Genomic DNA, 72,089 nt, shown 5'->3' on the forward strand with positions numbered 1-72,089 from the left:
GCTTCTTCTTCTGCCTTCAGGTGCTTTGGAGAATAGTTTGACTCCCTCTTCTTTGTGGCAACCCCTGAGATATTGGAACACTGCTATCATGTCTCCCCTAATCCTTCTTTTCATTAAACTAGACATACCGAGTTCCAACAACAGCCTTTTGCTGTTTTCCTATTTATTTCTCCCACAGTATAAATTTTAAATTCTCAATTTGCACATGTGAGGGAAATTTGGATGGATTCTCTGCCTCGGTGAAATGAATCATGTTGCCTCGAGATTTAATTCACGGATAAACAATTCACTGGAATAGTTAAGGAAGATATTTCTCATGGATCACTGAACCAAAGCTGTTGACTGCTTTGGAAAATAGAGATGACATCTGCAAACGGTGACCACTGTGAGGATTGCACTTGCCAAGCACTTGAAAGGAAAAGCAATGACAACTGTTGAAGGATGGATTTTAAAATTGAATTAGCAGAGATGGTGAAACGAATTGCTTTGATTAGAGACAATGGACTAGTTAGCTTAACTGTGGACTTTATACATGTTAAATTCAATAACTGATGGTTAACTGAGGGATTTGAAATTTATTGTGATATTTGGGCTAACCTGTTGACTGGTTTTTTTAAAATTACGTTTTACATATATATTATGATCAGATGTTGGGTCGATTTGAATATCAGATAAAGATCCCCTCACCTGGAATATCTGTTTATTTAATGTGGTATTTTTGTTAAATAGGGACGGGAAAGCTTACAATTTATAATAATAATAATAACAGAGTTGGAACGGACTCTGGAGGTCTTCTAGTCCAATCCTCTGCCCAGGCAGGAAACCTTACACCACTTCAGACAAATGGTTATCCAACATCTTCTTAAAATTTTCCAGTGTTGGAGCATTCACAACTTCTGTAGGCAAGTTGTTCCACTGATTAATTGTTCTAACTGTCAGGAAATTTCTCCTTAATTCTAAGTTGCTTCTTTCCTTGTTTAGTTTCCACCCATTGCTTCTTGTTCTGCCCTCCGGTGCTTTGGAGAATAGTTTGACTCCCTCTTCTTTGTGGCAACCCCTGAGATATTGGAACACTGCTATCATGTCTCCCCTAATCCTTCTTTTCATTAAACTAGACATACCGAGTTCCAACAACAGCCTCTTGCTGTTTTCCTATTTATTTCTCCCACAGTATAAATTTTAAATTCTCAATTTGCACATGTGAGGGAAATTTGGATGGATTCTCTGCCTCGGTGAAATGAATCATGTTGCCTCGAGATTTAATTCACGGATAAACAATTCACTGGAATAGTTAAGGAAGATATTTCTCATGGATCACTGAACCAAAGCTGTTGATTGCTTTGGAAAATAGAGATGACATCTGCAAACGGTGACCACTGTGAGGATTGCACTTGCCAAGCACTTGAAAGGAAAAGCAATGACAACTGTTGAAGGATGGATTTTAAAATTGAATTAGCAGAGATGGTGAAACGAATTGCTTTGATTAGAGACAATGGACTAGTTAGCTTAACTGTGGACTTTATACATGTTAAATTCAATAACTGATGGTTAACTGAGGGATTTGAAATTTATTGTGATATTTGGGCTAACCTGTTGACTGGTTTTTTTAAAATTACGTTTTACATATATATTATGATCAGATGTTGGGTCGATTTGAATATCAGATAAAGATCCCCTCACCTGGAATATCTGTTTATTTAATGTGGTATTTTTGTTAAATAGGGACGGGAAAGCTTACAATTTATAATAATAATAATAACAGAGTTGGAACGGACTCTGGAGGTCTTCTAGTCCAATCCTCTGCCCAGGCAGGAAACCTTACACCACTTCAGACAAATGGTTATCCAACATCTTCTTAAAATTTTCCAGTGTTGGAGCATTCACAACTTCTGTAGGCAAGTTGTTCCACTGATTAATTGTTCTAACTGTCAGGAAATTTCTCCTTAATTCTAAGTTGCTTCTTTCCTTGTTTAGTTTCCACCCATTGCTTCTTGTTCTGCCCTCCGGTGCTTTGGAGAATAGTTTGACTCCCTCTTCTTTGTGGCAACCCCTGAGATATTGGCATACTGCTATCATGTCTCCCCTAGTCCTTCTTTTCATAGACCCTGCAATTTTCATAGACCCATTATGTAAAGGAGAGGATAATTTATCAGTTGGGTTTTTTTTCAGCATCTAGCTGGGATAGCAATAGCACTGAGACTTATATACGCATTGCAATGCTTTTACAGCCCTATCTAAGCAGTTTACAGAGTCAGAATATTTGCACCCAACAATCTGGGTCCTCATTTTACCGACATTGGAAGGATTAGAAGGCTGAGTCAACCTTGGGATGGATTCTTTATGTTTAATGTTAAATTTATTTGATGTTTGAGTCATTCCACCCTTTTTTCTACAGATTTTGTTGTTGTAGTAGTAGTGTTAGTGTTAGATGTATGTTTTTCTGTTTTTCCATTTTGTATTTGATTCTTCTTGATAAAACAAAATAAATATACATATAATAGAAACCTATTTCTGTCCCTGCCCCAACAGTGGAATCCTCTTGGTAAGACTTTCAGAAAGAGCTGAATGAAGACCTTTCTCCCCACCTTCTTCAAGAGTTCCATCTTTGCAAGAGCTGTTTCCTTGATTGTAAACTTCACATCCAAGAATCCTGGTCTTTCTAGGTTCGCAAACATCAGTCTGCTGACAGACTTGTTGGCTAATATTATCCAGTTTATCATGGTAAGGTCTGCGACCAGCTCTCCTTTCTCATTCAAATACACCCCATTGATGCAATTATTATAAAACTGAGATGTCTGAAGGAAAGAATGAAGCTGGAATAGAAGAGAAAACGAGTGAGGTTTTTACAAAGGATGTAGAAATCGCTACATCTGAACTGGAATGAAGGAAATATACCGAGGAATACAGAATAAAAACCATGTAAAATGTCCCAATAGGGGACGCGGTGGCTCAGGGGCTAGGATGTTGAGCTTGTCGATCGAAAGATTGGCAGCTCAGCGGTTCGAATCCCTGTGCTGCCGTGTAACGGGGTGAGCTCCCATTACTTGTCCCAGCTTCTGCCAACCTAGCAGTTTCGAAAGCACGTAAAAATGCAGGTAGAAAAAATAGGGACCACCTTTGGTGGGAAGGTAACAGCGTTCCGTGCGCCTTTGGCATTGAGTCATGCTGGCCACATGACCACGGAGACGTCTTCAGACAGCGCTGGCTCTTCGGCTTTGAAACGGAGATGAGCACCGCCCCCTAGAGTCAGCAACGACTAGCACGTTTGTGCGAGGGGAACCTTTACCTTTAAATTGTCCCAAGAAAGTTGCAATTCCTTTCAAAACCAGTATAGCACTAGCATTAGCACTAGCACTTAGATTTATATACTGCTTTAGAGCGCTTTACAGCCCTCTCTAAGTGGTTTACAGAGTCAACCTGTTGCCCCCAACAATCTGGGTCCTCATTTTACCCACCTCGGAAGGATGGAAGGCTGAGTCAACCTTGAGCCAGGTGAGATCTGGACTGCCAAATTGCAGGCAGCCGGCAGTCAGCAGAAGTAGCCTGCAATACTGCACTCTAACCACTACGCCACCATGGCTCATCTGTTCAGTATGGTGAACAGATACCCTTCGTCTCGCCCCATTCACAATTCTCACTGCTGAGGTTGGAAAACCAATGGGGAATCTAGCAAAGGAGACATGCAGGTGTTGCTGTTGAAGTCCAAATTTAAAACCCTAAAGAAAATGTGCACAAACACACAGAAAAAACATCTGCCACTGAAGTCAAAATGAAGTAAAATGTCCGCAAAGAACCGATAACCAGAGATTTCCAGATCAATGGACAGCACATTATGAGAAGTATCTTGGCTTGCTTTTTTTTGTTTTTGTTTACATTTATACCCCGCCCTTCTCCGAAGACTCAGGGCGGCTTACAGTGTATAAGGCAATAGTCTCATTCTATTTGTATATTTTTTTTTACAAAGTCAACTTATTGCCCCCCCAACAATCTGGGTCCTCATTTTACCTACCTTATAAAGGATGGAAGGCTGAGTCAACCTTGGGCCGGGCTTGAACCTGCAGTAATTGCAGGCTTTGTGTTCTTAATAACAGGCTTTACCAGCCTGCGCTATTCACCGGCCCTTTGAAGATAATTATGGGTGCCTTTCTTCTATTAGTATGCTACACTTATGAAATTCATTGAGGTAATAGATGGGTCACTTGGAATGGAGAAAATAGACCTCGGATCTTCACTGTAAAGGATTATTTCTTTTACCAGTTAAAGTCACCTGCCTGCAGTTTTATGGAACATTCTTCATTCTTGATTCTTCTATACTTTTTCCCAGTCCAACCCTTTATCTTCAGACCTGGCCCCAGTTTACTTATCTCCTTGTCCCAAAGGAGCTCCTTAGCTTTATTTGCTGCTGCTTGATGAGGGCCTTTGATGACTCTGATGCTATTGAGGGTCACCTTCAGAGCAGGAGAAGAAGAATCAAAGGGATTCTTAGCCGAGGAAGGACAACCATTTGGGGGCAAATGTCCCATAGGTGCTTTTTTCAAAAGGCAACTGGACTTCCTTTGTTTTTGCTGGAAGGCGTTTCCCTTCACATCCAAGAAGCTTCTTCAGTTTTGGCACTGATGGAGAACAGAAGGATTTATATTCCCAGCAGCCATCTGGTCATTAGCATTCTTTCTGGGAGTCATTGAGGCCACCTGGAGGTTTATCTGTGCCCTCAGGTGCAAATGGCGTGGAGCCTTCTTGGAACGGCTGAAAGGACTGTGTTGTAAGCAGGACATCGGTGGTGTCATATTAATAGAATAGAATAGAATTTTTTATTGGCCAAGTGTGATTGGACACACAAGGAATTTGTCTTGGTGCATATGCTCTCAGTGTACATCAAAGAAAAGATATCTTCATCAAGAATTCTAAAGTACAACACTTAATGATAGTCATAGAATAGAATAGAATAGAATAGAATAGAATAGAATAGAATAGAATAGAATAGAATTTTTTATTGGCCAAGTGTGATTGGACACACAAGGAATTTGTCTTGGTGCATATGCTCTCAGTGTACATAAAAGAAAAGATACCTTCATCAAGAATTCTAAGAATAGAATAGAATAGAATAGAATAGAATAGAATAGAATAGAATAGAATTTTTTATTGGCCAAGTGTGATTGGACACACAAGGAATTTGTCTTGGTGCATAAGCTCTCAGTGTACATAAAAGAAAAGATACGTTCATCAAGGTACAACATTTACAACACAATTGACGGTCAATATATCAATATAAATCATAAGGATTGCCAGCAACCAAGTTACAGTCATACAGTCATAAGTGGAAAGAGATTGGTGATTATTCGATCAATAAATGGGCCATGGTGGCTCAGGCTGTAAGATAGCCTGTTATTAAAACACAGCAGCCTGCAATTACTGCAGGTTCAAGTCCCACCAGGCCCAAGGTTGACTCAGCCTTCCATCTTTTATAAGGTAGGTAAAATGAGGACCCAGATTGTTGGGGGGGCAATAAATTGACCTTGTAAATATACAAATAGAATGAGACTATTGCCTTACACACTGTAAGCCGCCCTGAGTCTTCGGAGAAGGGCGGGATATAAATGTAAATAAATAAAAAAATGCTCTGTCTTACATATTGCTAAACATCATCAGAATATCAAGTATAATCTATGTGGCATTGATCCAGCAGATGACCCTCACATTGTTAAGGACCTAGGTGTACTTATCTCTGAAAATCTATGCTCCAAAGTCCACTGTAACAACATTGCTAAAAAAGCACTAAGAGTTGTATACTTAATTCTACGAAGCTTCTTTTCTATATAGCTGACATTAGTAAAATTGAGCGGGTTCAGAAGTACTTTACGAGAAAAGCTTTGCACTCTTCTGTACATAATAGAATTCCCTATGCTACTAGCAGTGGTGGGTTTCAAAAAATTTTACTACCAGTTTTGGGGGTGTGGCTTGGTGGGCGTGGCAGGGGAAGGTTACTGAAAAATCTCCATTTCCTCCCGATCAGCTGGGATTTGGGAGGCAGAGAATAGATGGGGGCGGGGTCAGTCAGAATTTTTACTACCAGTTCTCCGAAATACTCAAAATTTCCGCTACCAGTTCTCCAGAACTGGTCAGAACCTGCTGAAACTCATCGCTGGCTACTAGGCTTGAAATTCTTGGTTTGGCTAACTTAGAATTGCATTGCTTGTGGTCAGACTTAGGTATTGCATACAAAATTGTACATAGTAATGTTTTACCTGTAAATGACTTTTTCTGTTTTAATTGCAATACGCAAAATACGATTTTTGTAATAGAGTTGTCGAAGTCTAGAATGCTCTACCTGATTGAATTGTCTCAGCTACAAATTTTCACAGTTTGAGTCACAAATTGACTTCCAAGGACCTCACTTCGCACTTAAGAGGTCCATAAAGGGGCGTGCATAAGTGGACTAACGTGCCTATCGTCTCTGTCATTTTATTTTTATATTATTCCTGTTTTCGTTTCTGTTTGACAAATTACAATAAATAAATAAATATCTTTACCCCTCTGTTGAGAGAGGGTTGTCCAATCTTAATGTAGATTGGGTATGTCTAGTCTGATGAAATGGTGGATGAGGGGAGACATGATAGCAGTGTTCCAATATCTCAGGGGTTGCCACAAAGAAGAGGGAGTCAAACTATTCTCCAAAGCACCTGAGGGTAGAACAAGAAGCAATGGGTGGAAACTAATCAAGGAGAGAAGCAACTTAGAACTAAGGAGAAATTTCCTGTGAGAACAATTAATCAGTGGAACAACTGGCCTCCGGAAGTTGTGAATGCTCCAACAATGGAAATTTTTAAGAAGGTGTTGGATAACTATTTGTCTGAAGTGGTGTAGGGTTTCCTACCTGGGCAGGGGGTTGGACTAGAAGACCTCCAAGGTCCCTTCCAACTCTGTTATTCTATTCTAGATTGCCCCTTTGACCCCCTCTTTCAAACCATTGGACAGCCATGACCTGAATGACTGAGAATCTCCATAGAAATCTGGGACAAACGCTACACTGGGGCATAGTGGTAGTCCAAGAAGTGAGGGAGTCAGAAGTCCAGGTAGTCCTTGACTTAAAACAGTTCATTTAGTGACCATTTGAAATTAAAACTGCTCTGAAAGAAAATGATTTATGACCATTTTTCACACTTATGACCGTTGCATTTATCAGTGTACTATCTGGCCATTACATTTACATTCAGATCAGTGGTGGGATTCAGCCAGTTCGCACCACTTCGGGAGAACCGGTTGTTAACTTTCTGAGCAGTTTGGCAAACTGGTTGTTGGAAGAAATCATTAGGGCAGAGAATCGGTTGTTCAATTACTTGAATCCCACCAATGCTTCAGATGCTGTACAACTGACTCATATTTATGACGGTTGCAGTGTCTTGAGTTCTTGGGATTCCCTTTTACCACTTTCTAACCAGAAAAATCTATGCTCCAAAGTCCACTGTAACAACATTGCTAAAAAAGCACTAAGAGTTGTATACTTAATTCTACGAAGCTTCTTTTCTATATAGCTGACGTTAGTAAAATTGAGCGGGTTCAGAAGTACTTTACGAGAAAAGCTTTGCACTCTTCTGTACATAATAGAATTCCCTATGCTACTAGCAGTGGTGGGTTTCAAAAAATTTTACTACCAGTTTTGGGGGTGTGGCTTGGTGGGCGTGGCAGGGGAAGGTTACTGAAAAATCTCCATTTCCTCCCAATCAGCTGGGATTTGGGAGGCAGAGAATAGATGGGGGTGGGGTCAGTCAGAATTTTTACTACCAGTTCTCCGAAATACTCAAAATTTCCGCTACCGGTTCTCCAGAACTGGTCAGAACCTGCTGAAACTCATCGCTGGCTACTAGGCTTGAAATTCTTGGTTTGGCTAACTTAGAATTGCATTGCTTGTGGTCAGACTTAGGTATTGCATACAAAATTGTACATAGTAATGTTTTACCTGTAAATGACTTTTTCTGTTTTAATTGCAATACGCAAAATACGATTTTTGTAATAGAGTTATCGAAGTCTAGAATGCTCTACCTGATTCAATTGTCTCAGCTACAAATTTTCACAGTTTGAGTCACAAATTGACTTCCAAGGACCTCACTTCGCACTCAAGAGGTCCATAAAGGGGCGTGCATAAGTGGACTAACGTGCCTATCGTCTCTGTCATTGTATTTTTATATTATTCCTGTTTTCATTTCTGTTTGACAAATTACAATAAATAAATAAATATCTCTACCCCTCTGTTGAGAGAGGGTTGTCCAATCTTAATGTAGATTGGGTATGTCTAGTCTGATGAAATGGTGGATGAGGGGAGACATGATAGCAGTGTTCCAATATCTCAGGGGTTGCCACAAAGAAGAGGGAGTCAAACTATTCTCCAAAGCACCTGAGGGTAGAACAAGAAGCAATGGGTGGAAACTAATCAAGGAGAGAAGCAACTTAGAACTAAGGAAAAATTTTCTGACGGTGAGAACAATTAATCAGTGGAACAACTGGCCTCCGGAAGTTGTGAATGCTCCAACAATGGAAATTTTTAAGAAGGTGTTGGATAACTATTTGTCTGAAGTGGTGTAGGGTTTCCTACCTGGGCAGGGGGTTGGACTAGAAGACCTCCAAGGTCCCTTCCAACTCTGTTATTCTATTCTAGATTGCCCCTTTGACCCCCTCTTTCAAACCATTGGACAGCCATGACCTGAATGACTGAGAATCTCCATAGAAATCTGGGACAAACGCTACACTGGGGCATAGTGGTAGTCCAAGAAGTGAGGGAGTCAGAAGTACAGGTAGTCCTTGACTTAAAACAGTTATTTAGTGACCATTTGAAATTACAACTGCTCTGAAAGAAAATGATTTATGACCATTTTTCACACTTATGACCGTTGCATCAATCAGTGTACTACCTGGCCATTACATTTACATTCAGATCAGTGGTGGGATTCAGCCAGTTCGCACCACTTCGGGAGAACCGGTTGTTAACTTTCTGAGCAGTTTGGCAAACTGGTTGTTGGAAGAAATCATTAGGGCAGAGAACCGGTTGTTAAATTACTTGAATCCCACCACTGCTTCAGATGCTGTACAACTGACTCATATTTATGACGGTTGCAGTGTCTTGGGATTCCCTTTTACCACTTTCTAACCAGACAAAAAAGGGCCATGGTGGCTCAGGCTGTAAGATAGCCTGTTATTAAAACACAGCTGCTTGCAATTACTGCAGGCTCGAGTCCCACCAGGCCCAAGGTTGACTCAGCCTTCCATCCTTTATAAGGTAGGTAAAATGAGGACCCAGATTGTTGGGGGGGCAATAAGTTGACTTTGTAAATATATACAAATAGAATGAGACTATTGCCTTACACACTGTAAGCCGCCCTGAGTCTTCGGAGAAGGGCAGGATATAAATGTAAAATTAAGGAAAAAAAAATCTATGTGGAAGCCAGATTCACTTAACAACTTTGTGATTAATTTAACAACTGCAGCGATTGACTTAGCAAACGTGAACAAGAAAGGTCATAAAATGGGGCAAGACACTTAACAAATTTCACTTAACAAATTTCTCACTTTGCAACATACATTTTGGGCTCAATTGTGGTCGTAAGTCGAGGACTACCTGTATTAGACTGCCTAAGTCAGACAATACTTTTCGTTAGGCTGTGTTGGCCACCGTGGTATTCTTGCTTGTAAAAAAAAAAGTCAGAGGAAAAAAATAGAAAAAAATATATTTACTACGAGGGTGTTAAGAAAGAATATATTGCAGGAGAAATGAACTGAGTGAAACAAGTGCAAAAGGGAGAGCAAGAAATAGAAACGAAATACCTGCCATGATTTCAATATTGGAGTTTTCAGCTTTTTACCATCTTTGAACATTGTTCTCCTAGATCTGGATCTGGATAAATAAGCTGCATTCAAGGCCCGTGCCACAGCCCAAATTGTATTGTAAATGAAATAGTTATCCAGAGTCAGGATCTGGTCAATCTCCTCTTTCCTCACGGGCTCCAGTTCTTCTCTCTGTCGACACCGTTGAAAATCTTTCACGGAAAAGACATCCTTGGTGTAGGAACATAAGAAGGAGTTCCTTGCGAAGCGTCTTGCAGAAAAATATAACTTCCAAAATACACGATAGTTTAGCAGTTTAATATTGCTCATCAGAAAGGAAAAAGTGCTATGGATGTATCGAAGAGGAAAGTCCTCTTCCATCATGTAAATAGTGAAGTCCCAGCGGATTGTGGTGAGCAGGACTTTTCCTCTGAGAGATTCAGTAAAGGATTCATATGCCATAACTAAAATATCAAACCCTGTTTTGATTGAAGTATAGTCTGCATTGAAAATAAAGAGGTTGACTTTTCTCCATTTGTGGAACGACTCGTAATTTAAAATCAGGTTCTGAAGCGTTCTGGGAAAGGTTTGCGATAAAACTGGACAAATGCCATTCCTGATCAGCATGGCAGTCAAGGTCCTCATGAAACTTTGTCCATTCTCCGTGTCTGGAGCAATCAGACCAACCAAGGTCCACCTGAAATGGAGAAGCAGCCTGACCATTCCTGGATATAGGATTCCTTCGGCAGGGAGCACTGAGTAGAAGAAAGGAAACTGAGTTTTGTCACTCAAAATCTGGGAAAAATAACTGTAACTGATCTGCAAAGGACAAAAAGGGAGATGCTATTTTCTTTGAGACCCATCAATTGAAACATCTGGTCCTAATGAAATGGAAGAATTATTCTACTCCCTGCAATGAAGAAGCTCTTGTAGGTCCATCTCTGGTCATTATGGTCTTTCATTGCTTCTCTACTCACTTCAGTGGGAGCATTTTGTTCTTGTATACAGCCAGCAGAGATACACAGTATGGAAATTTGCCAGGAAGGAAATGTGTCTGCTTGGATTCTTCTCTCCCACTAGATAGAACCTTCAAAATATAGAATAGAGTAGAACAGAGTAGAGTAGAGTAGAGTAGAGTAGAGTAGAGTAGAGTAGAATAGAATAGAATAGAATAGAATAGAATAGAATAGAATAGAATAGAATTTTTTATTGGCCAAGTGTGATTGGACACACAAGGAATTTGTCTTGGTGCATATGCTCTCAGTGTACATAAAAGAAAAGATATGTTCATTAAGGTACAATATTTACAACACAATTGATGATCAATATATCAATATAAATCATAAGGATTGCCAGCAACAAGTTATAGTCATACAGTCATAAGTGGAAAGGGATTGGTGATGGGAATAGAATAGAATAGAATAGAATGGAATGGAATGGAATGAAACGGAATGGAATGGAATGGAATGGAACGGAATGGAGTGGAGTGGAGTGGGGTGGGGTGGGGTGGGATAGAATAGAATAGAATAGAATAGAATAGAATAGAATCAGAGTTGGAAGGGACCTTGGAGGTCTTCTAGTCCAAGCCGCTGCTTAGGCAGGAAACCTTATATCATTTCAGACAAATGGTTATCCAATCTTCTTCTTAAAAACTTCCAGTGTTGGAGCATTCACAACTTCTGGAAGCAAGTTGTTCCACTGATTAATTGTTCTCACTGTCAGGAAATTTCTCCTTAGTTCTAAGTTGCTTCTCTCCTTGATGAGTTTCCACCCATTGCTTCTTGTCCTGCCTTCAGGTGCTCTGAAGAATAGGTTGACTCCCTCTTCTTTGGGGCAGCCCCTGAGATATTGGAACACTGCTATCAATGTCACCCTTAGTCCTTTTTTTCATCAAATTAGACATACCCAGTTCCAGCAACTGTTCTCTGTATGTGTTAGTCTCCAGTGCCTTAATCATCTTTGTTCCTCTTCTCTGCACTCTAATAATAATAATAATTAATTAACTATTCCTTAGTTCATACAATTCTGCTGATAAAACTTTGCTCTTCATTTATAGCAGAGGCTAGTTGAAAGTTGACTAAAATTGTCTTCTCAGCAAAGACACACCTGGGGGATTTTGTAGGTGCCCAACATGTTTGAAATCTGGTTGGAGATGCCAGTCTCGGCCCCTTCAAGGACGGCCACCATGTTTCTCTGCCCTCCACAGCTGTAGTTGGGCACATTGGCCTCCCCATCTGAAAGCAGGTCCAGCAAAGCCTCCGAGGTCATTTGTGCACTGAAATAATTTTCATAGATATTGTAACCCAGGGTGACATTGGATGGAATTTGGGGACTCTGGTTGATCTCTTGGATGGCAAAGAAGAAGGATAACATTTTCGAATACTCTGCATCTGTCATCCTGAAAGTGGGAATGTAATAATAATAATAATAATAATAATAATAATAATAATAATAATAATAATAATAATAATAATAATAATAATATTTTAATTTGTATACCGCCCTTCTCCCGAAGGACTCAGGGCGGTGAACAGGCAGATAAAATATAAATACACACAATAATTAAAAACATCACTTAAAAAACTAATTTAAATGCCCAAAATGTTAAAAAACGTACTCCCCCGTAAAATCACAAAATTTTAAAAACCCATCCAATAAAAATAAAAAAACATAATCCATGGAACATAATCCATGGAAATAACATTGTATTTACAGTTTACAACCTTTTTGACACTAATATTTTCAATCCAGCTTGGCTGGAAGTTTGGGAGGGTGTTTTGTTATATATTTGGACGGAATGTTTCAAATCTCCAAACAAAGAACTGATGTATTTGAAGAGAACTCTTGGATACTTTCAATACTTTCAATACTTTCAATACTTTCAATACTTGGATACTTGCGTAGCTTCTTTTCCAAAAACACTACACTACTAACCAGAGCATATAAAACATTTGCTAGACCAATTCTAGAATACAGCTCGCCTGTTTGGAACCCTCACCACATCTCTGACATCAATACAATTGAGCGAGTCCAGAAATATTTTACAAGAAGAGTTCTCCATTCCTCTGAAAACAACAAAATACCTTATCCCACCAGACTTGAAATCCTAGGCTTAGAAAACTTGGAACTCCGTCGCCTTCGACAAGACCTAAGTTTAACTCATAGAATCATCTATTGTAATGTCCTTCCTGTTAAAGACTACTTCAGCTTTAATTGCAACAATACAAGAGCAACCAACAGATTTAAACTTAATGTTAACCGCTTTAATCTAGATTGCAGAAAATATGACTTCTGTAACAGAATCATCAGTGCTTGGAATACTTTACCTGACTCTGTGGTCTCTTCCCATAATCCTAAAAGCTTCAACCAAAAACTTTCTACTATTGACCTCACCCCATTCCTAAGAGGACCATAAGGGGCGTGCATAAGCACACAAAAGTGCCTACCGTTCCTGTCCTATTGTTTTTTCTTCTTCTTCCTATATACATATATGCTTATACCTCCTAATATTTACTCATATATATGTTCATATACTATATAATCCTTTTTATATGATGTTGTGACAAATAAAATAAATAAATAAATAAATTTATATTTTATTTTAAGAAACCGAATGAATCTTATGTGTGAGTGAATCTAGTTATTATTAGCTTTGGCTAAATTGGTATTTATTAATAATGTTTGCATACAAGAAAACGCTAATCAGAAGAAAAAAAGGAAGGAAGGAAGGAGCAAGAAATGAGAGAGGTGAAACAAAAATCAAAAACCAAAACCCTAATGTTTAGCATCCTTTAACCTGTTCTTCTGTTTCATATCTTTAAAACAGTTTATACATTTTTGCTATTATATATTCAATTCAATATAGATCAATTTTGAATTCTTTCTCATTTTCAATCACAATTGTCTTCTGATTTATATTAGATCTTTCTTCTACCTGTGTGGACGTGAACTATTGAAAACTGTGTTTTTCTGCAAAACAATTATTCTCAACTTCATCTTAATTTCTTCATCCTACTTTATTAATGTCTTAATTTGTTAACTGTTTTTTTCCTATCTGTTGTTTCTATTCTATAGAACGTTTCTTATGCTGAGACCCATAAAGGCATCTCCAGTTCTACTTATTCCACACTCTCAATGTAGCACTTTTCACATTGTGATTTCTAAAATCACAGGGTAGGGGTGGTGGGGTGGCGGTTGTGATTAGAGAGAGTCTAGAGCCGAGGGAGACCACTGTACCTCAGATTGCCGGGTGCGAATCCCTCTTTGTGAGATGGGGTCATAGATGTCAGATGGGCTTGCTGGTCGCGTACCTGGCTCCTTGCTACGTGACAGCTGCCCTGCCCGAGCTCCTGGAGGTGCTTGCTGGGGTGGCAGTTGAGACCCCAGACTTTTAGTCGGGGACTTTAACTTGCCATCGTCCGGCTCGTCATCGACGGTAGCTCAGGAGTTCATGGCTTCCATGACGGCCTTGGACCTGACCCAAGTAGTTGATGGCCCTACTCACATTGGGGGTGGCACTCTGGACCTGATTTTTGTCTCTGGTCAGTGTTTGAGAGATCTGGACTTAAAGGAAATAGTCATTGAACCTTTGTCATGGTCAGATCACTCTCTTCGCCTGGACTTCCTGACCGCCATTCACCACCGCAGGGAGACGGAGCCGACACGCTGGTTCCGTCCCAGGCGCCTGATGGACCCGGAGGGGTTCCGGACGGAGCTTGGGCGATTTCCTGAGGGTCTGGCTCACGGCTCGGCTAAGGGACTTGTTGCGGCCTGGGAACGGGCCGCGCGGGGCCTTAGACCGGTCGTGCCTTTGCGGCCTCTGACCCGGCGGGTCCCAACCAGCTCCTTGGTTCTCCGAGGAGCTGAGAGGATGAAGCGCCGGAGAAGACGCCTAGAGAGTTCCTGGAGGTCTAGCCGTTCAGAAGCTGATCGGACACTAGTGAAGTCCTATACTAGGCTTACCTAGTGGCAATGAGGAAGCGGCGTACTCGCCTCCTCCCTCATTGCATCGGCAGATAACGCCCAGCCGCCCTGTTTGGGTGACCCGCCTCCTCCTACACCAGGAGGCGGGATGACCCGCTGCAGGGACGTGCTGAGAGTTTAACGGTTATCTATACGATAAAATCGTTCAGCGGGATGGTTTGGACCAAGATTGCGGTGATACGGGTGAGACGGCTGAGGGTGGTCTTGGTGACATTGTATGGGATGAGTTTGACCCTGTCGCTCCGAGGACATGGACAGGTTGTTGGGGAGGCTGAATGCCACCACATGTTTATTGGACCTGCCCTCCTGGTTGGTGCTGGCCACGCAGGAGGTGACACGAGGCTGGCTCCAGGCGATTACGAGCGCTTTGGTGGAGGGTGTCTTCCGCCGCCTTGAAAGAGGCGGTGGTGAGGCCCTCCTCAAGAAGCCTTCCTGACCCGCTGTTTTAGGTAATTATCGTCCGGTCTCCAACCCGCTCGCGAAGGTTGTAGAGAGTATGGTGGCATATCAGTTTCCTTGCACCTGGATGAAACTGTCTATCTAGACCTGCTCCAGTCCGGTTTCCGCCCGGTTACAGCACGGAGACGGCTTTGGTCACAGGATGATCTCTGAGGGCCAGGGATAGGGGTTGTTCCTCTGCCCTGGTCCTATTAGACCTCTCAGCGGCTTTCGATACCATCGACCATGGTATCCTGCTGCGCCCGGTTGGAGGGATTGGGAGTGGAGGCACCGTTTATCGGTGGTTCTCCTCCTATCTCTCCGACCGGTCGCAGTCGGTGTTGACAGGGGCAGAGGTCGGCCCCGAGGCGCCTCACTTGTGGGGTGCCGCAGGGTCGATTCTCTCGCCTTCTGTTTAACATCTACATGAAGCCGCTGGGTGAGATCATCAGTGGTTTCGTGTGAAGTACCAGCTGTATGCGGATGACACCCAGCTGTATTTTTCACACCGGACCACCCCAACGGTTATCAAGTGCTGTCCCGGTGTCTGGAGGCCGACGGGTCTGGATGGGGAGAAACAGGCTCAAGCTCAATCCTCCAAGACAGAGTGGCTGTGGATGCCGCATCCCGGTACAGTCAGCTAACGCGGCTGACCATCGGTGGCGAGTCACTGGCCCGATGGAGAGGGTGCGCAACTTAGGCGCCCTCCTGGATGAACGGCTGTCTCTAGAAGATCATTTGACGGCCGCTCCAGGAGAGCGTCTACCAGGTTCGCCTGGTGCGCCAGTTGCGCCTTTCTGGACCGGGAGGCCCTATGCACGGTCACCACGCCTCGTGACGTCTCGCCTGGATTACTGCAACGCCTCTACATGGGGCTCCTTGAAGGGCATCCGGAGGCTACAGTTAGTCCAGAATGCGGCTGCGGGTGATAGATGGAGCCCTCGTGGCTCCCGTGATAACACCCATCCTGCGCAGGCTGCACTGGCTACCTGTGGCCTTCCGGTGCGCTTCAAGGTTTTGGTGACCACCTTTAAAGCGCCCATGGCATAGGGCCGGGTTATCTACGGGACCGCCTACTGCGACCAGATACCTCTCACCGACCCGTGCGCTCTCACAGGAGGGACTCCTCAGGGTGCCGTCAGCTAGGCAGTGTTGCCTGGCGACGCCCAGGGAAGGGCCTTCTCTGTGGGGCTCCCACCCTCTGGAACGAACTCCCCAGGACTCCGTCAACTTCCGGACCTTCGAACCTTTCGTCGCGAGCTCAAGACACATTTATTCATCTGTGCAGGACTGGCTTAGATTTTAAATTTTACAGGGGTTTTAAATTGATTTTAATATTTATATTTCTATTTTTAATAATAGGGCATTGGAATAAGTTTTTTAAAGATTATTTTAATTTTGTATATTGATGTTTTATATGCCTGTGAACCGCCCTGAGTCCTTTGGGAGATAGGGCGGTATATAAATTTAAATAATAAATAAATAAATAAATAATAAATAAAATCCACATTAGCTTTAAGTTTATTCTGCCATATGCTTTGGCTTATTCTTCATGTTGTCAGTAGTCCTGTAGCTGGATTAAGATTTTAGACTGATTTTCATTTTTGTTCTCCATCCCTTTGGCTACTTATCTTCTCAAATATAGAATTATTAAAGAACGCACAAACACACTCATGCAATGGGCAGTTTTGACTACCAGTGATATAAAAAAGATGTTGAGACTCTAGAAAGAATACAGAGAAGAGTAACAAAGATGATAAGAGGACTAAAGTTTAAAACAGATGAAGAACTGTTTCAGAAATTGAGTATGTCTAGTTTACTGAAAAGTAGGGCTACAGGTGACATGATAGAAGTCTTCCAATATTTGAGGGACACAAGGAAGAGGGAGGCAACCTATTTTCCAAAACATCTGAAGGCAGGACAAGAAACAAAAAATGGAAACTAATCAAGGAGCAAAGTAAACTAGAATTAAGAAGAAATTTCCTCTCGGTTAGAATAATTATTCGGTGGAACAACTTGCCTCCAGAAGTTATAGAGTTTTTAAAGAAGAGATTGGAGAACCAGTTGTCTGAAAAGGTATTGGGTTTTTTGCCTGGGTAGGGGTTGGAATGGAAGACATCTGAGATTGCTTCCAACTCAACTATTCTATTCTATTCTATTCTATTCTATTCTATTCTATTCTATTCTATTCTATTCTATTCTATTCTATTCTATTCTACTCTACTCTACTCTACTCTACTCTATTCCATTCCATTCCATTCCATTCCATTCCATTCCATTCTATTCTATTCTATGATTAATTTCTGGAGATGTTTAAATTGTCATTTTTGGAATGGAGACTTAAGTGATATTTAAATCACTGTACGATTAGGATGCCTGGCCTCTGCCTAAATTGGATTCATATGTGTAAGAAAAATCAATTCTGATTTGAGATTCTTTCACTTAATTTGTGAATTTTGGTATGGAATAAAAATTGTGGAGGTTACTTCATTTTTACCACAGAGAAAAATGCAACTTTTGCACGGGCCTCTGTGGCTCAGACTGGTAAGACAGTCTGGTATTAACAGCAGCTGCTTGCAATTACTGCAGGTTCTAGTCCCACCAGGCCCAAGGTTGACTCAGCCTTCCATCCTTTATAAGGTAGGTAAAAGGAGGACCCAGATTGTTGGGGGCAATAAGTTGACTTTGTATATAATATACAAATGGATGAAGACTATTGCTTGACATAGTGTAAGCCGCCCTGAGTCTTCGGAGAAGGGCGGGATATAAATGCAAATTTAAAAAAATGATAGCGTTGACATGATAACGGTGTTCCAAGCTGCCACAAAAAAGAGGGGGCAACCTTTCTCCAAAGCACCTGAAGGCAAGAGAAGAAGCAATGGATGGAAACTAATCAAGGAGAGAACCAAGCTAGAATTAAGCAGGAATTGCCTGACAGTTAGAAAAATCAATCAGTGGAATGACTTGCCTCCAGAGGTTGTGCGTGCTTCAATACTGGAGGTTGTTTTTTTTTAAAGAGAACAGTTTGTTTAAAATGGTATAGGGTTTCCTGCTTAAACATGGAGTTGGATTATAGCTGCCGCAGAAAAGAGGGAGTTAAGCTATTCTCCAAAGAAGGCAGGACAAGAAGCAATGGGTGGAAACTAATCAAGGAGAGAAGCAACTTAGAACTAAGGAGAAATTTCCTGACAGTTAGAACAATCAGGGGAACAACTTGCCTCCGGAGGTTGTGAATGCTCCAACACCGGAAGTTTTTAAGAAGATGTTGGATAACCATTTGTGGTGTAGGGTTTCCTGCCTGGGCAGGGGGTTGGACTAGAAGACCTCCAAGGTTTCTTCCAACTCTGTCTATTCTATTCTATTCTATTCTATTCTATTCTATTCTATTCTATTCTATTCTATTCTATTCTATTCTATTCTTTCTTTGGAAACTGATCAAAGAAAGAAGCAACTTACAACTAAGGAGAAATTTCCTGACAGTTAGAACAATTAATAAGTGGAACGACTTGCCTTCAGAAGTTGTGAATGCTCCAACACTGGAAATTTTTAAGAAAATGTTGGATAACCATTTGTCTGAAATGGTGTAGGGTTTCCTGCCTGGGCAGGGGGTTGGACTAGAAGGCCCCCAAGGTCCCTTCCAACTCTGATGTTATGTTATGTTATTATTCTATTCTAGAAGACCTTCAAGGTCCTTCCAACTCTGTTATTTTGCTCTCTTCTGTTCCACTTTCTTTCCTTTTTGTACCCACGTTGTCTCCTTGATCTACTAAAGGAAAGAGGTAGAAGAGAAGAACCAGCCTCTCTTCTCCTTCCACAGTCCAGCAACGCTCAGAGGATGTCAAGGAAAGCAGAGGTTTCTTCTTCAAAGTCAAGAAAAACAGAAGATCTTTATTGATTATTGTATTGGAGAATTTCAAGGGAGGTACAATATCAACTACAGGTTGGAAAATGGATCCCCAAGCATGAAATCAGACAGAAAGAGAAAGAAATTAGCAATTCTCGAATACAGCTCACCTGTCTGGAACCCACACCTCATTTCGGACATTAATACAATTGAGCATGTCCAGAAATATTTTACAAGAAGAGTTCTCCACTCCTCTGATCACATCAAAATACCTTATGCCACCAGACTTGAAATCCTGGGTTTAGAAAATTTATAACTCCGCCGCCTTCGGCATGACCTGAGTTTAACTCATAAAATCATCTGCTACAAGTCCTTCCTGTCGAAGACTACTTCAGCTTCAATCGCACCAATACACGAGCACACAATAGATTTAAGCTTATTGTGAACCACTCCAATCTTGATTGCAGAAAATATGACTTCAGTAACAGAGTTGTTAATGCTTGGAATACACTACCTGACTCTGTGGTCTCTTCTCAAAATCCCCAAAGCTTTAATCAAAAACTGTCTACTATTGACTCACCCCATTCCTAAGAGGTCCGTAAGGGGAGTGCATAAGAGCACAAACGTGCCTACCATTCCTATCCTATCGTTTTCTTTCATTATATCCAATTAATATAGTTATTGCATGCTTATGCTTATATATACTGTTGTGTTTGACAAATAAATAAATAAATAAATAAATAAAATAAAGATCAAGGGGACCATTTCTGGTAAGAAAAGAGGTTGGAGCTTTAGAAATCAGAGTGGAATAGACTGGCTCTATAGCAGCGCAGGAAGATCGACTTACTGTTTTGATTGAGTCACCGGTATTGTGTTGAAGCTTAGCGGTCGAAATGTAGCCTGCGTTGCAAAGATTATGCCGCCAATGAGAAATTCTCCTGGACTATAATGGTTGTTTGGATCCACATTGTCCCTCTTCAGAGTCAGGAGGCATTTGGCTCTGAGACTGCCCCAGGCCGCCGGAGGCCACAGAAGGAGCAGAAGCAGCAACATGACTTGTGTTCCAGATCGAGTCTCCAGCCTTGTGTCTCTCTTGAAAAAGAAGTGTAGGAAGAAAAGAAAAAAAACTCCAACGCTCTCTTCCAAAACAGAAGCTTTGGAGGTTTCCGGATCCAGACAGAGCCCAGCAAGATTTAATGTCTTAAGTGGGGGGAGCAAATGCAGCCCCTGCCTATCCTAAGAGCCTCCGAAAGTCCTCTCTTTCTGCATTTATGTTCCCCAAGATTTTCCAGTGCAAAGACGTTAAGTAACAAAGCTGATGTGATGTGATGAGATAGCTGTGCTTGTGTGAAATCTGAAAGTTTTGAAAAGAAAAAAAAAGTCTGTAGAGATTTAGCATCAAAACAACAAATAAATCATTATGATTTGGATAATGGCAACAAGGAGAGGCACCGTCTCTATTGACTCTGAGTTGACTCAACAGGCAGCTGCCCTTTGGGAGAAGTCAGAGATGAGGTGGAAAGTTTGAGGACGAGCCAAGAAGTGAGACAGGACAAAGCGCTCCAAAGCTTCCCTTAAGAAATCTTATTTATTTATTTATTTTATTTTATTTTTATTAAGCCTTCATTAACATTTAACATCAAAACAGTTAACATCAAAAACATCATTAAAAAAGGACAACAAAGAATGTTCTTTCTGCGCCAACTCAGTAAGCTCAAACTGCCCAAGGAGCTGCTGATCCAGTTCTACAGAGGAATTATTGAGTCTGTCATTTGCACCTCTATAACTGTCTGGTTCGGTTCTGCAACCCAACAAGAAAAACACAGACGTCAGAGGATAATTAGAACTGCAGAAAAAATAATTGCTACCAACCTGCCTTCCATTGAGGACCTGTATACTGCACGAATCAAGAAGAGGGCCATGAAAATATTTGCAGATCCCTCGCATCCTGGACATAAACTGTTTCAACTCCTACCCTCAAAACGACGCTATAGAGCACTGCACACCAGAACAACTAGACACAAGAACAGTTTTTTCCCAAAGGCCATCACTCTGCTAAACAAATAATTCCCTCAACACTGTCAAACTATTTACTGAATCTGCACTACTATTAATCATTTCATAGTTCCCATCACCAATCTCTTTCCATTTATGACTGTATGACTATAACTTGTTGCTGACAATCCTTATGATTTATATTGATATATTGATCATCAATTGTGTTGTAAATGTTGTACCTTGATGAACGTATCTTTTCTTTTATGTACACTGAGAGCATATGCACCAAGACAAATTCCTTGTGTGTCCAATCACACTTGGCCAATAAAAATTCTATTCTATTCTATTCTATTCTATTCTATTCTATTCTATTCTATTCTATTCTATTCTATTCTATTCTATTCTCACACATTCCTACTTAATCGACATATTTAAACACATTTTGTATCTTATTTTATTCTATACATTCCTTATTTTTAATTTCTATCCATTGATAACCAATTTTCCCAAGTTAAATAACATTCCGAGTCTCCCTTATTATTTAATTCTAAAGTAAGTTTGTCCATTTCTGCACATTCAAAAATTTTCCGGATTATTGCACAGTCTGTTGGTATAGTGGACATTTTCCAGGCTTGTGTGAGTACGATTCTTGCTGCTGTGGTTATGAGAATAATCAAATATTTAATCCTTTTAGGGTAATTTCCTTTAATAATCCCCAGAAAAAACAGTTAGGAAATCTTTTGATACATTCTACCATCAGGAGAGGTTTTCAAATAAGCATGAACGCTCAAGCCCCCATATACTATTTATATATGATATATGATAGAAAATAAATGATAAAAAGTCATTTTTATCATTTATAAAATGATAAAAAGTCTTTGCTGATCTAAGTTTGGCAGTGCAGTGCAGTGCAGTACAGTCGAGTCAAGTCGAGTCGAGTCAAGTCGAGTCAAGTCTTATCTTTTCCCTACAAAAAAAGCCTACTGTATTTTTCGGACTATAAGATGCACTTTTTTGTCTCCCAAAAGGGGGCAAAAATGTCTGTGTTCCTTATAGACCAAATATTGCTGAAGTCCCGCCCACCCACCAGCCATTTTTTTGGGCCTCCACACGTCCTGTTTTTGGGCCCTTTTCCAGCATTTTTCAGGCCTTTTTTGGGCCCATTTTTGAGGCATTTTGGCCTGTTTTTGAGACAAGCTTTTTTTGGCCTGTTTTTGAGACTTTGGGGACCTATTTTTGAGTTTTTTTGGCCTGTTTTTGAGGCTTTTTTTGGCCTGTTTTGAGGCTTTTTTCATCCCATTTTTTCAGAAAAAACAGGCCAAAAAAAGCCTAAAAATGGCCCCAAGAAAACCTTGAAAAGAGCTCCCAAAAAAAGCCTCAAAACAGCCCACAAAAGCCCCAAAATGGGCCGCAAAAGCCCCCCAAATAGGCCACAACAAGCTTCAAAAATGGCTAATAGGGACCACTTTTGGTGGGAAGGTAACAGCGTTCCGTGCGCCTTTGGCGTTGAGCCATGCTGGCCACATGACCACGGAGACGTCTTCGGACAGCGCTGGCTCTTCGGCTTTGAAACGGAGATGTATTTAAAAAATAAAAGGGCCTCTGGTGGCTCAACAGACTAATGCAGTATGTTATTAACAGCAGCTGCCTGCAATTACTGCAGGTTCAAGTCCCACCAGGCCCAAGGTTGACTCAGCCTTCCATCTTTTATAAGGTAGGTAAAATGAGGACCCAGATTGTTGGGGGCAATAAGTTGACTTTGTATATAATATACAAATGGATGAAGACTATTGCTTGACATAGTGTAAGCCGCCCTGAGTCTTTGGAGAAGGGCGGGATATAAATGCAAATAAAAAAAAAACTTTTTACAAAAAAAATTGAAGTCACATATTAAGTTCTCCCTTTGAGCACCTGCCTGTTGACTTGTTCAGGTTGCAGAGAGATGAGAGTTCTCCTCCTTGCCATTATCTGAGTCATAGTTAATTCACTTGTTGACTTTATCTTAAATCCCTAAAGATGCATTGCAAAACTGGCAAAAATATTAACACCAGCATGTCAGAAATGTGTTGATGTTGAGATCAGACTCAAAAAACATTGTCGGGTGGAGTCTACCTCAGAAATGCTTCGAATATAAATGGCTCAAGAGACAGAGATAGACTCTGGGTGTGGTTTCAGGACAAGTAGAGGCTGTGTGTATTTCCGTTAGTTGGTCCTCGTCTTGATCTGAAGTTTCTATCCTACAAGAGGTTTCGGTTTCTTCCACCCCTTCTTCTCATTCTTTGTTCAAAAGGAGGTGCAACATAAAAGGCTCAGTCAGGAGAACAAGTCATGTTGCTGCTCGTTCTACTTGTGCTGCTTCTGTGGCCACAGGGAGCCTGTGGGATACCCAAAGCCAAATGCCTCCTGAATCTAGAGCAGGGTGAGGTGGATGCGCATAATCTTTACAAGCCAGGAGATTATTTTATTAGTGGCATAGTCTCTGCAATGGATGTTAGGTTTCAATCATTGACCTTCGACAGAAGTCCTTCAGCAAAATTCATTGAGTAAGTCCGTCTTCCTGTGCTACATTAGAGCCACTCCATATCCGATGAATGTCTACAATCCCAGCTCTCTAACAATAGAAGCTGCTCTCTCCTTGGTCTGCTCCTTTTACAACCCTAGTTTCCGATTTCACCTTGGGTCCCCTATTGGACACTTCATTTTGAACTGTCAAGTCTTAGACAGAAAGCAGTCACCTACTTTCCTTTATCTCCTATGAGCAGACCCAGAGTCTAGTACATATATAACTTATATATATATATATATATATATATTATAACAACAGAGTTGGAAGGGACCTTGGAGGCCTTCTAGTCCAACCCCCTGCCCAGGCAGGAAACCCTACACCATCTCAGTCAGATGGTTATCCAACATTTTCTTAAAAATTTCCAGTGTTGGAGCATTCACAACTTCTGCAGGCAAGTCGTTCCACTTATTAATTGTTCTAACTGTCAGGAAATTTCTCAGTTCTAAGTTGCTTCTCTCCTTGATTAGTTTTCACCCATTGCTTCTTGTTCTATCCTCAGGTGCTCTGGAGAACAGCCCGACTCCCACTTCTTTGTGGCAACCCCTGAGATATTGAAACACTGCTATCATGTCTCCCCTAGTCCTTCTTTTCATTAAACTAGACATACCCAGTTCCTGCAACTGTTCTTCATATGTTTTAGCCTCCAGTCCCCTAATCATCTTTGTTGCTCTTCTCTGCACCCTTTCTAGAGTCTCAACATCTTTTTTACATCGTGGCGACCAAAACTGGATGCAATATTCCAAGTGTGGCCTTACCAAGGCATTATAAAGTGGTATTAACACTTCACTGGTACAGACTAATCTCTTCCTCCCATTCACCCCTGAGCTGAGCCAGACTCTGGGAGATGCCTCTCTAAGCATAGGCGGATGCTATATTTTCTGTCTTCAATAGGAGATGCGTAAGTGACTGCTCAGTCTTTTCTTAAAAACCTCCAGTGATGAAGCACCCACAACCTCTGAAGGCAAACTGGTCCACTGGTTAATTTTCCTCACTATTAGGAAGTTTCTCCTTAATTTCAGGTTGGTTCTTTCCTTGATTAGTTTCCATTGCTTCTTGTCCTTCCCTCTGGTGCTTTAGAAAATAAGTTGACTTCTTCCTCTTTGTGGAAGCCTCTGGAATACTGGAATACTGCTATCATGTCCCCCTAGTCCTTTTTTTCACTAGACTAGGCATACACAATTCCTGCAGCCATTCTTCGTGTGTTTTAGCCTCTAGCCCAGGGATGAAATCCAGCAGGTTCTGACAGGTTCTGGAGAACTGGTAGTGGAAATTTTGAGTAGTTCAGAGAACCGATAGCAGAAATTTTGAGTAGTTCGGAGAACCAGCAAATACCACTTCTGGCTGGCCCCAGAGTGGGGTGGGAATAGAGATTTTGCAATATTCTTCCCCTGGAGTGGAGTGGGAATGGAGATTTTGCAGTATCCTTCCCCTGAAGTGGAGTGGGAATGGGGATTTTGCAGTATCCTTCCCCTGCCACGCAGCCACATGACACCCATCAAGCCACGCTCACAGAACCGATAGTAAAAAAAATTTGAATTTCACCACTGCTCCAGCTCCCTTGTTATCTTTGTGGCCTTTTTCTTAATGACTTAAGAAATTTTAGGAATTGGTTCATTCCAGCTCACTGAAGAAACTGCCATTGTTCAATTTCCAGCGAAGTCTACCTGAATGACTTGAGAATCTTCATAATCAATCTGAAGTCTTAATCCAATAGCACGGATAATGACAATGTCTAGAATAACCCACTAGGAATAAACTAGCCATACCCAAGTCCTGCAACCGTTCTTCATATGTTTCTCCAGACCATTAATTTTCTTAGTTTCTCCTCTTGGTACTTTTTCCAAAGTCTCAACATCTTTTTTTGTAATGCGGTGACCAAAATTGGATGCAGTATTTCAGATGTTTCCTTAATAAGGCTTTATAAAGCGGTACTAATATTTCATGTGATTTTGAGTCTATAATACTAATTACTTTATTTTTGCCATTCAGTGTCTTAAAATTTAATATATTTTAAAATAATCATAGAACTGAAATATAGAAGCTACGTGAAAATATCTCATATCTTTATTAAAAGACAACAGATGTGGGATGAAATGCTTGAAAGTCATGTCAGGAAAATCAAAGTAATGTTAACGTAACCAGCTTTTAGTGTGTCCAAATATTTTTGTTTCTTTTATTCTTTTTCTATGGTAACAGTTTGGAATGAAAGAGTGCAGAGAAGAGCAACAAAGATGATTAGGGGACTGGAGGCTAAAACATATGAAGAACGGTTGCAGGAACTGGGTATGTCTAGTTTAATGAAAAGAAGGACTAGGGGAGACATGATAGCAGTGTTCCAATATCTCAGGGGTTGCCACAAAGAAGAGGGAGTCAAACTATTCTCCAAAGCACCTGAGGGTAGAACAAGAAGCAATGGGTGGAAACTAATCAAGGAGATATGCGACTTAGAACTAAGGAGAAATTTCCTGACAGTTAGAACAATTAATAAGTGGAACGACTTGCCTGCAGAAGTTGTGAATGCTCCAACACTGGAAATTTTTAAGAAAATGTTGGATAACCATCTGACTGAGATGGTGTAGGGTTTCCTGCCTGGCAGGGAGTTGGACTAGAAGGCCTCCAAGGTCCCTTCCAACTCTGTTGTTATATTATATTATATTAATGTTACAAACTTTTTGGAAGGATAGTTGTGACTGATCCTTGTAGTAGAAAAGTTAAATGTTATTTTTGTTTATATGTTCATATCTGCAGAAAGGGATATAAATATTTTTGGAAATTTTTGCCCTTTCTTTTTGCTATCAAGGACATCAATCAGAATGCTGATTTCTTACCCAACATCACCCTGGGTTATAACATCTATGAAAATTTCTTCAAGATAGAAATGACTACAGATCCTTTATTGGACGTGCTTTCTTATGGGGAGACCAATGTGCCCAACTACAGGTGTGGAAGGCAGAGAAACACAGTGGCTGTTCTAGAAGGGGCCGAGACTGGAATCTCCATCCAGATTTCGACCATGTTGAGCACCTACAAAATCCCACAGGTGTGTCTTTCTCAGAAGACAGTTTTCACTCATGCAACTTTAAGTCAGAGGTCATCTGCTGGAAAGGAAGAAGCGAGCTTTATTGTGGAAATGATAAGAACTGAATTTTGCTTGTTTAGTTTAAAATACCATCTTTCATTCCTTTCAGATCAGTTACAGTTTTTCTTCCCAGGTTCTGAGGGATAAAACTCAGTTTCCTTTCTTCTACCCGATGCTCCCTGCTGAAGGAGTCCAGTACCCGGGGATGATCCAGCTTCTCCTCTACTTCAAGTGGTCCTTGGTTGGACTCCTTGCTCCAGAAACTGACCAGGGGGAGAGGTTCATGAGGACAATGTCTTCTCTGATGTTAAGGAATGGCATTTGTGCAGTTATCTATCAAAGTGTTCCGCTAAGTGTGCATCACATAGTTTTAATATTTGAACAATATTACAAGTGGAGACAAGTCAATGTCTTTGCTTACGGTCCAGAGACTAGCTCGTTCTGGATTGGAATGCTGATTATTCAAACAGTAATTCAAGGTTTTCAACAAGATTTTTTAGAAAAAGTCTGGATCACCACGGCTCAGTGGGATCTCACTGTGGACTTAATGTATGCTAACCTTTCCTTTAAATACTTGGCTGCCATTTTTTCCTTTTCGATACAGAAAAGGAAATGGGCGAGCTACGATGCTTTTAATCTCTTTCTCCAATCGATATTTAATTTTTGGAAGGGAACCTATACATGTTCGTTCGCTAAGGATGTCTTTTCGGTAAAAGTCTGGAGACGGTGCAAACAGAAAGAAGATCTAGTGTCTCTAAGGAAAGAGGAGATTGATCAGATCTTGGCTCTGGACAGCTACCTCATTTACAACACCATCTGGGCTGTGGGAAGGGCCTTAAATTCAGCTTATATAACCCCATTCAAGAAATCAGGGAGAAATAGCATGATGATGGAAGCTTCAAGGTTGAAGGCTTGGCAGGTATTTCTTTTCTATCAGACAAGTTTCATTGGTGGCATTTTTTTTCATTTTGGTTACAGGGAGAGTGTGGGCAAACTATGAGGTGTAAGAATTATTTTCTTTCCTTTTACATAACATAACATAACATCAGAGTTGGAAGGGACCTTGGAGGCCTTCTAGTCCAATCCCCTGCCCAGGCAGGAAACCCTATACCATCTCAGTCAGATGGTTATCCAACATTTTCTTAAAAATTTCCAGTGTTGGAGCATTCACAACTTCTGAAGGCAAGTCGTTCCACTTATTAATTGTTCTAACTGTCAGGAAATTTCTCCTTAGTTCTAAGTTGCTTCTTTCTTTGACCAGTTTCCACCCATTGCTTCTTGTTCTACCCTCAGGTGCTTTGGTGAACAGCCTGACTCCCTCTTCTTTGTGGCAGCCCCTAAGATATTGGAACACAGCTATCATGTCTCCCCTAGTCCTTCTTTTTGTTAAACTAGACATACCCAGTTCCTGCAATCGTTCTTCATATGTTTTAGTCTCTAGTCCCCTAATCATCTTTGTTGCTCTTCTCTGCACTCTTTCCAGAGTCTCAACATCTTTTTTACATCGTGGCTACCAAAACTGAATGCAATATTCCAAGTGTGGCCTTACCAAGGCATTATAAAGTGGTACTAACACTTCATGTGATCTTGATTCTATCCCTCTGTTTATGCAGCCCAGAACTGTGTTGGCTTTTTTGGCAACTGCTGCACACTGCTGGCTCATATCTAAATGGTTATCCACTAGGACTCTCAGATCCCTCTCACAGTTACTACTATTGAGCAAGGTACAACATATACGGTACCGGTGCATTTTGTTTTTTTGGCCTAAATGTAGAACCTTACTTTTTTAGAGTAATTTACTTTAAAATTAAAAGTAAAGTACTTTTTTAGAGTAAGTAAGTAACCTTACTTTTAGAGCAATTGTACATTACCACTACTATGATATAGCATTGGGAATGGGAATGTGACCAGATAGTGAAACGTCTGTCTTTTACAATCATTGTTCTAATCTACATACTGTCAGTTTTGGAAGGAAATTTTTTTTTGCTTCTTAACTGCCACATATTTCAGCTGGGGAAATTGGGGGTTGTTGCTGGAGCGGTAGAAAGTTAGTCATAACAACATTCCGTATTCAAGGACATCCTGCGTCTGATGGAGACTGCCTGAAGATTGTATCCAATTGAGTGTGAAGAGTTGATTGGACAATGTGATGAACTTGTGGGTGTGGGGCAGGGCTGTGAATTGTCAGCTGGGTGTGGAAAACCTGGAAGCTTTCAGTTTCGGGTTTTCCCAGCTGTGCCAACATGACATCTCTAATAAATTGGAACTTTGAGGAACCTCAAGCTTCAGAGCTTTATTTTGTTGTTCCTTGGAACCCTGACACATACTCTGTTTCCCCTAAAATAAGACATTCCCTGATAATAAGCCTCAAAAGCCCCAAAATAATAAGACATCCCTGAAAATAAGGCCAAGCACTTATTTCGGGATTCAAAGAATATATAAGACAGGGTCTTATTTTGGGGAAACACGGTATATAAACAATATGTTAGCACCTTTTATTCCTGTGCTTATTATTAGTCTGCTATCCAAACTGGAAACTCAAAACAGAATGAATGTCTGAAGTCCTTTATAATTTTCTTTTTCTGTCTTTTTCAGCTTCACTCCTTCCTACAAAACACTCAGTTTCACAATAATTCCATAGAAGGAGTATATTTTGAAAAGAAAGGAGAGCTCACTGCTGATCTGGATATTGTGAACTGGGTCCTTTTCTCTAATAGGTCCATTAAGAGAATGAAATTTGGGAGTTTAGAAAAAGGGGCATCCCATATTTTGAAATTTATCATTGACCAGAAGAGTACTGCACAGATAAAAATGCTGACTAAGGTGGGAATAATATTTATTTTATTCTACTGAAGGTGGTGAAAACAGGATTGAAGTTACTTGGAGAGGATGTGTCTTTTGGTTTTCATTTCAACTGATACCACTTTATAATGCCTTGGTAAGGCCACACGTGGAATATTACATTCAGTTTTGGTTGCCACGATGTAACAAAGATGTTGAGACTCTAGAAAGAGTGCAGAGAAGAGGAAAAAAGATGATTAGGGGACTGGAGGCTAAAACATATGAAGAATGGTTGTAGGAACTGGGTATGTCTAGTTTAATGAAAAGAAGGACTAGGGGAGACATGATAGCAGAGTTCCAATATCTCAGGGGTTGCCACAAAGAAGAGGGAGTCAAGCTATTCTCCAAAGCACCTGAGGATAGAACAAGAAGCAATGGGTGGAAACTAATCAAGGAGAGAAGCAACTTAGAACTAAGGAGAAATTTCCTGACAGTTAGAACAATCAATAAGTGGAACAACTTGCCTGCAGAAGTTGTGAATGCTCCAACACTGGAAATTTTTAAGAAAATGTTGGATAGCCATTTGTCTGAAATGGTGTAGGGTTTCCTGCCTGGGCAGGGGGTTGGACTAGAAGACCTCCAAGGTCCCTTCCAACTCTGTTATTATGTTATGACCCTTGACAATAAAAACTTAAATAAGTTTTTTCGGCTATTCAGGTGGCCGTGAAAAATACAGCCTTCAATTTTCATTTAAATATTCTTTGAGTTTGAGGAAATAGAAGTATATTGAGCAAGTCATGCAGATAATAATAGTTCATTTACCCAAAGCAAAAAAATCCATCCAATATTTCTCTCTGGAGTCCAAACAACCTTTTCCTGAGGAATGTAATATCTAAATTTAACATGAAAGGATAAATTTGTAATATGCGTGAAGCATGAGGAGGAAAGAGAAACAGGGAAGGAATATATAGTTCAATGTTTTGGCTGCTCAAATGATTTGCTGGCTTTTGATTAGTCACACTGAAGATCACCAATCTCTTATTTCATTTGCCAGTTTTATAAACATAATTTCATTTTCTGTGTAATTTTTTTCTCATTCTTCAGCCCCTGCCACCTTCCAGGTGTGTGGAAAGATGTCATCCTGGATTCATGAAGGTGGCTCAGGAAGGGAGGCCCATCTGCTGCTATGACTGTCTTCCTTGTGCAGAAGGAACCATCTCCATCATTGATGGTGGGTGACACCAAAGTAAAAGGTCTGGTATTTGGGAAGACCATAGAACCTGACCTTTTCAGGATGGGATGCTTTGATTGACATTTTAAACCCTGGATTAAAAAAAAACCCAATTTCTTTTAATATTTATTATGTAATGAGTTATAGAATTAATATTGGAATTTAAACTGGGTGCAGGTTAATAAGAGAAAGGAGAACGCTTGGCCTTAGTAATGGAATGACATTCCTTGCACTTCATTTTCTCTATTGGTCAACCTCTATCAATTTTTCTTGGCATCTTTTGAGAAATGGAAAACTTTCCTTTCCTTTCCTTGCCTTTCCTTGCCTTTCCTTGCCTTGCCTTGCCTTGCCTCGCCTGCCCTGCCCTAAATTCACTAATAAATGATTAAAAGTTTGAAGGTTTTTAAAAATAGATCCACCTACAGATCCAACAATGAACCCTTCCTTCCTTCCTTCCTTCCTTCCTTCCTTCCTTCCTTCCTTCCTTCCTTCCTTCCTTCCTTCCTTCCTCCCTCCCTCCCTCCCTCCCTCCCTCCCTCCCTTCCTTCCTTCCTTCCTTCCTTCCCTTCTAGGTTCAACTGGAAGAGGTCATTACTATTTGCAAAGAGAATTTAAGAAAGGAGCTTTCTCAACAAACAATTTACACCAGCATTGGGGTTTATTGGAGAAATATCTTCTTAAGTGAATCAGAGCTTGAAGGGTCCATTGAGACCTTGAGTCCAACCTTCCACTCCTTCATGTGTTTGAAATAGTACAGTATAGATCAATGTTGGCAAACCTTTTCAGCACTGAGTGGCAGAACGGGAGCATGCATATGAGCACCAGAAACCATTAGAGCAGCTCCCCGGTATGCATGCATGGAATCACTGGAAATGGGAAGATCTGAGCTTCCGGTTTCTGGTGTGTGCATGTGCTCCGGTCATCTGGTCTTCCAGTTTCTGGCACATCTGAGTGCATGAAGACCAGCTTGCCAGCATTGCATGTGCGCGCCGGAATCCGGAACAGCAACAGGCGACGGCTGACATGCCCAGATAGATGGCACGCATGCCATAGATTCGCCATCACCAGTATATATGATCACAATGACAACCTTTTCATAGGTTCTTGGACAGCTGTGGAGTCCTTTAGGTTTCATCTCTAAAACCTGGTTCATGGTATCTGGAACACAAATCATGCAATCTGTAAAAGCAGACACAGCTCACCCTTGGAATGTGTGGCAGTGGTTCTTCTTTCCCTTTTGGCACTTGTCCTTCTACATTTTGCTACGTAACATTCTTAACCATTGCTGCATGCTATCTTTCTCCACAGCCATTCAGCGAGAACATCACCAGTTTCATTCCAATTATGCATTGGATGGGATAACTTATTTGTGATAAATACTAATCTTACTCTTTACAGATGCTGAAAAATGCACCAAATGTCCTGCAGATCAGCATCCGAATATCAACCGAGATGATTGTATACCTAAGATTGAAACTTTCCTATCCTATCAAGAAAATTTGGGGATCATACTAGAAACCCTTGCCTTGCTTCTGTCATTGGTAACAGTCTTAGTCTTGGGAATCTTCATTAAATTCCAAGAAACTCCCATAGTCAAAGCCAACAATCGGGGACTCTCCTACATCCTCCTTATCTCGCTCTTGCTTTCCTTCTTGACCTCCTTCCTATTTCTTGGCCAGCCAAAGATTGGTACTTGCCTTCTCCAACAAACAGCATTCAGCAACATCTTCTCAATTGCCATTTCGACTGTCTTAGCCAAAACAATCATGGTGGTGTTGGTATTCTTGGCCACAAAACCAGGGAATAAAGCACAGAGATGGCTAAGGAAGAGCCTGGCCAACTCCATCATCATTTCTTGTTCTGTTGTGCAAATAGTCCTCTGCAGTTTCTGGTTGGGTACTTCTCCCCCATTCCCTGAGTCAGACATGTACTCACAATCTGCAGAGATTATCCTTCAATGTAATCAAGGCTCTATTTCCATGTTCTACTTTGTCCTTAGCTATATGGGCTTCCTGGCTATCATCTGCTTTACGGTGGCTTTCCTGGCCAGGAATCTCCCTGGGGCCTTCAACGAAGCCAAGCTCATCACCTTCAGCATGCTGGTCTTCTGCAGTGTCTGGATCTCCTTTGTACCCACCTACCTGAGCACCAAAGGGAAGTACATGGTGGCCGTGCAGATCTTCTCCATCCTGGCCTCGAGCACTGGTCTGCTTTGCTGCATCTTTATGCCTAAATGCTACATTATTTTTTTAAGACCAAACCTGAATACAAAAGAACATTTGATGTCAAAATAATAGTACTTAACTTTAGGTACATCTTTCGAAAATTGACAGAGTTATTATTTGCTGCATTAATGTTCATAAGAAAGTACAAGGATGCAAATAACTGTTTTTGAGAGAGGTTTTTTTTTTACATTCTAATAGAAATAAACTAGCATTTTAAAAACATATTTCCCTTTTTTCTTTAAGTTTAATTATATAGAAAACTGTGCCGGGGTTCTCTCGCCTCTCTCCCATCTCTCTGTCTTTCTCACTTTCTCCCCAAAATTTTGGTCAATCAGTTGAAGGCATCAGTTAAAGAACTCAGAGTGCTCACCTTCTACTTACACACTCTGATGTGCAAGATGTTCCTCTAGCTCTGAGCCTTCTAGTGACCCCGTACATACAAGAATGCAAGGTCTTCTAATTAAAAACCCAAGGCATCTCAATTCCCCTTAGGCCTACAGTGAACATGAATATCCAGTGTGGAATCAAAATCCAGGACTCAAAACAAATTACCAAATTTTACTAGAGGTGGTATTCAGCCAGCCTGTACCAGTTGGGCAAACTGCTAGTAGCGAGTGCAGCAGTAGTGGGTTAAGTACTGGCAGCTTTGGGTATCATTTTCCTTGCTATGTATGCTTTTTACACTATAACAGTGTTGGCGAACTTTTGGCGTTCTCGCTTGCCAGTCTGCATGCCGGAAGTCGCATGCGAAACCGTCCCGCAATGAATGTGTGGCCTCACCAGCTCCTCTTTGTGTTTCCTGTGATGAAACGTGTGCTGCCCAGCTGGCCATCACACGTGTGGTACCAGCGATCCCGGAAGAGCAGCAGTCCATCGTGCATGCGCAAGACATCAACCCAGAAGTTCGGGTATGCGTGATGGGTACGTGCATGCGCAATGGACCGCTGCTCTCCCAGGGTCCAATGGCACTGCACACGTGGCGCCCAGCTGGCCGGCACATGTTTGAGCACAGGAACACCAAGAGGAGCAGGTGATGCCACGCATTCATCACAAGACGGTTTCTCTTGCTGCTTCCAGCACGCATGCCATAGGTTCGCCAACACTGCACTATAATTTTAAATCTTTTTGCTTAAATAAAGCTTAAATATATATTCACTGGTGTTGTTGTGCCTCGCCCGCCCTCCTCTCCTCAGCCGGGCCCTCCCATCTCCTGTTATCTGAGCCAGAGGCTGATAGTGTAGAATAATGGCCTGGCATGTCTCCAGCCCATGCCCGGACAGACTGAGCAAACAAACCTCCCTCCTATAGCATGTGAGCACGAAGCCAGCCACGAGCTAGAATTGCCGGCAGCTGAGGAGGACGAAAGGTGGGCAGATCCCTGCTTCCGGAGAATGGAGAGGCGACGTCAGCAAAAGGAAGGGAGGGGCAGGCCTGGATAAGTGCTGAGTCATGGAGCCACACCCCATGGCCTATATAAAGGATCTGCTTTTTGGCATTCCTTGAGTCAAGCAAAGTCTCATCTGGTTGCTGAAGTCACACCTTGGATTCCTGCCTGCCCTGAGGACTCTGACAGGAATTTGGCAAAGCTGCAGAGGCTTCGTGGCCACGCTTGATACAGATTTCCCAGACCCGGCCGTCAGAGGAGGAGGAGTGGGACACGACAGGTGTGTTTATTGTCTCTGGATCCCCAGAAAAAAATTGCCTTCAACAAAGTGTTGATTCTTGATGATTGCCTGGACAAATTCCTGCCATTTCTGGGGCAAGGTTTTAGCAATAGGAATAGCCAGGGGTGGGCTTCAGATCTATTAGCAATGGGTTCGCTGCCCTGTTGCTGGATGGGTGTGGCCATGATGGGCATGGCCTAGTTGGCCACCTGCACCACGGTGGGGGGGGATGACAACATTTTTTTGCCCTCCCCAGGCTCCGGAGGTTTTTCTTGAGCCTCCGGGAGGGTAAAAACTACTCCCCCAGGAGTCCAGAGGCCCTCTGGAGGCTGGAAACAGGCCCATTTCCGGATTTTCAGGACCTCCGGTAGGCCCATTTTTTTTGCCCTCCCAGCAGGGGTGAAATATAAAATTTTTCCTGATCAGTTCTGTGGCTTAATTGGTGGGCGTGGCTTGGTGGTCAGGTGACCGGGTGGGTGGCTGGGTTGAACCCTAGACTCCTGGTGTGTACTAAAAGTTCTAGAATCCAGAGACCCATTGACCCATTGACTCGTGGCTCCCATATAACACCTCTCCTGCTCAGGCTACACTGGCTTCCGGTGGTCTTCCGGGTGCAATTCAAGGTGTTAGTTACCACCTTTAAAGCGCTCCATGGCATAGGACCAGGTTACTTACAAGACCGCCTGCTGCTACCGGCGACCTCCCATCGACTAGTGCGCTCCCATATGGAGGGTCTCCTCAGGGTGCTGTCGGCCAGTCAATGTTGGCTGGCGGCGCCCAGGGGGAGGGCCTTCTCTGTGGAGGCACCAACCCTCTGGAACAAGCTACCACCAGGTATCGGCCAACTCCCTGATCTTCGGACCTTTCGACGCGAGCTGAAAACATTTCTGTTTCATCGTGCAGGACTGGCCTAATGGGATTTTAATAATGGGTTTTATCGGTTTTAAGTCTTCAACCAACTCCAAATTTTCTTTTAAACTGGTTTTAAAAATTGTACTAATTGTTTTTACTTTGGCTGTAAACCGCCCTGAGTCCTTTGGGAGAAGAGTGGTATAGAAATTGAAACAATAAATAAATAAATAAATAAATAAATAAATAAATAAATAAATAAATAAATAAATAAATAAATAAATAAATAAATAAATAAATAAATAAATATTTCAGTGGACCTTTGAAGTTTAGGATCAGCCCTGCATTAGTCATTAAGCAAAATAAGCAGAATGCTTAGGGCATCAAGGGAAAGGGTACTACAGTTATTTTCTCTTAGCTATCATGCCCTTCATTCTTTCCCTGCTTGTTAAGCACAGGAAATCAGGCATACACACAGACACACAGACACAAACACACACACAAGATCTAAACCTAAAGCATCTTAAATTCCACTGACTCTTATCTAACGGCAACTCAGTAATTAGTAGTTCAGATCCTTGTAGAGAGCTTTATATATAGACATGTATGAGTATACGTGTGGGTGTGTATACACACACATACACTCATACATGTTTATTGTATGCTAAATCTCTCTACAAGAATTAATATATAAACATGTATATGTGTGCGTGTATTTATGGTGGTGTAGGGTCTCCTGCCTAAGCAGGAGGTTGGACTAGAAGACCTTCCAACTCTGCTATTCCATTCCATTCCATTCCATTTACATACATGCACACATACTCATACCTGTTTATTGTATGCTAAGGTTTTCTACAAGAATCTGAACTACTAAGAGTCAAAGTGAGTTGGCCTTAGATAAGAGTCAGTGGAATTTAAAGTGCTCTGGATTTAGATCTTTTGTGGGCATGAAGGGACTTGAGATTGATGATGTGCTTGAACAATCTTCAGGCTCAGCTTGGTCATCTCCTAATTGGACTAGAACAGGAGTCGGCAACCCGCGGCTCCAGATCCGCATGTGGCTCTTTGGGCCCTGTGCTCTGGCTTTGTGTCCCATCACTGGTTGGACCCGCCCCTCACCCCTTTTATTTTTTTAGATATTTTTGGAAATCTGGGCTGGCTAAGGGATGATTGCCAGCCATAGCAGAGGCTTCCCTTCGGCCGACCCTACTCCCCTTCCTCCTCTTGTGAGCCCCTGGTGGGTTGTGGCTGAGCCAGGAGACCCTCCTCAAGCAAGTGCCAAGGCGCAGGAAAGGTGTGCGCGGGGCAGGCAGCCACTCACTTAAGGGTCTCCCCATGCATGCACACATTCATGGCTCAGCCACAGCCCACCAGGAGTTCACAAGAGGAGGAGGGGGAGGAGGGTCGCTGGAGAGTGCAGGAGTGAAACTGCCTTACACCTGCCTTCGCACCACATTTGTGCATAAGGCGGCCTTCACTTCCTGCCACTTCTGGCTGGAGTTCACACCCTCTGCGCTTGGCCAAAGAGCTGCAGAGGATGGGGGACAACATGGCAATGTGATGGCCAGAGCCTCAGTGCAGGAGAGAAGACATGTCCTGCTAAGACCAGTGGTGGGATTCAGCCAGTTCGCGCCTATTCAGGAGAACCGGTTGTTAACTTTTTTAAGCAGTTAGGAGAACCGATTGTTGGAAGAAATCTCATTTTGTTCTTTTTCCACTTTACAGGGCTAATCCTGTAAGGAAGGCTGGAAGGAAACATTCTGGTGTTGTTTCTAGCCTAATCTTTATCACCCTGCTTACAGAAACTGCCTCTCTGGTTAATCTTTATTACATTGTAACAGCTAAGCTGAAGCGCCATCGATGTGAATAATGTTGAATTGACCATGCCCACATGGTCATGTGACCACCAAGCCATGCCTACCCAGCTGGTCATTAGGGCAGAGAACCGGTTGTTAAATTATTTGAATCCCACCACTGGCTAAGACCATCCTTAAGTGCACGCGCATGCTTCCGGCTCAGCCACAGCTGGCCAGGGGGTTGTGAGAGGAGAAGGAGTGGGGAAGGAAGAGTACGATTGCCCAAAGGGAATCCTCTTCTGCTGCTGGCAATCTTTCCTCAGCCAGCCCAGATTTCCAAAACGAAGAAATAAAAGCAGTAGCGAAGCACTCAAGAAGAGCTTGGTGGCTTGGCCCAGCCATGGCTTTCAGAGAGAGAGAAGAGGAGGGAGGGAGGGAGAGGGAGACATAGAGAGACACATACAGAGTGATACACAGAGGGGGGGAGAGGAGAAGATAGGGAGAGTGGGAGAGAGAGATAAAGAGTTAGAGAGAGAGACAAGGGGAGAGAGGAGAGGGGGGAGAGATAGAGAGGGCGGGATAGAAGGGAAGATAGGGAGAGGGACAAAGAGATACAGAAGGGGAGGGGGAGAGAGATAGAGGGGGAGAGAGAGACAGAGAGAGAGAATGGTTTTGTGGCTGGGTAGGCATGGCTAGGGGGTCATGTGACTGGGTGGGAGTGAGTGACATTGAATTGGCCATGCCCACCCAGGTTTTGTGGCTCCCGGTGTGTTTTTTTCTGTGGGAATTAGGTCCAAATGGCTCTTTGAGTGTTTAAGGTTGCAGACCCCTGGACTAGATCTTCATCGATTGCAGAAAATATGATTTCTGTAACAGAGTCATTAACACTTGGAACACACTACCTGACTCTGTAGTCTCTTCTCAAAATCCCCAAAGCTTTAACCAAAACCTGTCTACTATTGACCTTACCCCATTCCTAAGAGGACTGTAAGGGGCGTGCATAAGAGCACAAAAATCTCAGCCTTTTTGAAAGGCAATACGCAGGAAAGATATTTAATTGAATGGAAAAAATAGATTGATTATATACAAAATAGATATCAGATTAAGAGATATCAGATTGCCTTTGAATAATTAGGATGTATTATTTTAGAATGCTATGGGAGAGGTTAGGAAATGAAAAGACTTGGATGAGGCTAATTGGGTTAGAAGGGAACATTTTAGTCTATGTTTGGTTTATGTGTAACAATACCTTGTGATTGACCCGGGAAGCCGGGGGGGGAAGAGGGGGGAAAGGGAGGGGGGGAAGGGGTTTTTAAGGGGGGAGGGGGAGAAATAAGGGGGGGAAATGTTTGTTTGTTTTCTAAAACTTTTTCAATTAAAAAAAAAAGAACACAAAAGTGCCTACCGTTCCTGTCCTATTGTTTCTTTTCATTATATCCAGTTAATATAGTTATTACATACTTATGCTCATATACAGTATATGCTTATATATTATATAGCTATTTCATTTCATGTTAATGCCTATATATACTGATATGACAAAATAAAAAAATAAAATAAAATAAACATAGAACATCTTCAGATTTGGAAGGGACTTTGGAGGTCTTCTACTTCTACTCCTGCTGAAGCAGGAGATCCTGTACCATTTTACACTGTCCAATATCTTCTTAAAAGCTTCCAGTGATGGAGCACTCACTGTCTCTGAAGACAAGCCATTCTCAACTTTTGTGGATTTTTTTTTTTTTTTGTAATTGATTTTATCTGCCACTTTCATTTGGAATCTACCTTGTTACAAAACTGTCCCCTTGGGGAATGGCGGGTGTTTAAAATTGAAAAGCTTGGTTTGAAAGTGTCATCAGTTATCACACTTGCTTCCATCCTATAGCACAGGGGTAGTCAACCTTTTTATACGTACTGCCCAGTTTTGTATTTTTGTTAGTAGCAAAATTTTCTAATCGCCCACCTGTTCCACAGTAATGTGCCGTATATTGTCGTCTGTGCATGCGTCTCACACATCGTGGATTGGGTTTGGAGTGGGGGGTGCCGGCTACCAGCTCTGCTTGTCTGTTACAGCTGGGTGGTGTGGGGGGAGATGCGCGAGCTATTCTGGGACGAAGTTCTTTTGTTTGCAGTCGAACTATAGCACCATTTAGTTTCACTTACGTAACGTGAACTAAACTTATGCACGGGCAATACAAATAGTATATTTTCAGAAATTTAAATTGTCACGGGGAATTTTATGAAAACCTAATGAAAATGTTTTTAAATAAGGCTATGAAAAGTTTTTAAAAAGTCAATTAAATTAAAAAAAAGGAAAGTGCTTCAGTATCGGACAAAACCCCTACCGCCCACCATGAAAGCTGGAATGCCCACTAGTGGGCAGTAGGGACCAGGTTGACTACCACTGCTATAGCATGTGTGTTTTGGTTTTGTTGAGGGGCACCATTGTCGGTCTGTGTTTAGGGCAGTAGTTGGCCTTGATGTAGCCCTGTCTAGAATATTAAGGTAGCATAGAAAACAATTATCCCTTTGGGAGAAGCATGTTCTATAAAGTAGGGTCCACTATTCTTTTGTAATGGAATGTGGGAATGAGGGTAAGAAGTGTTGTCTAGATCAGGGGTCCCCAACCTGTTGGCTGTGGCCCACTACTGGGCCACGACCTATTGGCGACAAGGCCACGTGACTAGCTGGCCAGTGTGCATGTGTGTCTGCATGTGCACACTCCCACTCGTGCAAGAGTTGGTTCACGAATGCTCACGATCCTATTCATGCAGGCACTTATGGCCCCACTCATGGGAGCATTGTGGAGCATTGCTGCATGCATGTGCTCCTCAGTGGTGGGTTTCCTCAGGTTCGCCTCGGTTCGTGCGAACCGGTAGCAGCAGCGGCAGCGGAAGCCCACCGGCCCACCCATCTGCCCACCTGCCCGGACGTTATCACGGACGGTCTGCGCATGCAAACCAGGGACGGTCTGCGCATACAGACCAATCACCATGGCATCCTGTGTCAAAAATGCTGAGCCTCTGGTGGCTCAACAGACTAAGCAGTCTGTTATTAACACAGCTGCTTGCAATTACTGCAAGTTCAAGTCCCACCAGGCCCAAGGTTGACTCAGCCTTCCATCCTTTATAAGGTAGGTAAAATGAGGACCCAGATTGTTGGGGGCAATAAAAGTTGACTTTGTATATAATATACAAATGGATGAAGACTATTCCTTAACACAATGTAAGCCGCCCTGAGTCTTCGGAGAAGGGTGGGATATAAATTCAAATTAAAAAAAACTGGAACAACTGGGGAAACTCTGAATCTGGGGATCCGGGTTTTTCCTCAGTAGGACAAACTCCAAAACCACCACCCCCTTGACCCCTCTGCCGATCACATGCTCCAATCACTAACCATCCCATCTCGAGACATCGCTCCGGCCACCCCTTCTCCAGATGCAGGATAGGCCTGATCTTGACCGGCAGGAAAAATGTTATTATGTCTACTGGCCCCTTCTACCAAATCCCCCCTCCTACTTTCCCACACATGGGAAAGTGGCAGCGCGGAAGCCTCCGGCTTAGTATGGCTTCCAGAGCTGACACTAGAGGTTAGTCTAGCAATATTGCATTGAAAATTCTGAAGAGCACCTGGTCCAGATGAGGTTCACTGCCAAAACCTCTGAGTCAAGACCAGTGGTGGGTTGCTCCTGGTTCTGTCCGGTTCTTGAGAAAAGCAGCGGGACGCTTTGCCCACCTGCCCGGACGTCATTATGGACGATCTGCGCATGCGCAGAAGCTTCCGTGTGTGTGCTCCCATTGCAAACTGGTAGTAAAGCTAAGTAGAACCCACCCCTGGTCAAGACCAGTGAGGCTTGAAAATTTGGAGAATGGATGAATGGATGTATTCATGCTATCCTAGCCCGGGATTAAATTTGGAGACCTTTGCACCAGAGATGATCACACACAGTACTTTAGCTTTAGGAGCTACCCAATGCCTGACACTCAGTGAAGTTGCAGGAAGGGATATATAGAATTAATCAGAATGTAAAATCCCTATGCACCAAGACAAATTCCTTGTATGTCCAATCACACTTGGCCAATAAAAATTCTATTCTATTCTATTCTAACCTCTCCATTCTGAGAACTTAAAGGAAGATAGATTGTAAATATTATTCTGACACCAAGAATTCTGAATGCCAAAACTAGGATAGTTCCTAAAACTAATGCCATGGGTTATCGTAATATTGTTCAGGCACCATATGTTTAAAATGTGAAAGTTCTTAATTCAATTCTTTGCAAAGGATTTGAGCTTTATAGGAGAACATGTGATCACATGCTCCTGATTTTCTTAACAATATTGCAATTTGCCAGCCACTGGCTTCTGATGGCCAATGTAACTGCAAATACCACACAGGGCACATACAGGATATAGATGTCGAAGGGGTAAAGGTCTTGTCCATGGGGACATCATGTAATGTGACCTGCATTTCTTTCTGCTCTGACAGCTTAAGGGAAGATGAACAGCATAAATCATTTAGGTAGATCTTGACTGTGTGATCAATAATTGTGTAACCATAAGGAGACTGTAGGGGTGAGCTTACAAGGTCATCCGAAGCTGCACAGGGTTACTAGCTACCGCAATCTCCCAAAAATATGGCTCTGGGAATGTGTAACATGAATCAACTTTCAGCCCATAGACTCTGAAGTTACACTTGTAGGTAAAGTTTGAGAAGTTGGCAAAGTTTCACTCTCCGCTCGTCTCCCCAGTTGCTCTAAGTCCCAGCTGGGGGCCTCAGTGGCCCAGAAGACAGTTTGGTAATAACGTTGCACCAACTTCTTCAAGCTTCTTTCAAAATATTTTCTTCAGCTGTTGCTTCCTAATGTTTATGGGCCTCAATTACAGTCCTTGGGGGTCAGCAGTAGAAACCAGCTTGACCTTTGGAAACAAAGCAAAGCAAAGGACTTTAATTGGATAATTATAAGGAGAAGAGTTGAAGTGTCTGCAATGCATTGACTTCTGTCTAGCTGTCTCAGCGCAGGTGCAGAGCTCGGGAAAAACATGTTTATGCCAATTTCTCTAAAGGGGTTTAATAGCTTAGCGACAGGTCAGCAAAGAGACAGTTGAGTTTTGCCTGCCTCTTTTTTAAGACGGAGAGTCACAAGAACAATAAAAAGTTTTGCAGCATCGTAAAGGGAGATTGAATGCTCATTTTAATGTCTCAGACATCCCGTGGGTTTTGTTGCTACGGAGGAACCTAGAAATTAACTTCCAAACACATTGCCTATCTACTCCTTCTTGGAAGCTTGCCAGCTTCAGAGTTTTGTAGAACTTTGCATGTTGAGACTGCCATTCTCTGTACTCCTAATAAAAATATCCCCTGAAAAACTATTTTGGAAACGTTGCAGTATTTCTTGAATGAACCCCAAATGTCTTCAGTGGAGCCTTGAACCATAAAGTAAACATATTAAGCTGAGCTCCCTTAATCTAGCCAAAATTTAACCAATCAGAATATTATTTACTATGTCCTATGTCATGATTTTCACAAGAAAATAAAAAATGGACAAGATGCTAAGAGAGTAGTAAGATACAAGCCCCACCCCTCACTCTGGGCAGTGAACAATTAAAAAAAATTCAATTACATACATAACATAACATAACATAACATAACATAACATAACATAACATAACATAACATAACATAACATAACATAACATAACATAACATAACATAACATAACATAACATAACATAACATAACATAACATAACATAACATAACATCAGAGTTGGAAGGGACCTTGGAGGCCTTCTAGTCCAATCCCCTGCCCAGGCAGGAAACCCTACACCATCTCAGTCAGATGGTTATCCAACATTTTCTTAAAAATTTCCAGTGTTGGAGCATTCATACAATTGCAGTCATAACACAAAATAAATACATATAACAGCCAATAATTATTATAATTATTTATTTATTCGATTTCTATGGCCACCCGTCTCACACAAGTGACTTTGGGCAGCAAACAGTCATGCAAATCAATTAAAAACCAATAGAGTAGAATAGAATAGAATAGAATAGAATAGAATAGAATTTTATTGGCTAAGTGTGATTGGACACACAAGGAATACAATCGCAATACAAAAAAAAGTTAGATACAGATACAATTATGTGAAAAAGTAAGTATATCCTTTTTGAGTTCTATGGCTTTTACATATCAGGACACAGTAAAAATTACCTGTCCTTAACAGATCTTAAAAGTAGGTAAATGCAACCTCTGATGAACAAAGACACATGACATATTACACCATGTCATCATTTCTTTTACAAAAAGAAAGCCAAAAGAAAGCCTTGAAGAGGTATGTTCAAATCCCTAGTGCCGCGTAATGGGGTGAGCTCCCATTACTTGTCCCAGCTTCTGCCAACCTAGCAGTTCGAAAGCACGTATCAAAGGCAAATAGAAAAATAGGGACCACCTTTGGTGGGAAGGTAACAGCGTTCCGTACGCCTTTGGCATTGAGTCATGCCGGCCACATGACCACGGAGACGTCTTCAGACAGTGCTGGCTCTTCGGCTTTGAAACGGAGATGAGCACCGCCCCCTAGAGTCAGGAATGACTACTCTGTTTCCCCCAAAATAAGACATCCCCTGATAATAAGCCCAATCGGGCTTTTGAGCGTATGGCGATAAGGCCAAGTGCTTATTTCAGGGTTCAAAAAAATATGACAGGGTTTTATTTTTAGGGAAACATGTTAGCACATATGTGTGAGGGGTGTTGTGTCTTGCCCGCTCTCACCGCAGCCGGGGTCTTCTTATCTGCTTCCGAATGCTGAGGAATGTCCTAGTATGCCTCCCGGCCCCAGCCCTGGCTCCATGCCCAGACAGGCTGCGGAGGAGGGGGCACCTCCCAGCCCCAGCCCTGGCTCCATGCCCAGACAGGCTGCGGAGGAGGGAGCACCTCCTGGCCCCAGCCCTGGCTCCATGCCCAGGCAAACGGAGCAACTAGACCCCTCCCCCTCCTCCACAGCATGTGAGCCTGAGGGAGGTCAATTACCAACAGCTGCCGACTGGAGTGACCTTTGCTTCAGAAGAATTGATAGGCGTCGTCGTCAGAAGGAAGGGAGGGGCAGGCCTGGATAAGTGCTGAGTCATGGAGCCACACCCCATGGCCTATATAAAGGATCTGCTTTCTGGCAGTCTCTGAGTCAGGCAAAGTTGAACATATCTTGCTGAAGTCACTTTCTGGTCTCCTGCCTGCCTTGAGGACTTTGTTAGGACTTTGGCAGAGCTGCAGAGGCACGCCTGATTCGGATTTCCCTGACCCAGCCGTCAGCGGAGGAGTGGGACACGACAAGGGGAACCTTTATCTTTACCTTTAACTCTAAACAACAGGTCTGCTGACAACACTCTACAGATGCAATAAGAGTGAAGAATGAAATAAGAATGAAAAATATTGACATTTTGCTACTCTTATTATTATTATTATTTTTATTTACATTTATATCCCGCCCTTCTCTGAAGACTCAGGGCGGCTTACAGTGTGTAAGGCAATAGTCTCATTCTAATTGTATATTTACAAAGTCAACTTATTGCCCCCCCCAACAATCTGGGTCCTCATTTTACCTACCTTATAAAGGATGGAAGGCTGAGTCAACCTTGGACCTGGTGGGACTAGAACCTGCAGTAATTGCAAGCAGCTGTGTTTTAATAACAGGCTATCTTACAGCCTGAGCCACCACGACCCTTATTATTATTATTATTATTATTATTATTATTATTATTATTATTATTATTATTATTATTATTATTTCCATGAGGTACTCCTTATTAGTGGCTCCAACTTGCGAACCATTTCTTGACTTCCTCCAGCAATTTTATTTATTTATTTATTTATTTGGGTTGTCGAGTACATAGTGCTCTGAGTAGAGCAATGCTCTAGACCAGGGGTGTCAAGCTCGCTACGACACGTCATCATGTGATGTATCACAACTTTTTCCCCCTTCGCTCAAACAGGGGTGGGCAGGACCAGTGCATGACGCATCTGGCCCACAGAGCCACAGGCCCACAGGCTGAAAATTTGACATTCTTGCTCTAGACCAGTGTTTCTCAACCTTAGCAATTTTAAGATGTCTGTTGTGCCTCATCCTCCCTCCTCTCCTCAGCTGGGCCCCTCCCATCTACACCCGGGCCTGCTATCAGACTCGGAGTCTGATAATGAAGATGAACGGCCTGTCATGCCTCCAGCCCCCGGCCCTGGCCCCATGTCCAGACAGGATGTCAGGAATGAACAAACAAGCCTCACTCATACGGCGTGTGTTCCTTTGGCTCAGCCATCAGAGGAAGTCAGCCACGGATTGGAATTACTCGGGCCTACTCCTTCTGACCCCTCCCTTTCTCAAACAGCAGAAGACAATTCAAAGTGGGAGGATCCTCGCTTCTGGAGATCTGAGAGGCGATGCCAGCAGAAGGCAGGGAGGGGCAGGCCTGGATAAATGCTGAGTCATGGAGCCACACCCCACAGCCTATATAAAGGACCTGCTTGTGGCATTCCAACCTTGAGTCAAGCAAAGTTTCATCTAGTTTGCTGAAGTCACAACTTGGACTCCTGCCTGCCCTAAGAAACCTTGGAGGAATTTGGCAAAGCTGCAGAGGCTTCGTTGCCACGCTTGATATGGACTTCCTAGACCCGGTCGTCGGAGGGGGAGGGGGACACGACAATGTCTGGACCAACTCCCAGAATTCCCCAGCCAGCTAGTGGAATTCTGGGAGTTGAAGTCTAGACATCTTAAAGTTGCTAAGGTTGAGAAACACTACTCTAGACATTTCTTGTTCCTTTTCAGGTTCCTGAACTCCTCCATGAATTCCCAAGGGAGTGCCAGGAGTGACGAGCCAAGAAAGGTTGCACAGACATGATCCTGTTCAAAGCTCTTATGACTTCTCCTTTCCAAGCAGTGGCCAAGATCTCAGAAGGAACATGCAGCAGTGCTCCAGAAACACCCCACATTTCTCTTTGGAGTCCTATTGGACCCATCAATCACTGGGGATGGAGCAATTTTTTTTTTATTTACTTGTATCCCACCCTTATTGTTTTTACAAACCACTCAAGGTGGCAAACAGCCTTGCAAGGTGGGTTGGGCTGAGACAGAATGACTGGCCCATTGTCACCCAGCTGGATTTCATGGCTAAGACAGGAATTGAACTCAAGGTCTCCCACTTTCTAGCCTGGTGTCTTAACCACTAGACCAAACTGAATAGGTTTTACCTCCCTGCAAAAGGGGGTAGCATAGGAGAATTCTACAGAGTGGTGCGGTGGCTAAGATGTGGAGCTCTCACCTCACAATCAGGAGGCTGTGAGTTCGATCCTTGGTAGAGGCAGATATTTCTCTCTGGGCACACTGAGAATATATCTGCTGAAAAAAAAACACCTCTGCATTGGTGACAGGAAGGGCATCTGGCCAGTAAACACTCAGCTCCATTCAGTTGCCCAGACTCCACCTCGCAAGGGATTATGGGGTCATTAAAAGAGGATGATAGGAGAATTCTACAGTTACCAGAGTGTGATCTGACCATGACAAAGAGGACAAAAAAAATTCCTCTTCAGATCCCATTGCCGCTGCCCTAACAAGAAAACCATGTCTCGTGTGTGACCACAATTTTTAGTTGGAGTATGAGTAATCTGAGATAAACCTATAGCTGTGATGGCGAAATGTGTACCAGAGGTGGAATGCAGAGGTGGCGTGCTCTGAGGGCACGCGGGCCATCGGCAGCTGTTCTCCTGAGTTCCATCGTGCGCATACGCACCAGAGACCTGGTCTGGTGTGCAAGCGCACTGGCCAGCTGCTTTCTTCCGGGTTCATCTGGCCAGCGTGCATGCACGCGATGGAAACTGGAAGAGAGCAGCTGGCCAGTGCACATGTGTGATGGACAAGCTGTCCGGCGTGCATGCGCGCAATGGAACCCAGAAGTGGATTTGGCAGCTGTGCAAATTCACACCAGCCAGCTGCTCACTTCTGGGTTCTGGCACTCCGGCTGTTGTGTCCCACTCCTCCACTGACGGCCGGGTCAGGGAAATCCGAATCAGGCGTGCCTCTGCAGCTCTGCCAAAGTCCTAGCAAAGTTCTCAAGGCAGGCAGGAGACCAGAAAGTGATTTCAGCAAGATAAGGTAGACTTTGCCTGACTCAGAGAATGCCAGAAAGCAGATCCTTTATATAGGCCATGGGGTGTGGCTCCATGACTCAGCACTTATCCCGGCCTGCCCCTCCCTTCCTTCTGCTGACGCCGCTTATCAATTCTCCTGAAGCGAGGGTCACTCCAGTGTGCAGCTGTTGATAATTGACCTTCCTCAGGCTCACATGCTGTGGAGGAGGGGGAGGGGTCTAGTTGCTCCGTTTGCCTGGGCATGGAGTCAGGGCTGGGGGCTGGAGGCGCTTCTTCTTCCTCAGCCTGTCTGGGCATGGAGCCAGGGCTGGGGCCGGGAGGCATGCTAGGACATTCCTCAGCGTTCGGAAGCAGATAAGAAGGCCCCGGCTGTGGGGAAAGCGGACGAGGCACAACACCGGCATGTGCACGCATGTGCATGCTCCAGTTTCAGCACTCAGTACCAAAAAAGTTAACCATCACTGACATGTAGCCACCATGGTGGGTATGAATTCCTGAGCTGTTTCTGAGGCCAGAGCCAGGGATGTCAGCGTTCCAGAAAACCCTTCTTGCAGGAAAAGACTCCGAAGCAAAACATCTTTCAAAGTTCTTTTACTAGCATAGATAATCTGGCACAGTTGGTTGAAATCTGAATCTGGGGATCCGGGTTCCTCCCTCAATAATACAAACCCCAAAATCCCCACCCTCATGACCCCTCTGCCGATCACATGCTCCAATCCTCAACCGTCCCATCTCGAGACATCACTCCGGCCACTCCTTCTCCAGATGCGAGCCCAGCCTGACCTTGACCACCAGGAAGAATGTTGTTATGTCTAATCCTCCCTTGTACCACCACCGCCCTCCCCTCCTTTCCCACACAGGAGAAAGTGGCACCGTGTGGAAGCCTTCAGACTAGTATGGCTTCCAAAGCTGACAGTTAACCATCACTGACATGTAGCCACCATGGTGGGTATGAACTCCTGAACTGCTTCCGAGGCCAGACCCAGGGATGGCAAATTGAAGTTCCCCAAGACCATAAGCCTGGGGAACTCCAGAACCAACCCTGAGGCAGCCTCCAGCATCTCAGGCAGGGAGGTTGCTAGGCAACAGAGAGGCTGGTACAGTACAGCAAGAGTCTCAGCTGATCTTATGCACCTATCTTCAGATACAGGTCCCACAACCAGCAACTTGTGGAACGAGGCCCTTGAAGTACAGAAAAGACTTTCAAATGACAACACTTATCACCACCAAACCTCACCCTGCCCTGCCTGGTGCCTTACCATTTGTCTGCTTTTAAACAGGGACTAATTTCCTCTCTGAATGAGATCAACAGCTACCTACAGCCTTATGAGCAGGTTCCACTACAAAAAAAATCCTAACTAAATCCATATTAGATTAGAATAGAATAGAATAGAATAGAATAGAATAGAATAGAATAGAATAGAATAGAATAGAATAGAATAGAATAACAGAGTTGGAAGGGACCTTGGAGGTCTTCTAATCCAACCCCCTGCCCAGGCAGGAAACCCTACACCACTTCAGACAAATGGCTATCCAACATCTTTTTAAAAAATTCCAGTGTTGGAGCATTCGCAACTTCTGGAGGCAAGTTGTTCCACTGATTAATTGTTCTGTCAGGAAATTTCTCCTTAGTTTTAAGTTGCTTCTCTCCTTGATTAGTTTCAAGTTCTACCCTCAGGTGCTTTGGAGAATAGTTTGACTCCCTCTTCTTTGTGGCAACCCCTGAGATATTGGAACATTGCTATCAATATCACCCCTAGTCCTTCTTTTCATCAAACTAGACATACCCAGTTCCAGCAACCGTTCTTCATATGTTTTAGCCTCCAGTCCCCTAAACATCTTTGTTGCTCTTCTCTGCACTCTTTCTATAATCTCCACATCTTTTTTACATCATGGCGACCAAAACTGAATGCAGTATTCCAAGTGTGGCCTTACCAAGGCATTATAAAGTGGCACTAACACTTCACGTGATCTTGATTCTATCCCTCTGTTTACACAGCCCAGAACTGTGTTGGCTTTTTTGGCAGCTGCTGCACACTGCTGGCTCATATCTAAATAGTTGTCTACTCCAAGATCCCTCTCACAATTGCTAATATTGAGCAAGGTACCACATATACAATACCTGTGCATTTTGCCTAAATGTAGAACCTTACTTTTATTCATATGGTCATAATATATTAATACGAGAGTTTTCATGGCCATGCTAGAAGCCAGAACCTTCTTGGTCCTGGGTTGATCCCAAGTTCTCTAAAAGTGTGTTATTGGGGGGGAAATGTACCAAACTTTCCAGTTTCTATCACTGGCCTATCGTCAGAGCTTCATCTGTGACTTCTCCCTTTGGGCTCCAGCCCGAAGACATGTTAAGGGATTCAGGGAGTTGATGTTTTTTTCCCCTTCCTTTCAATTATCTAAATCATACTGATTTATTTGCTGACTTTAGTTTCCTAGAGAATTTTCTGAGGATGTTATAGAAGCATGTCAGAGAAAGCTCTGATGTAGACTTAAAAGCACAGTTGGGTAGAAATTCTGGGTGTATCGACGGCTCTGGAGATAGAAAGAAAATTTGGGGGATGGTTTCAGTGTAATAGAAAACTTACGTCTTATAGTGAGGAGACAAGACCACGAAGGATTTGAGAAACAAGAATTATTTTATTATTTGCGCAAATAGGACACAAACCAGTGGTGGGATTCAAACAATTTAACAACCGGTTCTCTGCCCTAATGATTTCTTCCAATAACCAGTTCACCAAATTGCTCAGAAAGTTAACAACCGGTTCTCCCGAAGTGGTGCGAACTGGCTGAATCCCACCACTGACACAAACCCCCACTCACGTGGAAAACAAAGGTCTGAGCCTCGAGCAAGGCTCGAGCATAATCTTTTATACCTTTGGTTACAGATATCAGATAAGAAAAATTGGTTGTCACAGACAAAAACCCATATATGGACTACCGTTATCATACACCATCCGGATACATATGTTGATGCATAGGTTGCTATTGATGCCCCTTTCTTACCATATAGTTACTGGAACAGGTTACAAAGAACAGCACGTAGAAATATTCCTGTGCTTTACAGAAAGCTTGCAACACCACACCTCTGCCTAGCAATATACTTCCGCTTTTATGTGACACATCGACTTCTATCTCTAATACATCTTGTTATAATCCTAACAAACAAACATAAAGCACTTGTATTATAAAGCATTGGAGTCCTGCTTCATCAAGACAAGCAGGGATGGTGTTTCTGTCCCTCGGCTGGACTCAGACTGGATCTGTAGCTTGTCTCCTGGAAGAGGTTTTAGTTTTGTTTTTTTTTATTTATTTACATTTATATCCCGCCCTTCTCCGAAGACTCAGGGCGGCTTACAGTGTATAAGGCAATAGTCTCATTCTATTTGTATATTTTACAAAGTCAACTTATTGCCCCCCCAACAATCTGGGTCCTCATTTTACCTACCTTATAAAGGATGGAAGGCTGAGTCAACCTTGGGCCGGGCTTGAACCTGCAGTAATTGCAGGCTGCTGTGTTCTAATAACAGGCTTCTAACAGCCTGAGCTATCCCGGCCCTTGCTATTTGCTATTCACCTAGTTGCTATTCACCTCTTCATATTGTCCTGTGTTAAAACGCGGCTGTCACAGAAAAGGCTCAAGCAGCAACTGAGACCATGTTGCTGATGCTTCTGCTGGTGCTGCTTGTGTGGCCACCAGGCGCTTGTGGGACGTGCAAAGCCAAATGTCTTTTGACTCTGGAGCAGGGTGAAGTAGACCCAGAGCATCATTACAAGTCAGGAGATTATTTCATTAGTGGCATAGTCTCTGCGAAGGATGCTAGGTTTCAATCATTAAGCTTCGACAGAAGCCCTGCAACAAAATTCTTCACGTAACTCCATCCTCCTGTACTTTATTAGAGCTACTGCATTTCCAATGAATGTTTACAGTTCCAGCCCTCTGAAAATAGAAGGTGTTCTCTTTTGGATCTACTCCTTTCGCCAACTTACTACCTGATTCTGTCTTGTAGTCCCCTTGTCACCCATCCGTAGGTGGCAAAGTTCATTTTGAGCTCTAAAGTATAAAAACAAATCAAAATATTTTTCTCTGTTCACTTCCCTTCCTATTCTATGAGCAGAGCTAGACTGTGGGCACAGAAGGAAGAGAACAGAAGGGGAACTTACCAGATTTGCAGCTAGCAGGAATAGCCAACACCCTAGAACAGGGGTCTGCAAACTTGGCTCTTTTAAGACTTGTGGACTTCAACTCCCAGAGTTCCTCAGCCAGCTATTCTGGCTGAGGGACTCTGGGAGTTGAAGTCCACAAGTCTTAAAAGAGCCCAGTTTGCAGACTCCTGCCCTAGAAGATAGACTCAAGATCCAGATGGATCTTGACAGACTTGAATACTGGGCCCTATCTAACAAAATGAAATTCAATGTAGAGAAGAGTAAAGTCTTACACTTAGGTAAAAAAAACTAAAAGTACACATATAAACTGGGTGAAACCAGGCTTAATAGCAGTGGCTGTGAGAGGGATCTTGGAGTTTTATTATTATTATTATTATTTATTAAAAAAAATTTATTAAAGTTTTAATGGACAATCAGCTAAATATGAACCAGCTGAATATGAACCAGCAGTGTGCAGCAACAGCCAAAAAAGCCAATGCAATCCTAAATTGCATTAACAGAAGGATACAATCAAGATCAAGTGAGGTACTAATACTACACTATAAAGCCCTAGTAAGACCACACCTACAGTACTGCATCCAGTTTTGGTCACCACACTATAAAAAAGATGTTGACACTCTAGAAAAAGTGCAAGAGAAGAGCAACCAGGTTGATTAGGGGACTGGAGACTAAAACATATGAAGAATAAGAACTGGGCATGGCTAGTCTAGTGAAGAGAAGGACCAGGGGAGACATGATAACAGTCTTCCAATATTTGAGGGCTGCCACAGAGATAGGGGATCAAGCTATTTTCCAAAGCACCTGTAGGCCAGACAAGAAATAATGGATGGAAACTGATCAAGGAGAGATTCAACCTAGAAACAAGGAGAAATTTTCTGACAGTGAGAACAATCAACCGATGGAACAGAAGTTGCCTTCGGAAGTTGTGGGAGCTTCATCACTGGAGGTTTTCAAGAAAAGATTTATTTTATTTATTTTATTTATTTTATTATTCATATTTGTATACCGCCCTATCTCCCGAAGGACTCAGGGCGGTTCACAGGCACATAAAACATTTATATACAAATTAAGATAATCATTAAAAAACTTATTCTAATGCCAAATTATTAAAAAATATAAATATAAATATTAAAACCAATTTAAAAACCCCTATAAATTTAAAATCTAAGCCAGTCCTGCACAGATGAATAAATGTGTCTTGAGCTCGCGACGGAAGGTTCGGAGGTCCGGAAGTTGACGGAGTCCTGGGGGGAGTTCGTTCCAGAGGGTGGGAGCCCCCACAGAGAAGGCCCTTCCCCTGGGCGTCGCCAGACGACACTGCCTAGCTGACGGCACCTGGGGAGTCCCTCTCTGTGAGGCGCAGGTCGGTGAGAGGTATTCGGTAGCAGTAGGCGGTCCCGTAGATAACCCGGCCCTATGCCATGGGCGCTTTGAAGGTGGTTACCAAAACCTTGAAGCGCACCGGAAGGCCACAGGTAGCCAGTGCAGTCTGCGCAGGATTGGTGTCATCACGGGAGCCACGAGGGCTCCCTCTATAACCAGCAGCCGCATTCTGAACTAACTGCAGCCTCCGGATGCCCTTCAAGGGGAGCCCCATGTAGAGAGCATTGCAGTAATCCAGGCGAGACGTCACGAGGGCGTGAGTGACCGTGCATAGGGCATCCCGGTCTAGAAAGGGGCGCAACTGGCGCACCAGGCGAACCTGGTAGAAAGCTCTCCTGGAGGCGGCCGTCAAATGATCTTCAAAAGACAGCCGTTCATCCAGGAGGACGCCCAAGTTGCGCACCCCTTCCATCGGGGCCAATGACTCGCCCCCAACAGTCAGCCGAGGACTCATGCCGGCATCCACAGCCACTCTGTCTTGGAGGGATTGAACTTGAGCCTGTTTCTCCCCATCCAGACCCGTACGGCCTCCAAGCACCGGGACAACACTTCGATAGCTTCGTTGGGGTGGCCCGGTGTGGAAAAGTACAGCTGGGTGTCATCAGCGTACAGCTGGTACCTCACACCGAAGCCACTGATGATCTCACCCAGCGGCTTCATATAGATGTTGAACAAAAGGGGCGAGAGGATCGACCCCTGCGGCACCTCACAAGTGAGGCGCCTCGGAGCCGACCTCTGCCCCCCTGTCAACACCGTCTGCGACCGATCGGAGAGATAGGAGGAGAACCACCGATAAACGGTGCCTCCCACTCCCAATCCCCCCAACCGGCACAGCAGGATACCATGGTCGATGGTATCAAAAGCGCTGAGAGGTCTAATAGGACCAGGGCAGAGGAACATCCCTATCCCTGGCCTCAGAGATCATCCACCAACGCGACCAAAGCCGTCTCAGTGCTGTAACCGGGCGGAAGCCGGACTGGAGCAGGTCTAGATAGACAGTTTCATCCAGGTGTAAGGAAACTGATATGCCACCATACTCTCTACAACCTTCGCCAAAGCGAAGGTTGGAGACCGGACGATAATTACCTAAAACAGCCGGGTCCAGGAAGGCTTCTTGAGGAGGGTCTCACCACCGCCTCTTTCAAGGCGGTCGGGAAGACTCCCTCCACCAAGGAAGTGCTCGTAATTGCCTGGAGCCAGCCTCGTGTCACCTCCTGAGTGGCCAGCACCAACCAGGAGGGGCACGGGTCCAGTAAACACGTGGTGGCATTCAACCTACCCAACAACCTGTCCATGTCCTCGGGAGCCACAGGGTCAAACTCATCCCATAAAATGTCACCAAGACCACCCTCAGCCGTCTCACCCGCGTCACCGCAATTTTGGTCCAGACCATCCCGAAGCTGAACGATTTTATCGTATAGATAACCGTTAAACTCCTCAGCACGTCCCTGCAACAGGTCATCCCGCTCCCCCTGGTGTAGGAGGGAGCGAGTCACCCGAAACAGGGGGGCTGGGCGGTTATCTGCCGATGCAATGAGGGAGGAGGCGTAGCTACGCCTCGCTTCCCTCAGTGCTACTAGGTAAGCCCTAGTATAGGACTTCACTAGTGTCCGATCAGCTTCCGAACGGCTGGACCTCCAGGAACTCTCTAGGCGTCTTCTCCGGCGCTTCATCCCTCTCGGCTCCTTGGAGAACCAAGGAGCCGGTTGGGACCTGCGCCGGGTCATAGGCCGCAAAGGCACGACACGGTCTAAGGCCCCCGCCGCGGCCCGTTCCCAGGCCGCAACAAGTTCCTCAGCCGAGCCGCGAGCCAGACCCTCAGGAAATGGCCCAAGCTCCGTCCGGAACCCCTCCGGGTCCATCAGGCGCCTGGGACGGAACCAACGTATCGGCTCCGTCTCCCTGCGGTGGTGAATGGCGGTCAGAAAGTCCAGGCGAAGAAGAGAGTGATCTGACCATGACAAAGGTTCAATGACTATTTCCTTCAAGTCCAGATCTCTCAACCACTGACCAGAGAGAAAAATCAAGTCCAGAGTGCCACCCCCAATGTGAGTAGGGCCATCAACTACTTGGGTCAGGTCCAAGGCCGTCATGGAAGCCGTGAACTCCCGAGCTGCCGTCGATGACGAGCCGGAAGATGGCAAGTTAAAGTCCCCCATGACTAAAAGTCTGGGGGTCTCAACTGCCACCCCAGCCAGCACCTCCAGGAGCTCGGGCAGGGCAGCTGTCACGCAGCAAGGAGCCAGGTACGTGATCAGCAAGCCCATCTGACACCTATGACCCCATCTCACAAAGAGGGATTCGCACCCGGCAATCTGAGGTACAGTGGTCTCCCTCGGCTCTAGGCTCTCTCTAATCACAACCGCCACCCCCCCACCCCTACCTTGAGCCCTCGGCTGATGGAATGCACGGAAACCCGGCGGGCACATCTCAACAAGGGGCACGCCCCCTTCCGTGCCCAGCCAGGTTTCCGTAACGCCTATAAGGTCCGCGGCGCCCCCCTGAATAAGGTCGTGTATCAGGGGGGCCTTATTAACTACGGACCGTGCGTTGCATAACATGAGCCGAAGGCCCAGGCTCTGAGGGTCTTGACCATCCGGGGAACGGGAGAAGGACGGGGGATCGGGGCGCGCGATCGCCTGCAGACATCGAACACGCGCCCCCCCCCAGAACGATATGATCCCCCCCTTCCGCCATATCTGCCCCTCCCACTTACCGTGCAAATCAGACCACCCTCACCAACAGGAACGCAATCTCCCCCCTTAACCTCCGAACCCATTAAAGGACCGTCACGAGCGCATGCGAGGACTGGCTCCCCACCCAACGGGCTACCTTCAACGCCTGCCCTAACCCTCCCACCCCTCCCACCCCTCCTTGGTGGGTTTCCCCCCCCCCCATCTCAACCCTCCCCCCCCCAACCCTTAAAATCCCCATTAAAACTCCCCTTAAAAATCTATTAAAACAATTAGTTAAAAATCCCCTAAGTCTCCTAGATTTAGCATGCCAACTCTCGGGGTTCCAAAACCTGTCCTCAAGGTGGGCCCTCGATAGTGTGGAGGGCCAAACCTGCGAGAGAGGGGAATCTCGCAGGGCAAGAAGGTCCGCAGTTGAAAATCTTCGCATATCAAAAAGTACGGTAAGCGGCCCGTCAAAGCCGGTCAAGGTGTCAACCACAGCAGAGTGGGCTCTCAGGCTGGCAGGACGGACCGCGGACATCTAGGGCTCCATGGGGCCGCTACTCCACCTCCAAACCCAAGCGGCCACCACTCGTCCTAGGTCCAGATGACACCAAATCGAATCAGTCACTCTCCTCTGAGCCAGTCTAGCCAACCATTGATGTTTAAAAGACGATATGTGGTCTCAATCACAGTCTTAATCTTGGTCTTAATCTTAGTCTTAGTCTTAGTGAGGGCCACGATCCAGGACAAGCCCATCAGATGATAAGGCCATCAGATGATAAGATTGGACTGCCATTTGTCAGAAATGATGTAGGGTCTCCTGCCTGAGCTGGGGGTTGGACTAGATGACCTACAAGGTCCCTTCCAACTCTGTTAATCTGAGTAAAACCTCTTCCTTTCACCTTGCTCCCGAGATGAACTGAACTCTAGGTGGACTCCTAGTCCAAGCAAAGAGGGGTGCTGTATTTTCTTTCTCTCTCAGACGTGAGAGAATTGGACCACATTTTTTCCCACATCAAAATTTACTGCTGGGATGAAAGTTGCGAGCATAGGCATTCATGGAGTTTGACATTTTCTCTGACTTTTATTCATACTTTCATGCCAAGGAACTAAGAAACTTTTTTTATTAAAAAAAATTAAAATATTATATTTATTATATTGGTAGAATGGTTGTTTGGTTAATTTATTTGTATAATTCATTGGTTTTATAACACTGGAGGTTTTTCAATTACAAATAAAGAACCAGAAATACGTAAAGAATAAAAACAACAACAGCAGCCCAATAGAAAAGGTCCATCCAACAGGAGATGAATCTGTATGCTGCCTCACAGTTTATTTAGTGGTATTTGTAGAACTCATTGGCTTTGTGACACTGGGTGTCTTTCAATTACAAGTTAAAAGAAAAAAGTTAACAGAAAAACAACCAAGAAACCACAAAACACCCAACAAAGGTTCATTCAACGGTGGCTGAACCTTTAATAAAGGAAAGGAATAGAATAGAATAGAATAGAATAGAATAGAATAGAATAGAATAGAATAGAATAGAATAGAATAGAATAGAATAGAATAGAATAGAATAGAATAACAGAGTTGGAAGGGACCTTGGAGGTCTTCTAGTCCAACCCCCTGCCCAGGCAGGAAACCCTACACCATTTCAGACAAATGGCTATCCAACATTTTCTTAAAAATTTCCAGTGTTGGAGCATTCACAACTTCTGCAGGCAAGTCGTTCCACTTATTGATTGTTCTAACTGTCAGGAAATTTCTCCTTAGTTCTAAGTTGCTTCTCTCCTTGATTAGTTTCCACCCATTGTTTCTCATCCTACACTCAGGTGCTTTGGAGAATTGCTTGACTCCTCTTTCTTTGTGGCAGCCCCTGAGATATTGGAACCCTGCTATCCTGTTTTAACGTCTTCTGAATGTCATCTGGATGGCAGCCCTTTTCAGTCATTCTGAATTCTAACTCCCAAAATATGTAAAATTTGAAACAAGTAATAGTGAATCGTTTCTTTTAACCATCTGGGTATTATTAAGAGAAGGAAACAAACAATCAATTAGGGGATTAAAAGTTTGAAGACCCAGACATGAAACTGAAGTGCCGCTGTTATTACCAGGTGGGAGAATGACTTCGAAGTACATTATGATTTAAACATTTATATTGTTCTTATTCTTTTTCTATGGTAATATTTTGGAATGTTACAAACCATTTGGAAAAATAATTGTGATGGAGTTGACTAAAAATATTCCCGCGAAAGAAAAGTTAAATCTCATTTTCATTGGTATGTTCATACCTGCAGCAAATCATCCAAATTTTTTTGGAAATTTTTGCCCTTCCTTTTTGCTATCGAGGACATCAATCGGGATGTCCACCTCTTACCCAACATCACCCTGGGTTATAATATCTATGAGAACTTCTTCAAGGTAGAGATGACTACAGATCCTTTGCTGGATCTCCTTTCTGACGGGGAGGCCAATGTGCCCAACTACAGGTGTGGAAGGCAGAGAAATACGGTGGCTGTTCTGGAAGGGGCCGAGTCTGGCATCTCCATCCACATTTCAACTTTGTTGGGCATCTACAAGACCCCTCAGGTGTGTCTTTCTCAGGAGACACTTTTCAACCACGCAACTATATGACTTCTAAAATATGACTTCTGTAACAGAGTTGTTAATGGTTGGAACTCATTACCTGACTCTATAGTCTCTACTCAAAACCCCAAAATCTTCAACCAAAAACTGTCTACTATTGACCCCACCCCATTCCTAAGAGGACTATAAGGGGCGTGCATAAGGGCACAAAAGTGCCTACCGTTCCTGTCCTGTTCATTATATCAAATTAATATAGCTGATGCATATCTTTTTTACATAGATATATATATATATATATATATATATATATATATATATATATATATATATATATATATATATTTTCTGAGGTTTTCATGGTGTTTGTATGTAGGTCTTTGGTTATTCGGGTTTTCTCCAGCGTAAATTGGAAGTGTCTTGGCGACGTTCAAAGTCTCATTCGTCATCTTCAGGCTTCAGCTTCGTGCTTCTGGGAGCAATGTGTGATTGCAGCTGTTTCTTCCTTTTTAACTAAATCCAAAAAGAACCCCCCCCTAAAACCCAAGACAGAGAGCAAGAAAATGGCACAGCCCTCCTCCCATATATAAAAGGCACCACAGACAGAATCAGCAAGATCCTCCACAAACATAACATCAAGACAGCATTCTGCACAAACCAAAAAATATCCACCATCCTAAGAAACCCCAAAAACAAAATTGAGTTAGAAAATCAAGGAGTATATGAAATCCCATGCACTGCCTGCCCCACCACATACATTGGACAAACCAACAGAAGAATAAGTGCACGCATTGAAGAACACAAGAACTCATTCAAAAAAGAGGAACCAACTTCTTCCCTGGTCCAACACTTTAAAGTCACAGGACACAATATTGACTTTAAAAAGACCAGAACTATCGCCAAAACTGAACACTTTAACAACAGAATAATCAGAGAAGCCATCGAGATAGAAAAACGCCCACACAGCATGAACAAACGAGATGATACCTCCCGCCTACCAGCCATTTGGAAACCTGCCCTTATTGACAAACGTGTCCCTAACACGAGGAATGACACCAGACCCACACTCACGAGGTCCACACAGGATGTCACCACCACACATCTACCCAGAAAGCACACCCAAACCCACACTGATCAGGAAGCACGACCAAGGACCAGAAGCCAGACCGCAGCTGCAACATTAGCCATTTCAAACCCCTCCAATCCATACATGCAGCAGACTGACACCCACTACGAAGATGTAGCACGACCACGACCACGAAGCCAAACAGCAGCAGTGCAGCTCACCAGCTCAGATCCCCCTGCAACTCAGACTAATTTGAGCACAACCAAGCCCCCACCCAAACAGGACACACCCCCATCCAATCAGAGCACAAAAAAAACCCCATCCAATCAGAGCACAGCCAAGCTCCCACCCAATCAGTTCAAACCCCCACTAGCAGTTAAAAAGGAAGAAACAGCTGCAATCACACATTGCTCCCAGAAGCACGAAGCTGAAGCCTGAAGATGACGAATGAGACTTCACAAAACGTCATCAGGACACTTCAATTTTACGGGAGAAAACCCGAATAACCAAAGACCTACATATATATATATATATATATATATATATATATATATATATATATATATATATATATATATATATATATATATATATATATATATATATATATATATACATATATATATATATATATATGTATGTATGTATATATATATATATATATATATGACTTTAAAAAGACCAGAACTATCGCCAAAACTGAACACTTTAACAACAGAATAATCAGAGAAGCCATTGAGATAGAAAAAGGCCCACACAGCATGGACAAACGAGATGATACCTCCGCCTACCAGCCATTTGGAAACCTGCCCTTATTGACAAACGTGTCCCTAACACGAGGAATGACACCAGACCCACACTCACGAGGTCCACACAGGATGTCACCACCACATCCACCCAGAAAGCAGACCCAAACCCACTCTGATCAGGAAGCACGACCAAGGACCAGAAGCCAGACCGCAGCTGCAACATTAGCCATTTCAAACCCCTCCAATCCATACATGCAGCAGACTGACACCCACTACGAAGATGTAGCACGACCACGAACACGAAGCCAAACAGCAGCAGTGCAGCTCACCAGCTCAGATCCCCCTGCAACTCAGACTAATTTGAGCACAACCAAGCCCCCACCCAAACAGGACACACCCCAGCCAATCAGAGCACCAAAACCCACATCCAATCAGAGCACAGCCAAGCTCCCACCCAATCAGTTCAAACCCCACTAGCAGTTAAAAGGAAGAAACATCTGCAGTCACATTGCTCCCAGAAGCACGAAGCTGAAGCCTGAAGATGACGAATGAGACTTCGTCGAAACGTCGCCAAGACACTTCCAATTTTACGGGAGAAAACCCGAATAACCAAAGACCTACATACAAACACCATGAAAACCTCAGAAAACATATATATATATATATATATATATGTAGATCTTTATTTGGGTTTCTCCAGCGTAAAGATGACTTCACCTCGATTCGCCATCAGCATTCTGAACAAATGCATGCAACTACTGCAGACTGCAGGGAGAAACAGCTGCAGTCACACCTTGCTCCCAGAAGCACGAAGCTGGAGCCTGAAGATGGTGAATGAGGCTTCGTCGGAACGTCCCCAAGACACTTCCAATTTTACGTGGAGAAAACCCGAATAACCAAAGATCTACATACAAACACCATGAAAACCTCAGAAAACATATATATATATATATATATATATATATATATATATATATATATATATATATATATATATATATATATATATATATATACATATATTCTTCATGATATGTTTTATTTATGACAATGTTTGTGTATACTGTTATGACAAAATGAAATAAAAAAAAACCTTTCCATCAGCGATCTTCTCCAGTAAATGAAAAAAAAGAAATGGAAATGAATGGAATTGCATTTACTTGTTCAATTTAAAATACTACCATCTTCTATGCCTTTCAGATCAGTTACAGTCTTGTTTCCCAGATCCTGAGGGATAAAACTCAGTTTCCTTTCTTCTATCCGATGCTCCCTGCTGAAGGCATCCAATACCCAGGGATGGTCCAGCTTCTCCTCCATTTCAGGTGGACCTTGGTTGGACTCCTTGCTCCAGAAACTGACCAGGGGGAGAGGTTCATGAGGACAATGTCTTCTCTGATGTTAAGGAATGGCATTTGTGCAGTAATATATGAAAGCTTTCCACTAAATGTGCATCAGATAGGTTTACAATTTAAACAATATTACAAGTGGAATGAAGTCAATGTCTTCGTTTATGGTTCAGAGACTAGTTCATTCCGGATAGGAATGCTGATTGTAGAACGAATTCTTCAAGGTTTTCAACAAGATTTTTTAGAAAAAGTCTGGATTACCACGGCTCACTGGGATCTCACTTTTGACTTAATGTTTGCTAACCTTTCCTTTAAATACTTGGGTGCCATTTTTTCCTTTTTGATACAGAAAAGGAAATGGGCGAGCTACGATGCTTTTAATCTCTTTCTCCAATCGATATTTAAATTTTGGAAGAACACCTTTACGTGTTCATCCGCTAAGGATGTCTTTTCGGTAAAAATCTGGAGACGGTGTAAACAGAGAGAAGATCTAGTGTCTCTAAGGAAAGAGGAGATTGATCAGATCCTGGCTCTGGACAGCTACCTCATTTACAACACCATCTGGGCTGTGGGAAGAGCCTTAAATTCAGCTTACATATCCACAACCAAGAGATCAGGCAGAAATAAAGGCATGAAGGTTGAAGCTGCCAAAGCTTGGCAGGTATTTCTGTTCCACCAGCCATGTTTCTCCTGCAGATGGAAATCAGTTTTGTTAGCAGATACCTTGGTTGCTTATTCTGAAAAATTAGAGTATCCTGGAACTCAAATCCAACTTAATTCCAAAAATTCATTTCCTTCATTTTCATTCTCCTCCTCCTCCTCCTCCTCCCCCCTCCTCCTCCTCCTCCTCTTCTTCTTCTTCTTCTTCTTCTTCTTCTTCTTCTTCTTCTTCTTCTTCTTCTTCTTCTTCTTCTTCTTCTTCTTCTTCTTCCAAGGTTTTCCTTTTTATTTTTTGAAGCAACCACTTTATAATGCCTTGGTAAGGCCACACTTGGAATATTGCATTCAGTTTTGGTCGCCACGATGTAAAAAAGATGTTGAGACTCTAGAAAGAGTGCAGAGAAGAGCAACAAAGATGATTTGGGGTCTGGAAGCTAAAACATATGAAGAACGGTTGCAGGAACTCAGTATGTCTAGTTTAATGAAAAAGAAGGACTAAGGGAGACATGTTAGCAGTGTTCCAATATCTCAGGGGCTGCCACAAAGAAGAGGGAGTCAAACTATTCTCCAAAGCACCTGAGGGTAGAACAAGAAGCAATGGGTGGAAACTAATGAAGGAGAGAAACAACTTAGAACTAAGGAGAAATTTCCTGACAGTTAGAACAATTAATCAGTGGAACAACTTGCCTGCAGAAGTTGTAAATGCTCCAACACTGGAATTTTTAAAGAAAATATTGGATAACCACTTGTCTGAAATGGTGTTGGGTTTTCTGCCTAGGCAGAGGGTTGGACTAGAAGACCTCCAAGGTCCCTCTGTTGTTATTTTTATTATTAATAACAACAGCTCTGTTGTTATTATTATTAATGACAACTCTGTTGTTGTTGTTGTTATTATTATTATTATTATTATTATTATTATTATTATTATTATTATTATTATTTTGATATCTTGGTTGTTCAGCCATTTTTCTATCTCATTCCTTTAAGTGTTTATAATTGGGTTTTGGGCAAGGTATTGTACTGCATCCATGTCTGTCTACTTGGACCTTTCTCTCTGCAAGGAGACTCTGCTGTGTCTCAGAGAATCTTTCTTGTTTTAGATTTATTATTTTTATGCTAATAAAACACTAATAAAAAAAAGTAATTGGTTTTTTTGCCTTTGGAGAAGTTATACATGATCATTGCTACAATAAAGTGGTCAGATTGTGAACATGACCAGCTGTTCAAACTCCTGTCCTTTTCATTCATTGTTTAATTTACAGCTTTTATTATTCCTATGTTTACTGATACTCTTCTAGCCATTTTAGACACTTAAAACAGAACCTGTTTTTTTAGCAGAGAAAGGGAGAAATGTTCTGATCTCTCCAGCGTGCATAGAAACTGTTTTAAAAGATCTTATGATGTCCTTTCTAAACTCTTCTTTTACTTTCCTTTCCAGCTTCACTACTTCCTTCAAAGTTCCCAGTTTCATAATAATTCCATAGATGATGTATATTTGGAGGAGAAAGGAGATCTGACAGCTGATCTGGATGTTGTGAACTGGCTCGTTTCCCCCAACCAATCTGTTAAGAAAGTGAAATTTGGGAGTCTAGTAAATCGGGTATTCCGGTATTTTGAATTTACAGTAGATCAGTCGAGTATCACACCGATGGGAATGCTGAACAAGGTGGGCCAAAATATGTTTTATTACACTGAAGGTGCAGCAAGAAGATTCCACTTTTGTGGTGTGGTGTGGTGAGGGTTTGCTTTCAATGCTTTTGAGCTATTCAGGTACTGTCAGCCTCCACTCCAAACTTCACTCTATTTGTGTTCTATGTGTGCAATTTGTATTCAGCAGTTAGATGGCAGTTAGATGGCAATGTCGTTACGTTTAATGTAGAATAGCTCATGGACGTAAAATGTATTACTATCCTATTCAGGTAAAAAGGAACTAGGCCCTTTAAGAGTGTCATCTGACATAAAGTGAAGAAGGGGGGAGGGAGGAAAGGTTTGAAATCAACTTGAAGCCAGATGCGCGGGCTTTTCAATGTAACCTGCATTCCTGACATGATAAGCAGCCGGAGACCTTCGGAAGAAGATTACCACGGGGGGCGAGAGGGAGCTGGCATTGGTCCAGCCCTGCCTGACCTTTTGGGGGAGGAGGGACTAACGAGGGGATATGGAATGTTAGCCGTATCTTGCCTCAGATTCAACTTTACATGGCTGTAGTCCAGATGTATTTAGTAAAAGTACTTTTCTTTATTTTCAAATGAAGTCAAGGTGTTTTCTTTCCTAAATATAATCAGAGACAGTCTGACAGGTACCCATAAAATATATACTTTTCTGTTTTTTAAATAAATGATTCACCAAGTTCATATAAAGGGAGTGTTGTGGCCGCTGAGCCGCTGGTGCCTCCAGCAGCCAAATCAGAGATGGAGGCAGTGGTGTGGGAGTCCGGGTCAGCATCAGGTCAACCTGGGAGCTCTGAGGGGGAAAATGGAATGGAGCTGGCAGATAGAAAGACAGAGGTGGAGCCTGGGCCATCTGCCAGCCTTCAAATGGAGAGTCAACAGCCCCCAGGTCCGGAGGTGGTTGATGAAGAAGAGGAAGAACAGCTGGGTTCAGTGCCTGATGCACGGATAGGCAGAAGGCAGAGGAGAGGAGAGCAGTGGAAATCTGTGAGCCAATCCTTGGGATGGAATAGCCACCACTGCTAGCAAAGCCCCGCCCTAGCTCTGGGGATAAAAGGCAGGAGGCAGAGATGAATAGATGTGGCAGACAAAGAAGGGCAGAGAGACAGAGATGGAATATTTAGAAGAAGAAAAAAAGTGCAGATCGGTTCCATAGAGAGGATATATTTGTGTCGTGTCCCACTCCTCCTCCTCTGACGGCCGGGTCTGTAAAGTCCATCTCAAGCATGGCCACGAAGCCTCTGCAGCTTTGCCAAATTCCTGTCAGAGTTCTCAGGGCAGGCAGGAATCCAAGGTGTGACTTCAGCAAACCAGATGAGACTTTGCTTGACTCAAGGAATGCCAGAAAGCAGATCCTTTATATAGGCCATGGGGTGTGGCTCCATGACTCAGCACTTATCCAGGCCTGCCCCTCTTTTCCTTTTGCTGACGTCGCCTCTCCATTCTCCGGAAGTGGGGATCTGTCCACCCTCCAGCTGCCAGCAATTCTAGCTCGTAACTGGCTTCATGCTCATCATGCTCACACGCTGTGGGGGGGAGGTTTATTTGCTCAGTCTATCCGGGCATGGTGCCAGGACTGGGGGCTGGAGGCATGCCAGGCCATTCATCTTCGTTATCAGTCTCTGGCTGAGATAGCAGGAGATGGGAGAGGCCCAACTGTGGAGAGGGGGGTGGGCGAGGCACAACAATTTGGATGAGAAGAGGGAAGCTTACAGCTGACCTGGACATTGTGAACTGGGATGTTTTCCCCAACAAATACGTCAAGAGAGTGAAATCTCTCAAAAATTAGGCATTCCAGGAGTTGAAATTTACCATTGACCAGAAAAGTATCACACAGTTGGAGATGCTGTACAAGGTGGTACTAATACATACAGTAGATTATTCCACTGAAGGTGGCAAAAACAGGATTACATTTTTTGGGCGGGTGGCATTTACTTTCAATGCCATCCTTTGGCCTCAGATGATCAGACACTGAAGAGGGTGAACATCTTCTTTATCAGCTGCTAGCTGGTAACCCGGCTTTGCCCGGGTATTTATAGATATTGAAGTCTGTCTGACAGGGAGCCATTTCTTCCCCCTACTCCCATGCCCATCATCCCTGCCCTCTCCCTTCCCCCCCCCCATGCACTCCTCTTTCTCACAGTGACTATGATCCTGGCACTTTGCCCCAAATCCATCAGGCACTTCCCCATTGCTCCACTTGAGGGAGAACGTCACGATTGCCTTTCCAGAGGAAGCTGCAAAGGAACTGCCATCACAAACAGTTGACACTCTAGGACAACACACTTGCTCTCCTTAATGGCCCAGGCTCTCCTTTTCTCCTCCCATGACATCACAAACAATGGACCCTCTAGGATGCTGCACTCGCTCTTGTTAACAGCCCAGGCATTGCACAGTTATGCTGGAACACACACACATACACACACCAGTGATGTCTTACCCTCACAATATTTATTTCCAGATAGTAAGTCATCTGTATACCAAGTTTGGTTGAAATTACTCAAGGCATTCCAGAGTTATGCTGGAACATACATACATATTGTTTTTTTTTTTTTAATATAGATAGAAGAGTCAGGAGCCCAAGAAAAATATAGTCTTTAATTTTTGTACATACATAAATTTCCACTGAGCTAATGGAAAAGGAGGTTGATTGAGCCAGTCATTCAGATTATGCCTTTTACTTAGCCCATGCAGAGTCCAATCAAAAATTTTCCTGATGAGATCCATGTCTTAATTTTAAATGAATGTCTAAAAATTGAAGTGTGTATGAAACATCAAAGAGGGAAAGAAACCAAGATGGAGGGAAAGAAACCAAGATGGAATAAAACAGATCAAGATAATAAAGAAGAATATTTATAATTATATAAATATATAAAGAATATTTATAATTATATATAATTATAATTATAATTTATAATATTTATAAAGGGCCTCTGGTGGCTCAGCAGACTAAGTCTGTCTGTTATTAACACAGCTGCTTGCAATTACTGCAGGTTCAAGTCCCACCAGGCCCAAGGTTGACTCAGCCTTCCATCCTTTATAAGGTAGGTAAAATGAGGACCCAGATTGTTGGGGGCAATAAGTTGACTTTGTATATAAATATACAAATAGAATGAAGACTATTGCTAACATAGTGTAAGCCACCCTGAGTCTTCGAAGAAGGGCGGGATATAAATTCAAATTAAAAAAAAAAATTCAGGGTTGAAATGAGGGACACTGGGTGCTCTCTCCAGGCTTGGTTGTTTTCTTACAGACATTTCATTACTCAAACTAGGTAACATCATCAGGGCAATGTGATGTTACAGTTCAATCTGTTTGACGAACCTCCTATTTCGTATTGATTTGCAATTAATGAAAGCTAAATCTTGAACTGGAAATCACCAACCTATCCTTCATTTGCCACATTTCTGAAAATAAGTTCATTTTCTTGATATTTCTCCTCTTTCTTTAGTCCCTGCCTCCTTCCAGGTGTGTGGAAAGTTGTCATGCTGGTTTCATGAAGGTGGCTCAGGAAGGGAAGCCCATCTGCTGCTATGACTGTCTTCCTTGTGCAGAAGGAACCATCTCCACTGGGGAAGGTGGGTGACAGAAGAGAAAAGAGGCAGACTTTTGGGGAAACTATACTCTGGCATTAATCCTGAAATTTTAATTGTGAGCAGGATAATAAAAGATAGGGATCAATGAGAGCTTAGCATTAAAAGAGAGATAATATTTCTTGTTCTTTATCTTGTATACTGATGAACCTCTGGAAAAATGGAGAACTGCCTTGCCTTGCCTTGCCTTGCCTTGCCTTGCCTTGCCTTGCCTTGCCTTGCCTTGCCTTGCCTTGCCTTGCCTTGCCTTGCCTTGGCTACCCTACCCTACCGTACCCTACCGTACCCTACCCTACCCTACCGCGCTTTCCTGGCATGAATGGAAAGATAAAGAAACAGAGAAGTCCACCAGCCAGGGGAACTGCTGTCAAACAGAAGACTTAGACATCTCCTTGATCAAAGTGGATGGGGGCATTAATATTTGCAAAGGATATTTTATTAGTTTATTGGAGAAGTAGCTTCCTTCTTAAAAGAATTTGGAAGAGGCCATTGAGGCTTTGAGTGCAACCTTCAACATGTTCCTGTGCTTAAACTAGTCCAGTATAGGGTATCTCAATGACAATCTCTCCAGGATCATTGGTGGGATAATAGGGTGCAGAGTACCCTCAATTTCATCTCTAAACTATGATCCATGGGGAATCTGAATGCAGAATCTCTGAAAGTAGCCAAAGCTCATCTTGGAAATGCGTTGCGGAGACTCTCACTTGCTTTTGGCAGCTGTCCTTCTGCAATGTAACACTTAAATATCATAACCATTGCTGTGTACTACTCCATACATTCTCCATACACATTTATGTACACCATCAGCATGTTGGGTCCTTGTTGCTCCCTGAACTTTGTTGTTTTCTTGCGGACATTTCTTTACCCAATTAGGCAACATCATCAATGCTAGAAGGGAGTGGGGTTTGCTCTCTATTTATATATAAGTGGGTTGCCTTGTCAATGTTGATGGAACTGTTCGTGGTGGTTCTTTGATTAAGCTGTTGCTTATTATTTAATTGTTTATATGTTTGTAGTACTCTTCTATTTGTTCACCAGTTCCAGGTTCATTCCCAAAATGCCTCTGATAGAAGAAACTGCTTTATAGTAGATGTTAATCTTCCTGTTTACAGATGCCGAAAAATGTATCAAATGTCCAGCAGATCAATTTCCAAACCTCAACAGAGATAATTGCATACCTAAGACTGAAACTTTTCTATCCTATCAAGAAAATTTGGGGATCATACTAGAAACCCTTGCCTTGCTTCTGTCATTGGTAACAGTCTTAGTCTTGGGAATCTTCATTAAATTCCAAGAAACTCCCATAGTCAAAGCCAACAATCGGGATCTCTCCTACATCCTCCTAATCTCCCTCCTGCTTTCCTTCTGGACCTCCTTCCTATTTCTTGGCCAGCCACAGACTGTTACTTGCCTTCTCCAACAAATAGCATTCAGCAACATTTTCTCAGTTGCCATTTCGACTGTCTTAGCCAAAACAATCATGGTTGTGTTGGCATTCTTGGCCACAAAACCAGGGAATAAAGCACAGAGATGGCTAAGGAAGAACCTGGCCAACTCCATCATCATTTCTTGTTCTGTTGTGCAAATAGTGTTTTGCAGCATCTGGTTGGGCACTTATCCCCCATTCCCTGAGTCAGACATGTACTCACAATCTGCAGAGATTATCCTTCAATGTAATCAAGGCTCTGTTGCCATGTTCTACCTTGTCCTTAGCTATATGGGCTTCCTGGCTATCATCTGCTTTACGGTGGCTTTCCTGGCCAGAAATCTCCCTGGAGCCTTCAATGAAGCCAAACTCATCACCTTCAGCATGCTGGTCTTCTGCAGTGTCTGGATCTCCTTTGTACCCACCTACCTGAGCACCAAAGGAAAGTACATGGTAGCTGTGCAGATCTTCTCCATCCTGGCCTCGAGTACTGGTCTGCTTGGCTGCATCTTCATCCCCAAGTGCTACATTATTTTTTTAAGACCAGACCTGAATACAAAAGAACACTTGTTGACAAAATAAAATAGTAGTTAACTTTGGGTACATTTTTCCCAAAATTATTTGCTGCATTAATGTTCATAAGAAAGCACACAAACACAAATAAGGGTTTGAGAGGGTTGTTGTTGTTGTTGTTGTTGTTTTTGGACTGCAATAGAAATTGTTGTCAAAATAAAATAGGTTAATTTTTTTTATTTCTTTCCCCAAATGCCAGTTAACTATTATAAAGCAAATACTATTTACTTCTTGAGTGTTTCTAAAAGCATATACTATCCACTTTTCTGTTTCTTTTTGAAGAAACACAGTGTGCGACTGTGTAAAAATGTAATTGATACCTCGAAGCAAGATAGCAAAACTTTGAAAAGGCTATTGTATGTGTGCAACTATACTGAGAAATCTCTGGAAAAAATTTCCAGAGACAACATGGCAATGTTATAATGAAGAATTTCTTTGCAAGTAGAAAGAGTCTTACCACTTATCAATCCTTGATTGTGGCTTGCTTGCAGTCCTGCGCCCCAAGGGCCACTTTCTCTGGCACAGATCTCCAGTGGGGGTGAATCTGGTCGATAGGTGGCCATCCGGGAGGTGCTGGTGGAAGTTAACGGGCAGGCCTTGGTAGTCCTCTCGTTCTTCACCTGATGCCTTGCCTTGAGTGCCCTAGGGATCCAGGGTGATGTCCTGCTGCAGCACCCTGCTGGGCTGCTGCTATGATGGATGGAGTCCAAAGCAGGAGGCTGAACCTTGGTCCAGCCGGTGCTGAGTGGAATGAAGCTGAAGCCCTGCCTTGAACTGCTGTGCTCCCTGATCCCGGAAAGTTGAATGTAGGTTGGACTAGAATCCAACCAGGCTGGATCAGGTGTGGGGACATTTGAGCTGTGGGTCCCACACTTGGGTAGTCTAGCAAGTGACTGGCTCTGCGACGATGGTTGAAGCCTCCATTCTCCAGGGGTTTTGATGGTCTCCACTCGAAGGCTGCCACTTGCCTGGGTTATCCTGACACTCCTAGAGGTCCTGGGATTATCATCATGTGCTCCAACTCTAGCTGTGCAGCTGGTCCAGTTGGTTGAGACTGGCATAGGACCATTTCCCACCATTTCCTTGGGTCAGGTAACTCTGCAGAGTTTGGCCTCCACTTGCTCTGCTTTGGCTACTGCAGTATTTATTTATTATTTATTTATTATTCAAATTTTTATACCACCCTATCTCCCGAAGGACTCAGGGCAGTTTACAGCCATATAAAACATAAAAAACATCAGAATAAATACAAGTTAAAACAACATTTTAAAAAACTTATTACATTAGGCCAAATTTAAAAATATCGATTAAAATAGTACAAAACCCCATTTAAAACTAATTTTTAAAAACTAAACCCTAGGCCAGCCCGCACAAATAAATAGATGTGTCTTAAGCTCACGGCGGAAGGTTCGAAGGTCAGGAAGTTGGCGCAGTCCTGGGAGGAGCTCGTTCCAGAGGGTGGGAGCCCCCACAGAGAAAGCCCTTCCCCCGGGTGTCGCCAGTTGGCACTGCCTGGCGGACGGCACCCTAAGGAGTCCCTCTCTGTGGGAGCGTATGGGTCCGTGGGAGGCAGTCGGTGGCAGCAGGCAGTAGCTGATAGGTAGCAGAGGGTTCCGCAAAAATCCTCTGAAGTGGATCCGGTACAGGGGTGAAATGTAAAATTTGTTACTACCAGTTCTGTGGGTGTGGCTTGGTGGTGGTGGGTAATGTGACTGGGTGGGCGTGGCCAACTTTTTTTTTTTAACTTTTAAGCATTTTTTCTACAACCTCTTCAGCCAAAGAGGTTGTTTAAAAATGCTTTTAAAAGACTCTGATGATCAGGCAACTCAGCTGGGATCGCCAGAGGAGCCTTTTAAAAGCATTTTTTCTACAACCTCATCAGCCGAAGAGGTTGTAGAAAAAATGCTTTTAAAAGGCTCTGATGATCCCAGCTGAGCTGCACGATCATCAGAGGCTTTTTTTTTACTTTTAAAAGCATTTTTTCGGCCGAAGAAAAATGCTTTTAAAAGTAAAAAAAAGCAAACCCTCTGATGATCGTGTGGCTCTGCTGGTGGGGGGGGGAAGAGATTTTTGCTACCGGTTCTCTGAACCACCCACAGCCATTGCTACCAGATCAGGTGATCTGGTCCGAACTGCGAGCATTTCACCCCTGATCTGGTAGCTCCTTCAGGGATCCCCATTCCTTGTTCCATCTTTCCTGAGTCTTTACGCCCCTGTTAGGTTGGGGTGCATTCATGGCTCAGGACCCTGGACAACGGCACTGCTATGCAAGAAGCCACTGCGATTTTCTTTAAGAAAAGATTCGGGTTATTGTCAGCATTCCAAGTAAACTCTCCAGACAATTCAGAACTCTGAGACAAAGTGCATCAAAGTGTGAATGCTCCAACACTGGAAATTTTTAAGAAAATGTTGGATAACCATCTGTATGAGATGGTGTAGGGTTTCCTGCCTGGGCAGGGGGTTGGACTAGAAGGCCTCCAAGGTCCCTTCCAACTCTGTTGTTGTTATATTGTTATATTGTTAAAGTAAGAATTTATTAGAATAGTCATGTTGGAACATCTGGGGAAAATCCGAATCTGCATTCCCGTAGTTTTCCCCCCTCCACACTAAAACTCACACCCTGCTGAGAGATGGGTTTCAGCAGGTTCTGACCAGTTCTGGAGAACCGGTAGCAAAAATTCGGAGTAGTTTGGAGAACCGGTAGTAAAAATTCTGACTGGCCCCGCCCCCATCTATTCTCTGCCTCCCAAGTCCCAGCTGATGGGGAGGAAATGGGGATTT

This window comes from Ahaetulla prasina, chromosome 2 (genome assembly GCF_028640845.1).
Source record: "Ahaetulla prasina isolate Xishuangbanna chromosome 2, ASM2864084v1, whole genome shotgun sequence".
Taxonomy (NCBI): Eukaryota; Metazoa; Chordata; class Lepidosauria; order Squamata; family Colubridae; genus Ahaetulla; species Ahaetulla prasina.